Source organism: Somniosus microcephalus, unplaced genomic scaffold, assembly GCF_052327205.1.
Source record: "Somniosus microcephalus isolate GS21.2 unplaced genomic scaffold, FLI_Smic_1.0 scaffold14, whole genome shotgun sequence".
Lineage (NCBI taxonomy): Eukaryota > Metazoa > Chordata > Chondrichthyes > Squaliformes > Somniosidae > Somniosus > Somniosus microcephalus.
Window position 1 is genome coordinate 930,141 of NW_028225201.1, and position 71,490 is coordinate 1,001,630.

Sequence of the window (71,490 nt, forward strand, 5' to 3'; positions counted from 1 at the left end):
CCGCAGTTAATCATTCTAACGCTACTGCAAAATCAATGTCATTCTTAGCGTTATCTCACCTGTCAGTTCAGCAACTTAAGACAGCTTACTTCTGCAAAAAGACTTATTAGCTCATTTAGTTCCTGAGACCCACTCTTAACCCTGTAATCATAATAGAGTTCTAAAGTCCCACTTCAGAAGGCTCCAGCGAGAATGAGGAACTGAAAGAAATTAGTATTAGCAAAAAAATAGTACTAGAGAAATGAATGGGACTGAAAGTCAATAAATCCCATGGACCTGATGGCCTACATCCTAGAGTTTTGAAAGAGGTGGCCATAGAAATAGTGGACGCATTGGTTGTCATTTTCCAATATTCCATAGATTCTGGAATGGTTCCCGTGGATTGGAAGGTAGCAAATGTAACCCCACTATTTACAAAAGAGGGAGAGAGAAAATGGGGAACTACAGACTAGTTAGCCTGACATCAGTAGTGGGGAAAATGTTAGAATCTATTATTAAGGACGTGGTAACAGGGCACTTAGAAAATAATAATTGGATTGGCAGAGTCAACTCAGATTTATGAAAGGGAAATCATGATTGATGAATCTGTTGGAGTTTTTTGAGGTTGTAACTAGCAGAATAGATAAGGGGGAACCAGTGAATGTGGTGTATTTGGATTTTCAGAAGGCATTCGATAAGGTGCCACACAAGAGGTTATTAAACAAAATTAGGGCTCATGGGATTGGGGGTAATATACTATCATGGATTGAGGATTGGTTAATGGACAGAAAACAGAGAGTAGGAATAAGCGGGTCATTTTCATGTTGGCAGGCTGTAACTAGTGGGGTACCGCAAGGATCAGTGCTTGGGCCTCAGCTATTCACAATCTACAGCAATGATTTGGATGAGGGGACCAAATGTAATCTATCCAAGTTTGCTGATGATACAAAGCTGGGTGGGAATGTAAGTTGTGAGGATGCTTGAAGGAGATATAGACGGGCGAAGTGAATGGGCAAGAACATGGTAAATGGAATATAATGTGGAGAAATGTGAAGTTATCCACTTTGGTAGGAAAAATAGAAAAGCAGAGTATTTTTTAAATGGTGAGAGATTGGGAAATGTTGGTGTTCACAGGGACCTGGGTGTCCTTGTACACGAATCACTGAAAGTTAACATGCAGGTACAGCAAGCAATTAGGAAAGCAAATGGTATGTTGGCCTTTATTACAAGAGGATTTGAGTATAAGAGTAAAGACATCACACTGCAATTATATAGGGCCCTGGTGAGACCACACCTGGAGTATTGTGTACAGTTTTGGTCTCCTTACCTAAGGAAGGATATACTTGCCCTAGAGGGAGTGCAACAAAGGTTCACCAGACTGGTTCCTGGGATGGGGGGATTGTCCTATGAGGAGAGATTGAGTAGACTAGGCCTATATTCTCTAGAGTTTAGAAGAATGAGAGGTGATCTCATTGAAACATACAAAATTCTTACAGGGCTTGACAGGGTCGATGCAGGGAGGATGTTTCCCCTGGCTGGGGAGTCTAGAACCAGGGGTCACAGTCTCAGAATAAGGGGTCGGCCATTCAGGACTGAGATGAGGAGGAATTTCTTCACTCAGAGGGTGGTGAATCTTTGGAATTCTCAACCCCAGAGGCTGTGGAGGCTCAGTCGTTGAGTATATTCAAGACAGAGATCGATAGATTTTTAAATATTAAGGGAATCAAGGGATATGGGGATATTGCAGGAAAGTGGAGATGAGGTAGAAGATCAGCAGGCTCGAAGGGCCAAATGGCCGACTCCTGCTCCTATTTCTTATGTTATTGGCCCAGAAATTCGGGTTGGGGGCTTCCCGCGGGTGCAAGTACCCAACCTGCACTTACCAATGCGCCGGCTGTTGAGCTGTGGGCCCGCGTGGGATTCCGATCCTGGGCCTCCTCCAACTGCCGGCGCGCAGTGCTTGCGTATCCCAGGGGCGCAGTTAGTTCGATGCGTCCCCTGGGATCACGTGGGCCATGGAGAGCCAATGGTAGCAGGGAATGCTTCATTCATAAGTTTGACAGGAACCTGTCAAACCTATAAATACTATAAGCCCCAAAACATCTCAAAATAAAAAAAAAAATTTAATCACATTTTTAAAATAAACTATAAATTACATGAAATAACTATTTTAAACAATAATTTAAATTTTTGAAAAAATGAATTACATTTTCTAACGGGGCTAAAAATAAACTTACCTTTCTTTAACGTATTTAAAAATAATAAACCTGTGGAAATTTTTTTTTAATTTTAATTAATTCACCACTTACCTTGTAAAAAGCAGGCCCTGCGCCTGCTTTTTAAAAGTCTAACTCCTGGAGACTTACCTTCCCGGGAAAACCTGCAAAAAAACTAAGTTCGATGCGCACGCGCTGCCTCTTCTGCGCACGCGTTCCACCTCTGAAGCCCTTCTTTCAGGGGAACGGAAGTGCCGGTTTCCCGCGCATGCGCAGTGCATGCACGAAACCGGCACTTCTATTGGGCCTACGGGTGAGTACCCCGCGCGTACTCACCCGTGGAGACCCGAAGTTCTGGGCCATTATGTTTTCATAAATTAACCTCACCTTATCACCGTATCCCTCAAGCCCACCATCTCACCTTATCCCTCAAGCCCACCATCTCACCTTATCCCTCAATACCACCTACCCAGCCCGACAGGGAGCTGTTGCAGGAGCTAAAAGACCTACTAAAGTCCCAACACCGTGGGCGGGGAGCGCACTCTCTTTTCCAGCCGGGAATGCGCGCCCGCCATATTGGATAAGGTGGATGTGCTGGTGTCAGGAGCGTACGTCGGGATTATTTCAAGGGGAGAATATTTTATTTAAGTGAGGGTCCTGCGCATCTTGCCAGACCCACCTTCAATTTTCGATCGCCCTAGTGGGCATTTTTCCCCTGGGAAAATGTGGTCTGTTGAAAATCTAATTGTCATTTTGTTTTTACTGGTTTTAGATTAAAAGTCTTTCAATTGTGAAATACAAACGTGTTTAAAATGTACCTGAATACATCATTTTTAATGTAAACACTCAACATTTTCTGGGGTGCCTCAGACCTCCTAGAAACTCAGCACCAACTCACCAGTGATTGGTTGGTGAGTGTTTTGCTCAATTCTCTTAGCTTTAAAGCCCAGGAATTATATTAGTAATTGTCAGGTTTCATTAGTATTAGTAAAGTTTACTAGCAGTAATAAATATTATTGGGTGTAGTAGGGTTTATTCATTAATAATTAATCAAAATAAATAAATTAAGACTCAATATAGATGGCAGGGCAGGTGATGTGTTGTGACTGCAGTATGTGGGAGCTCCTGGACGCCAGTCTGATCCAGGACGAACACGTCTGCGGTAAGTGTCTGCGGCTCGAGGAGCTTCGGCTCAGAGTTGATGAGCTGGAGGCCGAGCTGAGGACTCTGCGATGCATCAGGGAGAGTGTAGGATTCGCAAAATTGTGCAGATCCCCCAAACCAAGAAGATTACCCCAAAAGAAGAGATTTTTGGACTGTTTAAAAACCATGTCAGAATGGTAAAAGAATATTGGGCCTAAAAGGGGCTTAAAGTCAAAACCCCAGGATTTTGGTTATTTTAAAAGGCATGTTGAAGCCTGAGAAAGGCTGCGACAAAGGGGTTGGGATGGGCCTCTGTAAAACGAGCAGTTTGGATATTGGCATAAGCCAAACTGTCTGGGAATGTTGTGGACTGTCTCAGTCATTTTACATAATGATAAAAGACCAGTGGAAGAGCCATTCCCGCCAAGAACTACAGAGCCATCCAAAGTATGCTTAATGCAGAACATGCCACTGACTAACAAAAGGGACCCTGACCCCAGCAGGAAAAGACAAATCTTACTAATCAAACCACAGGTTAAACAGTCATTTAAAGCCAATTTAGGTTTCGATGGACCATCCCGAAACTAATTCACACCAACCAATTAAGATAGATGGGACCAGCTCAAAACCCATTAAAGAATTCAAAAACGATTAATGTTAACGAGCCCACCAAAATGGACAATGGGCCAGAGAAGATTTGGCGGGCAGGTAAACATGGCCTCAAACGGTATAATTGGGGCCTACTTTTTCAGTTGGTTAGTGAGTCGGTTCGTTCGGTCAAGGAGTTCGGTTCAGTACAGTCCGGAAGAAGATAGCAGTTCGGTTTCGGCCCGTTCGATGCAGCACGGCTCGTGTAGAAGAGAAGAAGAAGAGGACTTCAAAATCCATGTCAATTCACAAAAGTATCCAGAGTCCGAGCCAGGAGAAGACATCATCGAATGCCTCACGGCAACCAAAGGCCCCAAGAAACAAACAACCAAAAATATTACCAGCAACTAGGTAATATTGGGCCACCGCGACCGACAAACATAGAAACATAGAGATAGGAACAGGAGTAGGCCATTCGGCCCTTCGAGCCTGCTCCGCCATTCAATGAGATCATGGCTGATCTTCGTCTGAGATCATAGCTGATCTTACCAGTTCAGTACCCCGTCCCCGCCTTTTCTCCGTAACCCTTAATCCCCTTAGCCTTCAGAAATATATCCAATTCTCTCTTGAAAATATTTATTGAATTAGCCTTCACAGCCCTCTGTGGCAGGGAATTCCACAGGCTCACCACTCTTTGAGTGAAGAAATTCTTCCTCATCTCTGTTTTAAATGATTTGCCCGCTATTTTTAGACTGTGGCCCCTGGTTCTGTGCTCCCCTGCCATTGGAAACATTCTCTCTGAATTCAGCCTGTCCAGGCCTGCCATAATTTTATATGTTTCGATGAGATCCCCTCTCAATCTTCTAAACTCCAGTGAGTACAAGCCCAAACTATTCAATCTCTCCTCGTAGGTCATTCCCGCCATTCCAGGTATCAGCCTGGTGAATCGCCGCTGCACTCTTTCCATGGCAAGAACATCCTTCCGCAGATGGGGCGACCAAAACTGTACACAATACTCCAGATGCGGTCTCACCAGCACCTTGTACAGCTGTAGTAAGGTATCCCTATTCCTATACTCGAACCCCCTTGATATGAACGCCAACATACCATTTGCCTTCTTAATCGCCTGTTGCACCTGCATGCTCTCCTTCAGTGACTGGTGCACAAGAACACCCAGGTCCCTCTGCACTTCCCCATCTCCCAATCTATTGCCATTTAGATAATAATCCACCCTCCTGTTTTTACCCCCAAAGTGGATAACCTCGCATTTATCCACATTATAGTGCATCTGCCACGTATCCGCCCATTCCCCCAACCTGTCCAAATCGCACTGTAGCCTCCTGACATCCTCATCAGAGCCCACCCCTCCTCCTAGTTTAGTGTCGTCAGCGAATTTGGAAATATTGCATCCAATTCCCTGATCCAGATCATTTATATATATTGTGAACAGCTGGGGTCCCAGGACAGATCCTTGCGGCACCCCGCTGGTCACTGCCTGCCACTCCGAAAACGAGCCGTTTATTCCAACTCTCTGTTTTCTATCCGCCAGCCAGTTCTCTATCCACGTTAATACTTTGCCCCCAATCCCATGAGCCTTAATTTTGCATGATAATCTTTTGTGTGGAACCTTATCGAAGGCTTTCTGGAAGTCAAGGTACATCACATCCACTGGCTCTCCCCCATCTATTTTACCAGTTACTTCCTCAAAAAATTCCAGCAGATTAGTCAAACACGATTTACCCTTTGTAAATCCATGTTGACTCTGTCCGATCCTTTCCCCATTTGTCATGGACTCTAGCATTTTGCCCACAACCGATGTAAGGCTTACTGGTCTATAATTCCCTGCTTTCTCTCTACCCCCCTTTTTAAATATTGGGGTAACATTAGCTACCCTCCAATCCACGGGTACTGTTCCCGAGTCAATGGAGTTCCGGAAGATGATCCTTAGAGCATCTGCTATCTCCAGGGCCACCTCCTTAAGTACCCTAGGATGTAGTTTATCAGGCCCCGGGGATTTGTCGGCCTTCAGTCCCCTCAACTTACCCAACACCATATCCCTAGAGATACTAATTTCTGTCAGCTCCTCCCTCTCATTAGTCCCTATGTTTGCCGATATTCCTGGGAGGTTATTTGTGTCCTCCTTTGTGAATACAGAACCAAAGTATGAGTTTAATTGGTCTGCCATTTCCTTATTCTCCATTATATATTCTCCCGAATCGGACTGCAAGGGACCGACTTGGGATTTTACCAGTCTTTTCCTCCTGATATACCGATAAAAGCTTTTGCAGTCTGTCTTTATGTTTGCTGCAAGTTTACTTTCGTATTCTATTTTCCCCTTCCTGATTAATCCCTTTGTCCTCTTTTGCTGCATCCTGTACTGCCCCCAATCTTCCGGTCTGGTGCTTTTTTTTGCCAGTTGATATGCCCTTTTTTTTTATTTTATGCTGTCCCTAATTTCCCTCGTTATCCACGGTTGAGTTACCTTTTTAGGTTTATTTTTATGCCAAACCGGTATAAACATGTTCTGGAATTCTTCCATTCTATCTTTGAATGCTTGCCATTGTCTATCCACTGTCAATCCCCCCAGAAACACCACCCAATCAATCTTACCCAATTCCCGTCTCATACCCTCGTAATTCCCTTTATTTAAGTTCTGGACCTTAGTCTCTGATTCAATTTCCTCACTTTCCATCTCGACTGAGAGCTCGATCATATTATGATCGCTCTGACCCAAGGGGCCTCGTACAAGAAGATTGCTGATAAGTCCCTTCTCATTGCACAATACCCAGTCTAAAATGGCCTGATCTCGAGTCGGCTCCTCGACATATTGGTCCAGATAACCGTCCCGAAAACATTCCAGGAATTCCTCCTCCTCAGAATTTTTACTAATTTGGGTAGTCCAATCAATATGTAAATTAAAGTCACCCATGATGACAGCTGTGCTCTTATCGCACGCTTCTCTAATTTCCCTTTTTATGCCTTCCCTCACCTCCATATTACTATTTGGAGGCCTATATATCACACCCACTAACGTTTTCCTCCCCTTGCTATTTCTCATTTCTACCCATACAGATTCCGTTTCATCCGAGTTAATATCCTTCCTTTCCATTGCATTAATCCCCTCCTTTACCAGCAATGCTACCCCACCTCCCCTACCTTTTTGCCGATCCTTCCTAAATATTGTATATCCCTGGATGTTAAGTTCCCAGCCTTGCCCACCCTGCAGCCACGTTTCTGTAATCCCAATCAAATCATACTTGTTTACCTCTATTTCCACAACTAATTCATCCACCTTGTTCCTAATGCTTCTAGCATTAAGATACAAAGCCTTCAGGCTTGCTTTTTTCACACTCTCATTATGAATTAGTTTGGCCCTTTGTGTTTCTCTCCTTTGCTTATTGCTTCTCACCTTTCTACCATCTATTTCTAACTTCATATGACTTCCCTCTTTTCCACTACCTAGGTTCCCATCCCCCTGCCAAATTAGTTTAAATCCTCCCGAACCGCCCCCAAAAATATTACCCCGAGGACATCGGCTCCCTCACAGTTCAGGTGTAGACCGTCCCCTTGGTACAGGTCACTCCTCCCCAAGAACTGGTTCCAATGCCTCAAGAATTTAAATCCCTCTCCCTTGCACCACTGCTCAAGCCACGTATTTAGCTTATCTATCTTACTCTCTCTAAACTGACAAGAAACCAACCTGGAAGAAACCGAAGATTCGCAAGTTTGTTTCCACTGTACAAACTATTCTGACTTACCCCTGGGTAAGATTTGATGAAAAGACGCTAGACCCTACTTCTGACCAAAAGAAATTGGGTACTTACCCGATAGATCCAATATGCACCTGACCGCATCAGCGGACACGCGGAGACTGAAACAGCAATGCAGGTGAAGTCTTCTACCGTGTCCGGGGTACGGCAGGCCCCAACCGCCACACCTAGAGAACCCCGAAATCACGAACCTCTACAACTGTCAAAAGAAGTCGTTTGGTGAGCATCATCCCTGGTCCTCTGGAGTCCAACTTAGTTAGTGTAGTGGGATTGGGAGGGGTGAAGTATTCTGTCTATTGTTGTTCTCCCTCGCATATTCCGAAGTGTTCCCCCTTTTAGAGTGATAAGATTATTGTGTTGTGTATATTTTCTTGCCTCAAATAAAATCCAAGTTCTTTTCACCAACTCAGTTGTCTGCTGCAATTTCATTACATCCCCCAAATAAGCCCAAGGTCTAGAACCAAGGGAGTGGGAGCGATTCGAACCGCTCAGGCAGTCAGAGGCAAAGCTGACCACACACACCACCCCCTACAAGGGGGAAAGTTGCCTGGACACTTTATTCCAGGAGGCAGTCACGCCCCTTAGGATCGGGTCTTCTGATTTGGTCAGTGGTCAGGGACAGGAGGGTGTGACTGCGAGTGAGGCAGGTATGGGGACCCAGGAGGTGGAGGAGTCTCAGCCTTTGCAATTGTCCAACAGGTTTGAGGTTCTTGCGGCCTGTATGGATGAAAGCAGTGGCTGCAGGGTGGATGAGCAAACTGACCATGGCACCGAGGTACAGGAAGCCATTCAAGTGGGGGGAGCTAATAGGAATGTAGTGGTAATAGGGGATAGCAGAGTCAGGGGGATAGATACAGTTCGCTGCGGCCAAGAGCAAGAGTCCAGACGGCTGTGTTGCCTGCCCGGTGCCAGGGTTCGGGACATCTACTCTGGGCTGGAGAGGAACTTGCAGTGGGAGGGGGAGGAGCCAGTGGTCGTGGTCCACGTAGGTACCAACGACATAGGTAGAACCAGGAAAAAGGTTCTGCTGAGGGAGTATGAGCAGCTAGGGGCTAAATTAAAAAGCAGAACCTCAAGGGTAACAATGTCTGCATTATTACCTGATCCACGAGCAATTTGGCATAAGGTAAATAAAATTAGAGAGATGAATGCATGGCTCAAAGACTGGTGTGGGAGAAATGGGTTTCGATTCCTGGGGCACTGGCACCACACTGGGGAAAGTGGGATCTGTATCGTTGGAATGGTCTTCACCTGAACCGTGCTGGGACCAGTGTTCTGGCGAGTCGTATAACTAGGGCAGTAGAGAGGGCTTTAAACTAAATAGTGGGGGCAAGGGATCAAATTTGGGAAGAATGTGGTAAATCAAAGAGTAGAGACAAGGCAATAGAGAAAGGTATTAATATGGGAAATGATAAACAGACCGTGACAGGACGGGATAGAGAATATAAATTAAGAGTAAATCAACAGTTAAGGCTAGAGGTTCCAAAAATAATAAAAGGACAAAACTAAAGGCTCTGCATCTGAATGCACGAAGCATGTGAAACAAAACAGATGGTCTGATAGTGCAAATAGAAATAAATAAGTACGATCTGATAGCCATTACAGGAACATGGCTGCAGGATGACAGAGATTGGGACCTGAATATTGAAGGGTACATGACATTTAGGAAGGACAGGAAGCTAGGAAAAGGTGGAGGGGTGGCTCTGTTAATTAATGATGGTATTAGCACAATAGAGAGGGATGACCTAAGTTCAGGAAACCAGGATGTAGAAGCAGTTTGGGTAGAAATGAGAAATGATAAAGGCAAGAAGTCACTTGTGGGAGTGGTGTACAGGCCCCCTAACAGTAACCACACGGTAGGATGGAGAATAAAGGAAAAAATAATGGGAGCTTGTCAGAAAGATACGGCAATAATCATGGGGGATTTTAATCTACATATAGTCTGGAAAAATCAGATGGGCAAAGGTAGCCTAGATGAGGAGTTCATGGAATGTTTTCGGGATAGTTTCTTACAACAGCACGTTCTGGAGCCAACCAGAGAGCAGGCTATACTAGACCTGGTATTGTGCAACGAGATAGGATTAATTAATGACCTCATAGTGAAGGCGCCCCTAGGTAGCAGCGATCATAATATGATTGAATTTTACATTCAGTTTCAGGGAGAGAAGAGTGGGTCCAAGACTAGTATTTTAAACTTAAATAAGGGCAATTCTGAGGGCATGAAAGCAGAGCCAGCTAAAGTGAACGGGCAAATTAGGTTCAGGGACAGGTCAATAGAGTGGCAGTGGCAGACATTTAAGGGGATATTTCAGAATACACAGAATATATACATTCCAATGAGAAAGCAAAATTCCAAGGGGGGGGGACCCACCATCCGTGGTTAACTAAAAAAGTTAAAGATAATATGAAACTTAAAGAAAAAGCATATAACTGCGCAAAGATGGGTGGCAGGTCAGAAGATTGAACAGAATATAAAAACAGCAAAGAATGACTAAAAGATTAATAAGGAGAGAAAAATTAGAGTATGAGAGAAAGCTGGCTAGAAATATAAAAACAGATAGTAAGAGTTTCTGTAGATATTTTAAAAAGAAGAGTTAACAATCAATATCGAGTTCAACAATTTCAGATCATAACCTCGGCCCCCATTACATTTTTACTGATTTTATTTTCCCACCCCTTTATTTTGGGTCTTCCCTTCCCCCCCACCTTTCCTTTTTTCTCTCTTCTCTCTCCCACATGGCAGCTGTCGCTTATCCTGCCAATACACTTCACACCTAATCTCAGCTGTCTTTTGTCTCCACTGTCCTATTACCATCTCGTCTGGTTTTGAATACCTCTTAATGTCTCTTTTACTTCTTTTGTTCTATCGCAGCCCGGCCTTCGATCTATTTTATTTCCTTTCCAGTTTTGAAAAAGGATTTCAACCCGAAACATCGACTCTAATTTCTGTCCACGGATGTTGCCTGGCCTGCTGAGTTTTTCCAGCATTTTCTGTTATTATTTCGGATTTCCAGCATCTGCAGTATTTTGCTATCGTATTAACAAAGTGAGCATTGGTCCTATAAAAAGTGAGTCTGGGGAGTTAATAATGGAAAATAAGGAGATGGCAGTTGAATTGAACAGGTATTTTGCATCGGTCTTCACTATAGAGGATACAAGTAACATCCCAGAAATAGCTGGATATCAGGAAATGGAAGGGAGGGAGGAATTCAAGAAAATTACAATCACCAGGGAAGTGGTACTGAGCATATTGTTGGAGCTGCGGGCTGACAAGTCCCCGGATCCTGATGAACTTCATCCTAGGGTCTTAAAAGAAGTGGCTGGTGAGATAGTTGATTCATTAGTTTTAATTTTCCAAAATTCCCTAGATTCGGGGAAGGTTCTATTAGATTGGAAAATAGCGAATGCAACTCCTTTATTCAAAAAGGGAGGGAGACAAAAAGCAGGAAACTACAGGCCAGTTAGCTTAACATCTGTCCCAGGGAAGATGTTAGAAGCTATTATTAAAGGCGTTATAGCAGTCCAACACCGCCCTCAGTGTGCCAGTGCAGCTTTCAGTCACCTGAAGAAAAGTGTTTGAAGACCAGGACCTCAAACCCAGCACTAAGCTCATGGTCTACAGGGCAGTAGTGATACCTGCCCTCCTGTATGCTTCAGAGACATGGACCATGTACAGCAGGCACCTCAAAGCACTGGAGAGGTACCACCAATGCTGCCTCCGCAAGATCCTGCAAATCCATTGGCAGGATAGGCGCACCAACATCAGTGTTCTCGCTCAGGGAAACATCCCCAGCATCGAAGCTTTGACCACGCTCGATCAGCTCCGATGGATGGGTCACATGCTCCGCATGCCCGGTATGAGACTCCCAAAACAAGCGCTCTACTCGGAGCTCTGACACGGCAAGAGAGCCCCAGGTGGGAAGAGGAAACGCTTCAAGGACACCTTCAAAGCCTCCTTGAAAAAGTGTAACATCCCCACCGACACCTGGGAATCCCTGGCCCAAGACCGCACAAAGTGGGGGAGAAGCATCCGGGAAGGCGCCGTAAACCTCGAGTCTCTTTGCCGGGAGCAAGCGGAAGCCAAGCGCAAACAGCTGAAGGAGCGCACATCAACCCAAGCACCCCACCCACCCGCCCCTTGAACCATCATCTCTCCCACCTGTGACAGAGACTGTAGGTCCCGCATTGGACTCATCAGTCACCTGCGAACTCATTTTTAGTGTCATCCTCGGTTCCAAGAGACTGCCTGAGAAAAGATAGCAGGGCACTTAGAAAAGTTCAAGATAATCAGGCAGAGTCAACATGGTTTTGTGAAAGGGAAATCATGTTTAACCAATTTATTGGAGTTCTTTGAGGAAGTAACATGTGCTGTGGATAAAGGGGAACTGGTGGATGTACTGTACTTAGATTTCCAGAAGGCATTTGATAAGTTGCCACATCAAAGGTTATTGCGGAAAATAAAAGCTCATGGTGTTGGGGGTAACATATTGGCATGGATAGAAGATTGGCTAGCTAACAGGAAACAGAGAGTAGGCATAAATGGGTTATTTTCTGATTGGCATGATGTAATGAGTGGTGTGCCACAGGGATCAGTGCTGGGGCCTCAACTTTTTACAATTTATATAAATGACTTGGATGAAGGGACCGAAGGTATGGTTGCTAAATTTGCTGATGACACAAAGACAGGTAGGAAAGTAAATTGTGAAGAGGACATAAGGAGGCTACAAAGGGTTATAGATAGATTAAGTGAGTGGGCAAAGATCTGGCAAATGGAGCATAATGTGGGAAAATGTGAAGTTGTCCATTTTGGCAGGAAGAATAAAAAATGAAGTAAATTATCTAAATGGTGAGAGATTGCAGAGCTGTGAGATGCAGAGGGATCTGGGTGTCCTAGTGCATGAATCGCAAAAGGTTAGTATTCAGGTACAGCAAGTAATTAGGAAAGCTAATAGAATGTTATCGTTAATTGCGAGGGGAATTGAATACAAAAGTAGGGAGGTTATGCTTCAGTTATACAGGGCATTGGTGAGCCCACATCTGGAGTACTGTGTACAGTATTGGTCTCCTTATTTAAGGAAGGATGTAAATACGTTGGAAGCAGTTCAGAGAAGGTTTACTAGACTAATACCTGGAATGGGCGGGTTGTCTTATGAGGAAAGGTTGGACAGGCTAGGCTTGTATCCGCTGGAGTTTAGAAGAGTAAGAGGTGACTTGATTGAAACATATAAGATCCTGAGGGGTCTGGACAGGGCAGATGTGGAGAGGATGTTTCCTCTTGTGGGAGAATCTAGAACTAGGGGTCACTGTTTAAAAATATGAGGTCGCCCATTTAAGACAGAGATGAGGAGACATTTTTTCTCACAGAGGGTGGTGAGTTTTTGGAACTCTCTTCCTCAGAGGGCGGAGGAAGCAGAGTCTTTGAATATTTTTAAGGCAGAGGTAGATAGATTCTTGATAAGGGGATTGTGATATACTTGAACAAACTAATATTGAGAGGGAGGAGGTGCTAGCGGTTTTAGCGGGCTTAAAAGTGGATAAATCCCCAGGCCCAGACGAGATGTATCCCAGGCTGCTGTGTGAGGCAAGGGAGGAGATTGCAGGGGCTCTGACACAAATTTTCAGAACCTCTCTGGCCACAGGGGAGGTGCCAGATGACTGGAGGACAGCTAATGTAGTACCATTATTCAAGAAGTGTAGTAGTGATAAACCAGGGAATTACAGGCCAGTGAGCCTAACATCAGTGGTAGGGAAATTATTGGAAAAAATTCTGATGGACAAAATTAGTCTCCACTTGGAGAGGCAAGGATTAATCAAGGATAGTCAGCATGGCTTTGTCAGGGGGAGATCATGTCTAACCCATTTCATTGAATTTTTCGAGGGGTTGACTAGGTGTGTGGATGAGGGTAATGCAGTTGATGTAATCTACATGGACTTCATTAAGGCTTTTGACAAAGTCCCGCACGGGAGACTGGTCAAGAAGGTAAGAGCCCATGGGATCCAGGGCAATTTGGCACATTGGATCCAAAATTGGCTTTGTGGCAGGAGGCAGAGGGTGATGGTCGAAGGTTGTTTTTGTGACTGGAAGCCTGTGTCCAGTGGTGTACCGTAGGGATCGGTGCTGGGCCCTTTGCTGTTTGTAGTGTACATTAATGATTTAGATATGAATGTAGGAGGTATGATCATCAAGTTCGCAGATGACACGAAAATTGGTGGAGTAGTAAATAGCAAGGAGGGAAGCCTCAGGCTACAGGACGATATAGATGGGTTGGTTAGATGGGCAGAACGTGGCAAATGGAATTTAACCCTGAAAAGTGTGAGGTGATGCATTTTGGGAGGACTAACAAGGCAAGGAATACACAATGAATGGTAGTACCCTAGGAAGGACAGAGGATCAGAGGGACCTTGGTGTGCATGTACATAGATCCCTGAAGGCAGCAGGGCAGAAAGATAAGGTGGTTAAAAAGGCATATGGGATACTTACCTTCATTAGTCGAGGCATAGAATATAAGAGCAGGGAGGTTATGATGGAGCTGTACAAAACGCTAGTTAGGCCACAGCTGGAATACTGTGTGCAGTTCTGGTCGCCACACTATAGGAAGGATGTGATTGCATTTGAGAGGGTGCAGAGGAGATTCACCAGGATGTTACCTGGGCTGGAGCGTTTCAGTTATAGAGAGACTGGACAGACTGGGGTTGTTTTCCTTAGAGCAGAGAAGGCTGATGGGGGACCTGATTGAGGTGTACAAAATTACGAGGGGTATAGATAGGGTAGATAGAAAGGAACTTTTCCCCTTAGTAGAGGGGTCAATAACCAGGGGGCATAGTTTCAAGGTAAGGGGCAGGAGGTTTAGAGGGGATTTGAGGAAAACTTTTTCACCCAGAGGGTGGTTGGAATCTGGAACTCACTGCCTGAAAGGTTGGTAGAGGCAGGAACCCTCACAACATTCAAGAAGCATTTAGGTGAGCACTTGAAATGCCATAGCATACAAGGCTATGGACCAAGTGCTGGAAAATGGGATTAGAATAGACAGGGCTTGATGGCCGGCGCGGACACGATGGGCCGAAGGGCCTCTTTCTGTGCTGTATAACTCTATGACTCTATAAGCAAGTGGGTGAGAGTTTATCGGGGGTAGGCGGGAATGTGGAGTAATCAGATCAGCCACGATCTTATTGAATGGCGGAGCAGGCTCGAGGGGCCGAGTGGCCGACTCCTGCTCCTATTTCTTATGTTTGTTCGTCCTATCAACCATTAAATTTCCCCCTCAGCTTTTTATGTACTTACGGGTTTTCCGTCCAATACAAGAGCAGGAATGTTGGCAACACATGGTTTAAATGTCAAAGCTTGTGCTGGCACGTCAGTTGTTTCCTGGCTGGCTGTGTTTGTTCCCACGGTTGGCCTGTACGCGGCAGGTATCTGCTCCCCTCTCACGTCCTGGACTTACCTTACATTGAACATTCTCTCATATTGACAGATCACTGGGACATTCAATCAGTGCCCCAGGAGATAACTCTGCCGCTGTCCCTGACTGTTCTCCTGGCTCATCTCCAGACCAAACATAGGCCAAGCAAATCAAGCCCAGCCTGGCTCTCTGACTAACCAGCAACATCCAACAGTGCTGTTTGATTCCAGCTCCATTCTTTTTCCCATGCAGATTGAGCAGGATGAAATCCAGTTCACTGGGAGAACTCCATGCCAGGATTTGATTCCTGCTCTTCCTTTTGGCAAGGCCCTTGAGGATTAAACTGAGTTCATCAGGGCAGAGTGCGAGGGAGCAGCACATTAACCAGGAGAAAGAGGGCGTCGACGGTTCATGTTTGTTCCCTTGCCTGATAAGATCCTGCTCAGTGGATTTACAGGCAGCAGAGTTGAGTGGGATCCCACCTTGGAGGTGTCAGCCTGGGACACAGCTGTATGTGAGGGTAAGAGTGGCATTTAACAGGAATTCAGTGCGCTTTCATCCTGGAACGGGGAGCAATTAAGACAGAGGTGTGTGTTGCAGAGGCAACACAGCAACCAGATCCAGGGCCATTAGTCTGCAGGCCTAGAACATAAGAAGTAGGAGCAGGAGTAGGCCATACGGCCCCTCGAGCCTGCTCCGCCACTCAATAGGATCATGGCTGATCCGAACCTAGACTCACATCCACTTCCCTGCCCGCTTCCCATAACCCTTAATTCCCTTATCAGCTAGGAAACTGTCTATCTCCGTTTTAAATTTATTTAATGTCGCAGCTTCCACAGCTCTCTGAGGTAGCAAATTCCATAGATTTACTACCCTCTGAGTGAAGAAGTTTCTCCTCATCTCAGTTTTGAAAGGGCAGCCCCTTATTCTAAGATTATGCCCCCTAGTTCTAGTCTCACCCATCAGTGGAAACATCCTCCCCGCATCCACCCGATCAAGCCCCCTCACAATCTTATATGTTTCGATAAGATCGCCTCTCATTCTTCTGAACTCCAATGAGTAGAGGCCCAACCTACTCAACCTTTCCTCATAAGTCAACCCCCTCATCTCCGGAATCAACCGAGTGAACCTTCTCTGAACTGCCTCGAGAGCAAGTATATCTTTTCTTAAATATGGAAACCAAAACTGTACGCAGTATTCCAGGTGTGGCCTCACCAGTACCCTGTATAACTGAAGCAAGACTTCCCTGCTTTTATACTCCATCCTCCTTGCAAGAAAAGCCAAGATTCCATTGGCCTTCCTGATCACCTGCTGTACCTGCATACTAACCTTCTGTGTTTCATGCACCAGGGCCCCCAGATCCCTTTGTACTATAGCAGTTTGCAGTTTCTTTCCATTTAGATAATAACTTGCTCTTTGATTTTTTTCTGCCAAAGTGCATAACCTCACACTTTCCAACATTATATTCCATCTGCCAAATTTCTGCCCACTCACTTAGCCTGTCTATGTCCTTTTGCAGGTTTTTTATGTCCTCCTCACTCACTGCTTTCCCTCCCATCTTTGTATCGTCGGCAAACTTGGATACGTTGCACTCGGTCCCTTCCTCCAAATTGTTAATATAGATTGTAAAGAGTTGGGGTCCCAGCACCGACCCCTGCGGAACACCACTCGTCACTGATTGCCAACCCAAGAATGAACCATTTATCCCAACTCTCTGTTTTCTGTTAGATAGCCAATCTTCCACCCATGCCAGTATATTACCCCCAATCCTGTGATTTTTTATCTTGTGCAGTAATCTTTTGTGTGGCACCTTGTCAAATGCCTTTTGGAAGTCCAAATACACCACATCCACTGGTTCCCCTTTATCCACCCTGTTTGTTACATCCTCAAAGAATTCGAGCAAATTTGTCAAACATGATTTCCCCTTCATAAAACCATGCTGACTCTGTCCGATTAAATTATGCTTATCCAAATGTCCTGTTACTGCTTCCTTAATAATGGACTCCAACATTTTACCAACCACAGATGTTAGGCTAACTGGTCTATAGTTTCCAGCCTTTTGTCTACCTCCCTTTTTAAATAAGGGCATTACATTAGCAGTTTTCAAATCTGCTGGGACCTTTCCTGAATCCAGGGAGTTTTGGAAACATAGAAACATAGAAGATAGGAGCAGGAGTAGGCCATTCGGCCCCTCGAGCCTGCTCCGCCATTCGATGAGATCATGGCTGATCATCCAAACTCAGTACCCCGTACCTGCCTTCTCCCCATATCCCTTGATACCTTTAGTTCTAAGAAATATATCTAACTCCTTCTTGAATATATTTAATGACTTGGCCTCAACCGCCTTCTGTGGTAGAGAATTCCATAGGTTCACCACTCTCTGGGTGAAGAAATTCTTCCTCATCTCTGTCCTAAATGGCTTACCCCTTATCCTTAGACTGTGACCCCTGGTTCTAGACTCGCTGACCATCGGGAACATTCTACCTGCATCTAGTTTGTCCAGATCTGTTAGAATTTTATAAGTTTCAATGAGATCCCCTCTCATTCTTCTAAACTCCAGCGAGTATAAGTCCAATCGACCCAATCTCTCCTCATATGTCATTCCTGCCATCCCAGGGATCAGCCTTGTGAATCTTCGCTGAACTCCTTCCATGGCAAGAACATCCTTCCTCAGGTAAGGCGACCAAAACTGCACACAGTACTCAAGGTGTGGTCTCACCAAGGCCCTGTACAACTGCAGCAGGACATCCTTGCTCCTGTACTCAAACCCTTTCGCTATGAAGGCCAACATACCATTTTCCTTATTCACCGCCTGCTGCACCTGCATGCTTACCTTCAGCGACTGGTGCACAAGGACACCCAGGTCTCATTGCACTTCCCCTTCTCCCAATCTATTGCCATTCAGATAATAGTCTGCCTTTCTGTTTTTGACACCAAAGTGGATAACTCGCATTTATCCACATTATATTGCATCTGCCACGCTTCTGCCCAATCACCCAACCTGTCTAAATCATCCTGGAGTTTCTCGGTATCCTCCTCGCAGCACACACTCCCACCCAGCTTTGTGTCATCTGCAAACTTGGAGATATTACATCTAGTTCCCTTATCTAGATCATTAATGTATATTGTGAATAGCTGGGGTCCAAGGACCGATCCCTGCGGTACCCCACTAGTCACTGCCTGCCACTCGGCAAAAGACCCGTTAATTCCTACTCTCTGCTTTCTGTCCGCCAACCAGTTCTCTATCCAAGTCAATACCTTGCCCCCAATCCCATGTGCCTTAACTTTACACGCTAATCTCTTATGCGGGACCTTATCGAAAGCCTTTTGAAAGTCCAAATACACCACATCTACTGGTTCTCCCTTATCTATTTTCCCAGTTACATCCTCAAAAAATTCCAGTAGATTAGTCAAGCACGATTTACCTTTTGTAAATCCATGTTGACTTTGTCCGATCCTGTCACTGTTTTCCAAGTGCTCAGCTATTACATCCTTTATAATGGACTCTAGCATTTTCCCCACTATGTCAGGCTTACCGGTCTGCAATTCCCCGCTTTCTCTCTACCCCCCTTTTTGAATAGTGGGGTAACATTAGCTACCCTCCAATCCATGGGTACAGTTCCAGATTCCAGCGAATTTTGGAAGATGATCAGCAATGCATCTACTATTTCTCGGGCCACCGCCTTAAGTACCCTAGGATGTAGATTATCAGGCCCTGGGGATTTATCGGCCTTCAATCCCGTCAATTTCCCTAACACCATTTCCCTACAAATACTGATTTCTTTCAGTTCCTCCCTCTCATCAGACCCTATGTTCTCCAACATCTCTGGGAGGTTATTTGTGTCCTCCTTTGTGAAGACAGAACCAAAATATGCATTTAATTGGTCTGCCATTTCTTTGTTCCCCATTATAATTTCCCCTGCTTCTGACTGCAAGGGACCTACACTTGATTTCACTCATCTTTTTCTCTTCACATATCTATAAAAGCTCTTACAGTCAGTTTTTATGTTCCCTGCAGGCTTACTTTCATATTCTATTTTCCCCTTCTTAATTAATCCCTTTGTCCTCCTTTGTTGAATCCTAAACTGCTCCCAATCCTCAGGGTTACCGCTTTTTCTGGCCAATTTATATGCACTCTCCTTGGATCTTATGCTATCCCTAATTTCCCTTGTTAGCCACGGTTGAGTCACCCTTTTTGTTTTATTCTTATCCCAAACTGGGTTGAACAACTTCTGTAGTTCATCCATGCGGTCTTTGAATGTTTGCCATTGCCTATCCACCGTCAACTCTTTGAGCGACATTCCCCAATCAATCCTACCCAATTCGCGCCTCATACCATCGTAGTTTCTTTTATTTAAATTCAGGACCCTAGTCTCTGATTCAACTACTTCACTCTCCATCCTAATGAAGAATTCTATCATATTATGATCGCTCTGACCCAAGGGGCCTCGTACAACAAGATTGCTAATTAATCCTCTCTCATTACATAATACCCAGTCTAAGATGGCCTGATCTCTGGTTGGTTCCTCGACATATTGTTCCAGAAAACCATCCCGTAAACATTCTAGGAATTCCTCCTCCACAGTATTTTTACTAATTTGGTTAGCCCAATCTATATGTAAATTAAAGTTACCCATGATGACTGCTGTGCCTTTACTGCATGCTTCTCTAATTTCACTTTTAATGCCATCCCCAACCTCCGTATTACTGTTTGGAGGTCTATTTACCACTCCCACTAACATTTTCTGCCCTTTGATATTTCTCAGTTCTACCCATACAGATTCCGCATCATCAGAGTTAATAGCCTTCCTTTCAGTTGTGTTAATCCCCTCTTTAACCAGCAATGCTACCCCACCTCCCTTTCTTTTTTGCCGATCCTTCCTAAATATTGAATACCCCTGGATGTTGAGTTCCCAGCCTTGGCCATCCTAGAGCCATGTTTCTGTAATCCCAATCAAATCATATTCGTTTACCTCTATTTGCGCAGCTAATTCATCCACCTTGTTCCGAATGCTCCTTGCATTAAAACACAAAGCCTTCAGGCTTGTTTTTTTAACGCTCTCAGACCTAGATGAATTATTATTTACTGTGACCATGTTTGAGTTAAACCGTTGAGTTCTTTGCCTTCTAATTTTGTTTTTCTCCTTCCTGTCTTTTGCTTTTTTCCTTGTTTCCTTTTCCTCTGTCTCCCTGCTCAGGTTCCCAACCCCCTGCCACTTTAGTTTAATCCCGCCCCAACAGCACTAGCAAACACTCCCCCTAGGACATCGGTCCCGGCCCTGCCCAGGTGCAAACCATCCCGTTTGTTCTGGTCCCACCTCTCCCAGAACCGGTTCCAATGTCCAAGGAATTTGAATCCCTCCCCCTTGCAACATTCCTCTAGCCACATATTCATTTGAAATATCCTCCTATTTCTACTCTGACTAGCACGTGGCACTGGTAGCAATCCTGAGATTACTACCTTTGAGGTCCTATTTTTTAATTTACCTCCTAACTCCCTATATTCTGCTTTTAGGACCTCATCCCGTTTTTTACCTATATCGTTGGTGCCTATGTGCATCACGACAACTGGCTGTTCGCCCTCCCCCTCCAAAATGTTCTGCAGCCGCTCCGAGACGTCCTTGACCCTTGCACCAGGGAGGCAACACACCATCCTGGAGTCTCGATTGCGGCCGCAAAAACGCCTATCTATTCCCCTTACAATTGAGTCCCCTATCACTATAACTCTTCCACTCTTTTTCCTCCCAGCCTGTGCAGCAGAGCCACCCCTGGTGCCAGGAAGTTGGCTGCTGCTGCCTTCCCCTGATGAGTCATCCCCCCCCAACAGTATTTAAAGTGGTATATCTGTTGGAGAGGGGGATGGCCGCAGGGGATTCCTGCACTACCTGCCTGCGCCTCTTACTCTGCCTGCTGGTCACCCATTCCCTTCCTGCCTATACACCCTTTACCTGCGGTGTGACCAACTCGCTAAATGTGACATTCACGACGTCCTCAGCATCGCGAATGCTCCAAAATGAATCCATCCGCAGCTCCAGTGCCGCAATGCAGTCTGTCAGTAGCTGCAGCTGGACACACTTCCCACACACATGGTCGTCAGGGATGCAGGAAGCGTCCCTGATTTCCCACATAGAGCAGGAGGAGCATACTACGGGGCTGGGCTGCCCTGCCATGACTGACCCTTTAATTAATTAATTAAAATTAAATGAATCCCACCAATTTCACTTCAATTAAATGATATACTCAAAGGCCCTTGCTTAATAGTAGTCCCCACTACACAACAGAGACCTTAGAAACCACAAAATTTAAGTTTAGAAAAATTTAGAAAGAAAATACTCACCAACCAATCACTTACCCGCTTCTTGGTGACATCACACTTCGATTACTTTTTGCTTCCCTCTCCCGGAACCTGGATTGGTAAGCTCCTTAAATACCGCCGCCGCCTCTGGTGCTCCCTCGCAGGTCCACCGCCTCTCCGCTCTCTCGGGGCTCTGGGCCTCGCTGCTCGCCGCCTCGGGGCTGCTCCTTAAATACCGCCTCTGGTACTCCCTCGCAGGTCCGCCGCCTCATCCACAATCCCTACCGCTACTTCTCTCAAGACCCTAGGATGTAAGCCATCAGGTCCAGGGGATTTATCCACCTTAAGTCCCATTATCTTACCGAGTACCATCTCCTTAGTGATTTTAATTGTGTTTAGCTCCTCCCCCCCATAGCCTCCTGTTTGTCCAGTGTTGGGACATTTTTAGTGTCCTCTACTGTAAAGACTGATACAAAATATTTGTTCAGTGTTTTTGCCATCTCCATGTTCCCCACTACTAATTTCCCGGTCTCGTCCTCTAAGGGACCAACATTCACTTTAGCCACCCTTTTACTTTTTATATAACTGTAGAAACTCTTGCTATCTGTTTTTATATTTTTTGCTAGTTTACTTTCATAATCTATCTTCCCTTTCTTAATTAAACTTTTAGTTATTCTTTGCTGGCTTTTAAATGCTTCCCAATCTTCTATCCTCCCACTAGATTTGGCTACTTTATATGCCCTTGTTTTCAGTTGGGTACTATCCTTTATTACTTTACTTAGCCGCGGATGGCTGTCTTTTCTTTTACGCCCCTTTTTCCTCAGTGGAATATATTTTTCTTGAAAGTTGTGAAATATCTCCTTGAATGTACACCACTGCTCCTGTACCGTCTTACACCTTAATCTATTTTCCCAGTCCACTTTAGTCAACTCTGCTCTCATACCTTCATAGTCTCCTTTATTTAAGCTTAGTACACTGGTTTGAGATCCAACTCTCTCACCCTCCAACTGAATTTGGAATTCAACCATGTTATGGTCACTCATTCCAAGGGGATCCTTTACTAGGACATTTTTTTATTAATCCTGTCTCATTACACAGGACCAGATCTAAGATTGCCTGCCCCCTGGTTGGTTCAGTAACATACTGCTCAAGGAAACCGTCCCTAATGCACTCTATGAACTCTTCATCAAGGCTGCCCTGCCCAATTTGATTTGTCCAGTCAATATGAAAGTTAAAATTTCCCATGATTATAGCTGTTCCCTTATTACAAGCCCCAATTATTTCCTGATTTATACTCCGACCAATAGAGTTGCAACTGTTAGGAGGCCTATAGACGGCGCCCACTAGTGACTTTTTCCCCTTATTATTCCTTATCTCCACCCAAACTGTTTCACTATCCTGATCCTTTGACCCAAAATCATTTCTCACTATTGCAGTGATTCCATCCTTTATTAACATAGCCACCCCACCTCCCTTTCCTTCCTGTCTGTCCTTCCTAATAGTCAAATACCCCTGGATGTTTAGTTCCCAGTCATGGTCACCTCGCAGCCAAGTTTCTGTAATGGCCACCAGATCATACCCATGTGTAGTTATTTGTACCGTCAACTCGTCTATTTTGTTACGAATGCTGCGTGCATTCAGATAAAGAACTTTCAAATAGGTTTTGTGACAATTTATTCCTGCTTTTACCCCCTTTACTACTTTACCTTTATCTTTATACATTCTGTCCCTTCCTGACACGCTCTGGTTTTTAATTTCCCCACTGCTACTTTGCTCTATTGCCTTCTCCACTGACATTTTTATTTTTCGCTCTCTTGAAACCTCCCCCCCACTAATTAGTTTAAAGTCCTCTCTACAGCCCTAGTTATTACCACTTCTGTCACTAGCGAGTTCCAGGTCATCACCACTCGCTGCATAAAAAAGTTTTTGCTCACATCCCCCCTGTATCTCTTGCCCAAAACCTTAAATCTGTGTCCCCTAGTCCTTGTACCATCAACTAGTGTGAACAGCCTTTCCCCGTCTAGCCTATCCAAACCCGTCATAATCTTGTACACCTCTATCAAATCACCCTTCAACCTCCTTTGTTCTAATGAAAACAAATCCAGCTTCTCCAACCTGTCCTTGTAGCTAAGATTCCCCCATCCCCAGAACCATTCTGGTAAATCTCCTCTGCACCCTTTCAAGGGCCTTCACATCCTTCCTAAAGTGTGGTGACCAGAACTGGACGCAATACTCCAGTTGTGGCCTAACCAGCGCTTTATAAAGGTTCAGCATAACTTCTCTACTTTTGTACTCAATACCTCTATTTATGAAGCCCAAGATCCCATATGCTTTGTTAACCACTCTCTCAATATGTCCCGCCACCTTCAGGGACCTATGCACATTAACTCCCAGGTCCCTCTGTCCCTGCACACTCTGTAAAACTGTGCCATTAAGTGTATATTGCCTCTCCCTGTTCCTTCTGCCAAAATGTATCACCTCACACTTCTCTGTATTAAATTCCATCCGCCACTTGTCTGCCCATTCTGCTAGCCTTTCTATGACCTGTTGCAGTCGATTGATATCATCCTCACTGTTTGCCACACCCCTAAGTTTAGTGTCATCGGCAAATTTAGAAATTCTACTTTGTATTCCAATATCCAGGTCATTTACATATATCAAAAAAAGCAGTGGCCCCAGCACTGACCCTTGGGGAACACCACTGTCTACCATCCTCCAGTCTGAAAATCAACCATTTACCACAACTTGCTGTTTTCTGTCCTTAAGCCAATCCCTTATCCAAGCTGCCACTGACCCACCTATTCCATGAACCTCAATGTTGTTAACCTGCCTTCTATGTGGTACTTTGTCAAACTCCTTCCGAAAATCCATGTAGACAACTTCCACTGCATTCCCTTCATCTATTCTCCCTGTTACTTCATCAAAAAATTCAATTAGATTAGTCAAACATGATCTGCCTTTTACAAATCCGTGTTGGCTCTCCTTAATTAGCTTAAACCTCTCCAAGCCCCATTAATTTTTTCCTTGATTATTGTTTGTAAAACTTTACCCACCACTGATCTTAAACTGACCGGCCTGTAGTTACTAGGATTGTCCTTACACCCTTTCTTGAACAATGGGGTCACATTTGTCACTTTCCAATCCTCAGGCACCTCCCCATAAACGTCATCCTGTGGTCGAGGTAATGGCCACGGCTATATGTGAGAATTTATAGTTCCAATGAATTCCTGAAGCATAGCGCCCAATCGTGGGATATAAATATACTCCAGGAACTGCCAGTTACAAAAACAAACGCAGAAGGCTACATCTCTGAACATTGGAACAGGAGGAGGCCATTCAGCCCCTCGAGCCTGTTCTCCCATTCAATGAGGCCATGGCTGATCTGCGTCTCAACTCCATTTATCCGCCTTTGCTCCATATCTCTTAATGACCTTCACTAATAAAAATCTAGCAATATCAGTCTTGACTTTTTCACTTTACCCCCAGCCTCAACAGAGCTCCAGATTTCCACTACTCTTTGTGTGAAGAAGTGCTTCCTGACATCGAAACATCGAACAATAGGAGTAGGAGTCGGCCATTCGCCCTTCGAGCCTTCTCCGCCATTCAATATGATCATGGCTGATCCTCTATCGCAATACCATATTCTGGCTCTCTCCCCATAACCCTTGATGCCTTTTGTGTCTAGAAATCTATCTACAGGAAACTTTGTGTTATCCGGAGGCTAAATGTCCGGCAAGCTCGAGCCACCGGCAAAAATCAGGAGCCGTATTTTTTCTTTTTGTTTCTTTTCGTTGCTTTTTTCTCAACAGTCAAGCTCTGCAAGGTCTGTAGCTAAGCAACAGCTTCAGCTAGAGATGCTACAGAGAGGCTTGCCGACTGTTTAGAAGCTGTTGCTAAGCAACAGTGTTTGTTGTCAGATACGGAGATGAAAACCTCCGTATGCTTCAACATTACAGCTGGAGTGTCCGGCAGTTTTGAGGGAACGGCAACAGCTGAGTCCCGTCGGTGCCGGATAGCACAAAGTTTCCTGTATCTCCTTCTTAAATATATTCAGTGACTTGGCCTCCACAGTCTTCTGTGGTAGAGAATTCCACAGGTTTACTGCCCTCTGAGTGAAGAGATTTCTCCTCATCTCAGTCCTAAATGTCCTACCCCGTATCCTGAGACGGTGACCCCTCGTTCTAGACCCCCCCCAGCCAGGGGAAACATCCTCCCTGCATCCAGTCAGTCTAATCCTGTCAGAATTTTATACGTTTCAATGAGATCCCCTCTCATTCTTCTAAACTCTAGTGAATACAGGCCTAGTCGACCCGATCTCTCCTCATACGACAGTCCTGCCAACCCAGGAATCAGTCTGGTGAACCTTCGCTGCACTCCCTCTATGGCAAGTATATCCTTCCTTAGTCACCGCCTGCCACCCCGAAGTGGAGTGCAGCAGAGAATGAGAGAAAATTCCCCAGTGCTGTTGCCACACCGCTGCACCTGGATGTATCTCCATCTCACCAGGACAGCCGTTGGCTGCTCCAGCCTCACCTGCCACGTACAAATGACGTGGGGGGCATAGCGCCAGATTTAGCTGGCATCTGTCCTCTTACAGCCTCTTTATAGTAGCAGGAGGCCCCCGGAAATGAGAGTAACCCGTGCATCAGAGGTGATGCTTGAGCCAGGGAAATGGGTGGGATGGGGTCGGGTGTGGGGGGGACGGGGGATGGGTGTGGAGGGGATGGGGGACGGGTGTGGGGGCAACGGGGGATTGGGTGTGGGGGGGACAGGGGAATGCGTGTGGGGGGGATGGGGGATGGGTGTGGGGGGAAACGAGGGAGACGGGGATGGGTGTGGGGGGGACTGGGGCGGGTGTGGGGCGGACGGGGGACGCGAGTGGGGGGGATGGGTGTGGGGGGGACTGGGGCGGGTGTGGGGGGGGCGGGGGGATGGGGGTACGGGGGATGGGGGTTGGGGGAATGGGGGATGGGTGTGGAGGGGATGGGGGGGATGGGGGGGACGGGGGACGGGTGTGGGGGGGGCGGGGGACGGGTGTGGGGGGGACGGGTGTGGGGGGGACAGGGGACGGGTGTGGGGGGGGGCGGGGGACGGGTGTGGGGGGGACGGGTGTGGGGGGGACAGGGGACGGGTGTGGGGGGGACGGGGGACGGGTGTGGGGGGGGACGGGGGACGGGTATGGGGGGGACGGGTGTGGGGGGGACGGGTGTGGGGGGGGACGGGTGTGGGGGGGACGGGTGTGGGGGGGACGGGTGTGGGGGGGGACGGGTGTGGGGGGGACGGGTGTGGGGGGGACGGGGGATGGGTGTGCTGGTCCACCTGAACAGAAGAAGCTCTGAGTATCAGCATGTTGTTGGATTATTGATAACCGCGCCCAACGCTGATGCCCTCAGCAGTCACGGGACGGTGCTCAGAAATCTTCCCCTCCCTTGCCCAGGTCAATGAGCCCAATTGTCGTGCCCTCACCATGCCCTATATCATCTAAGTCAGCACAGCAAGGCTGAAAGGTGGTCTTTGTGTTGTACAAGGCTGACTACTGGCCTGTTCTGATGTGAACCCTCTCTCTCCAATAACAGAACTGTTAATGTTTGAGCCAATCCAGTTGTGCGAATTCTCATTGCAGGAAACATCAGCATGTCGGACAAGCAGTGTCACGTGACCGAGCTCCACAGCCAACAGCAAGTGTCCCTTTGCTTTGATGTGATGGTGCAGTCCCAGGTCAATTGGGAGAAGTTTCTGATGCCAGCACCCACATCTGTCGCTATTTTGGGTGAACTGGTGCATCTGGCTACGAGGATGGAGGACTTCAAACTAAACCAAGGCAGTGCAGGCAAGAAATCCCTGTTTAAACGTCCAGATTCATTCAAGAGGTGCCTGATGGAGGTTTGCAACCAAACCGTAAACTCGTTTCAACAGACCCGCACTAATCTGAACAAAATCCGCATGTGTTGTGAGGACCTCCTTGTCCATGTGAAGAATGTGGGTGAAGGGTCATCTCTGAACAAAGACCTTCCCAAGCAGCTGCAGAACATTCGGGTTTGTGCAGACAAATCCAAAACATGTGCCGAATCTGTGGAAAAGGAGCTCTCCAATCTCAGCGATCTACTGAGTGAGCTGCTGGAGACCTGTACAGATTCCCAGAGTATCAGCCAGGATAAGCTGGGGGAAGTAAGGAAAGTCCTGTCGGAAACACAGCAGAAGAATGAGTTAGTAGAGGAGAAGAAGTGCAATTTACAGAAGCAATGGATCGAGGCTTCCCGAAAACGTGAGGAAGTCACCAGTGAATACGACAATGTAAGGGCGAGTGCTCTCATTGATCAGTTCTGTTTGGAAGGACTGAAACAGATGAAGAAGCTTCTCCCAAAGATTGTTGATCTTTTGAGCAATGTGACCAGCCCAGTGCTTCTGGTGGTGGAGCTGGGGAAAGGGTTGATCTTTCTCATACAACTGGTGTCTGAGCTGAAAGACAAAGAATCTTCTGAATCAAACCCTGAAATCAGCAGTTTCCTCAGCAAGGTTAGAGAGGAAGCCTCACTGAAGATCAAGGAAGTCCAATCCCAGTTGGAGGAGTCGCAAAAAATGTACAATGAATGTCACCAAAATATGAAAAGTTCGTGTGATGAGAGTGAGACGTTGTTGAGAGAGATAAAGAACAATCAGGCACAAGAGATGGATATCAGCACACGTGTAGCGTTGATGGCTAAAGGGCTTGGGGCACTGGGGAGCATCAAGTCCAACTGGTCAGAGATGATCAACTTCATTCATATCATACCAAAATTAACTGAAGGTTGCCAGAAGACATTTAAGAGACTTAGTGCGGTGAGTGGTGAAGGCACGCAGGGTGCTCCAGGTGCGTTAGCCAGTAGTCAGATGATGAACTTTCAAGTGTCCCAGGCAGTCAGCATCATGACCCACATCGGTGACATGTCAAAAACCTATGTGGAGATTCACGACAAGTACCTTGCAGGTCAACTGGGCGAGCTGAGCTCATTGCTGGGCGGGCAGGGGTCTGAATACAAGTTTAAGAAGGTCCAGGATAAATGTGATGAAGCAAGAAAGGAAATCCATCACAGGGCCGCTGTGAATCAGGAGCAACTTCAGAAGAATGCCCAGCAGAGAAGTGAAGCCATTGCTAAACCTACAGACCTGCTGCTGCCCAGGAAGTGAATGGAAATCCTGCAATGAAACATATTCTCAGCTGTGCGAGTGACCAACCCCTGGAATCTCCAATCCAATCATCAACCACCTCTCCCAACCCCTGGAATCTCCAATCCAATCACCAACCACCTCTCCCAACCCCTGGAATCTCCAATCCAATCATCAACCTCCTCTCCCAACCCCTGGAATCTCCAATCCAATCATCAACCACCTCTCCCAACCCCTGGAATCTCCAATCCAATCATCAACCTCTTCTCCCAACCCCTGGAATCTCCAATCCAATCCAATTAAGGGTTACGGGGAGCGGGCAGGAATTTGGACATGAGCCTAGGTTCGGATCGGTCATGGCCCTGTGGGTAGCGGAGCGGGCCCAGGGGCCGTGTAGCCTGATCCTGCTCCTATTTCATGTGTCTAATTCTGTTAGATTCAGGAGATGGTTCTGTGATAGTGGATTGGCGGTTAGGATCAGATCAGCCATGATCTTATTGAATGGCGGAGCAGGCTCGAGGGGCCGATTGGCCTACTCCTGCTCCTATTTCTTATGTTCTTATGTTCTTTTCAACCTCTTCTCCCAACCCCTGGAATCTCCAATCCAATCATCAACCACCTCTCCCAACCCCTGGAATCTCCAATCCAATCATCAACCACCTCTCCCAATCCCTGGAATCTCCAATCCAATCATCAACCACCTCACCCAACCCCTGGAATCTCCAATGCAATCATCAACCTCCTCTCCCAACCCCTGGAATCTCCAATCCAATCATCAACCACCTCTCCCAACCCCTGGAATCTCCAATGCAATCATCAACCTCCTCTCCCAACCCCTGGAATCTCCAATCCAATCATCAACCACCTGTGCCAACCCCTGGAATCTCCAATCCAATCACCAACCTCCTCTCCCAACCCCTGGAATCTCCAATCCAATCATCAACCACCTCTCCCAACTCCTGGAATCTCCAATCCAATCATCAACCTCCTCTCCCAACCCCTGGAATCTCCAATCCAATCATCAACCACCTCTCCCAACCCCTGTAATCTCCAATCCAATCATCAACCTCCGTTCCCAACCCCTGGACTCTCCAACCCAATCATCAACCTCCTCTCCCAACCCCTTGAATCTCCAATCCAATCATCAACCACCTCTCCCAACCCCTGGAATCTCCAATCCAATCATCAACCACCTCTCCCAACCCCTGGAATCTCCAATCCAATCATCAACCTCCTCTCCCAACCCCTGGAATCTCCAATCCAATCATCAACCACCTCTCCCAACTCCTGGAATCTCCAATCCAATCACCAACCTCCTCTCCCAACCCCTGGAATCTGCAACCCAATCATCAACCACCTCTCCCAACTCCTGGAATCTCCAATCCAATCATCAACCTCCTCTCCCAACCCCTGGAATCTCCAATCCAATCACCAACCTCCTCTCCCAACCCCTGGAATCTCCAATCCAATCATCAACCTCCTCTCCCAACCCCTGGAATCTCCAATCCAATCATCAACCACCTCTCCCAACCCCTGGAATCTCCAATCCAATCATCAACCACCTCTCCCAACCCCTGGAATCTTCAATCCAATCATCAACCCCCTCTTCCAACCCCTGGAATCTCCAATCCAATCATCAACCTCCTCCCCCAACACCTGGAATCTCCAATCCAATCATCAACCACCTCTCCCAACCCCTGGAATCTCCAATCCAATCACCAACCACCTCTCCCAACCCCTGGAATCTCCAATCCAATCATCAACCTCCTCTCCCAACCCCTGGAATCTCCAATCCAATCATCAACCACCTCTCCCAACCCCTGGAATCTCCAATCCAATCCAATTAAGGGTTACGGGGAGCGGGCAGGAATTTGGACATGAGTCTAGGTTCAGATCGGTCATGGCCCTGTGGGTAGCGGAGCGGGCCCAGGGGCCGTGTAGCCTGATCCTGCTCCTATTTCATGTGTCTAATTCTGTTAGATTCAGGAGATGGTTCTGTGATAGTGGATTGGCGGTTAGGATCAGATCAGCCATGATCTTATTGAATGGCGGAGCAGGCTCGAGGGGCCGATTGGCCTACTCCTGCTCCTATTTCTGATGTTCTTATGTTCTTTTCAACCTCTTCTCCCAACCCCTGGAATCTCCAATCCAATCATCAACCACCTCTCCCAACCCCTGGAATCTCCAATCCAATCATCAACCACCTCTCCCAATCCCTGGAATCTCCAATCCAATCATCAACCACCTCACCCAACCCCTGGAATCTCCAATGCAATCATCAACCTCCTCTCCCAACCCCTGGAATCTCCAATCCAATCATCAACCACCTCTCCCAACCCCTGGAATCTCCAATGCAATCATCAACCTCCTCTCCCAACCCCTGGAATCTCCAATCCAATCATCAACCACCTGTGCCAACCCCTGGAATCTCCAATCCAATCACCAACCTCCTCTCCCAACCCCTGGAATCTCCAATCCAATCATCAACCACCTCTCCCAACTCCTGGAATCTCCAATCCAATCATCAACCTCCTCTCCCAACCCCTGGAATCTCCAATCCAATCACCAACCTCCTCTCCCAACCCCTGGCATCTCCAATCCAATCATCAACCTCCTCTCCCAACCCCTGGAATCTCCAATCCAATCATCAACCACCTCTCCCAACCCCTGGAATCTCCAATCCAATCATCAACCACCTCTCCCAACCCCTGGAATCTCCAATCCAATCATCAACCTCCTCTCCCAACACCTGGAATCTCCAATCCAATCATCAACCACCTCTCCCAACCCCTGGAATCTCCAATCCAATCATCAACCTCCTCTCCCAACCCCTGGACTCTCCAACCCAATCATCAACCTCCTCTCCCAACCCCTTGAATCTCCAATCCAATCATCAACCACCTCTCCCAACCCCTGGAATCTCCAATCCAATCATCAACCACCTCTCCCAACCCCTGGAATCTCCAATCCAATCATCAACCTCCTCTCCCAACCCCTGGAATCTCCAATCCAATCATCAACCACCTCTCCCAACTCCTGGAATCTCCAATCCAATCACCAACCTCCTCTCCCAACCCCTGGAATCTGCAACCCAATCATCAACCACCTCTCCCAACTCCTGGAATCTCCAATCCAATCATCAACCTCCTCTCCCAACCCCTGGAATCTCCAATCCAATCACCAACCTCCTCTCCCAACCCCTGGAATCTCCAATCCAATCATCAACCTCCTCTCCCAACCCCTGGAATCTCCAATCCAATCATCAACCACCTCTCCCAACCCCTGGAATCTCCAATCCAATCATCAACCACCTCTCCCAACCCCTGGAATCTTCAATCCAATCATCAACCCCCTCTTCCAACCCCTGGAATCTCCAATCCAATCATCAACCTCCTCCCCCAACACCTGGAATCTCCAATCCAATCATCAACCACCTCTCCCAACCCCTGGAATCTCCAATCCAATCATCAACCTCCTCTCCCAACCCCTGGACTCTCCAACCCAATCATCAACCTCCTCTCCCAACCCCTGGAATCTCCAATCCAATCATCAACCACCTCTCCCAACCCCTGGAATCTCCAATCCAATCATCAACCACCTCTCCCAACCCCTGGAATCTCCAATCCAATCATCAACCTCCTCTCCCAACACCTGGAATCTCCAATCCAATCATTAACCTCCTCTCCCAACCCCTGGAATCTCCAATGCAATCATCAACCTCCTCTCCCAACCCCTGGAATCTCCAATCCAATCATCAACCTCCTCTCCCAACCCCTGGAATCTCCAATCCAATCATCAACCTCCTCTCCCAACCCCTGGAATCTCCAATCCAATCATCAACCTCCTCTCCCAACCCCTGGAATCTCCAATCCAATCATCAACCTCCTCTCCCAACCCCTGGAATCTCCAATCCAATCATCAACCCCCTCTCCCAACCCCTGGAATCTCCAATCCAATCATCAACCTCCTCTCCCAACCCCTGGAACCTCCAATCCAATCATCAACCTCCTCTCCCACCCCCTGGAATCTCCAATCCAATCATCAACCACCTCTCCCAACCCCTGGAATCTCCAATCCAATCATCAACCTCCTCTCCCAACCCCTGGAAACTCCAATCCAATCACCAACCTCCTCTCCCAACCCCTGGAATTCCGGTGACCTTCCACTTGAGGTGAGGGAATGTGAAAGTTCTGATTAAATCCCGCGGGCAGGTCCGGAGAATTCTTTGATTGAATTACTGCAAAGTTTTGAAGGATTCTGGAAGATCCAATCAGACAGAATAGTCATCAATTGATCATGTTTGATTGGTGTTTGCTTTCTCTGTCCCTTTTAAGCTTATATTGAAATCTGAAAAAAAATTAATTACATTAATCTGATTTTTACGATTATCTGTGCCACTGATTAATTTCCTCCTCTCGCAGTTTTAAATACTTTAACCATCAACTTTACACAGTTATGAAATTCACCAAAAGTATAGAAACAGTCAAACAACTCCCCTGCTCTACTTTGAGATAGTGGCCATGGGATCTCTCAGTACTGACCCTCTGACTGTGCAGCGCTCCCTCAGTACTGCCCCTCTGACAGTGCAGCGCTCCCTCAGTACTGTCCCTTCCACAGTGCGGCGCTCCCTCAGTACTGCCCCTCTGACAGTGTGACGCTCCCTCAGTACTGCCCCTCTGACAGTGCAGTGCTCCCTCAGTACTGCCCCTCTCACAGTGCAGCGCTCCCTCAGTACTGCCCCTCCGACAGTGCGGCGCTCCCTCAGTACTGCCCCTCCCACAGTGCGGCGCTCCCTCAGTACTGCCCCTCCCACAGTGCGGCGCTCCCTCAGTACTGCCCCTCCGGCAGTGCGGCGCTCCCTCAGTACTGCCTCTCCGACAGTGCAGCGCTCCCTCAGTACTGCCCCTCCGGCAGTGCGGCGCTCCCTCAGTACTGCCCCTCCCACAGTGCGGCGCTCCCTCAGTACTGCCTCTCCGACAGTGCAGCGCTCCCTCAGTACTGCCTCTCCGACAGTGCAGCGCTCCCTCAGTACTGCCCCTCCCACAGTGCGGCGCTCCCTCAGTACTGCCCCTCCCACAGTGCGGCGCTCCCTCAGTACTGCCTCTCCGACAGTGCAGCGCTCCCTCAGTACTGCCACTCCCACAGTGAAGCTCTCCCTCATTAGTGCCCATTCGACAGTGCAGCGCTCCCTCAGTACTGCCACTCCCACAGTGCAGCGCTCCCTCAGTAGAGCCCATTCGACAGTGCAGTGCTCCCTCAGTACTGCCCCTCCGACAGTGCAGTTCTCCCTCAGTACTGCCCCTCCGACAGTGCAGCGCTCCCTCAGTACTGCCCCTCCGACAGTGCAGCACTCCCTCAGTACTGCCCCTCCGACAGTGCAGCGCTCCCTCAGTACTGCCCCTCCGACAGTGCGGCGCTCCCTCAGTACTGCCCCTCCGACAGTGCAGCGCTCCCTCAGTACTGCCCCTCCGACAGTGCAGCGCTCCCTCAGTACTGCCCCTCCCACAGTGCAGCGCTCCCTCAGTACTGCCCCTCCGACAGTGCGGCGCTCCCTCAGTACTGCCCCTCCGACAGTGCAGCGCTCCCTCAGTACTGCCCCTCCCACAGTGCAGCGCTCCCTCAGTACTGCCCCTCCCACAGTGCAGCGCTCCCTCAGTACTGCCCCTCCGGCAGTGCGGCGCTCCCTCAGTACTGCCTCTCCGACAGTGCAGCGCTCCCTCAGTACTGCCACTCCCACAGTGAAGCACTCCCTCATTAGTGCCCATTCGACAGTGCAGCGCTCCCTCAGTACTGCCACTCCCACAGTGCAGCGCTCCCTCAGTAGTGCCCATTCGACAGTGCAGTGCTCCCTCAGTACTGCCCCTCCGACAGTGCAGCGCTCCCTCAGTACTGCCCCTCCCACAGTGCAGCACTCCCTCACTACTGCCCCTCTGACAGGGCAGCGCTCCCTCAGTACTGCCCCTCCCACAGTGCGGTGCTCCCTCAGTACTGTCCCTCCGACAGAGCAGCGCTCCCTCAGTACAGCCACTCCCGCAGTGCGGTGCTCCCTCAGTACAGCCACTCCCACAGTGCGCCGCTCCCTCAGTACTGCCCCTCAATTACAAGAGAAATGCCGGGAATAGCACCAACCGCTGTACATGGCCTTCTTTGATCTCACAAAGGCCTTCGACACTGTCAACTGTGAGGGATTATGGAGTGTCCTCCTCAAATTTGGCTGCCCTCAAAAGTTTGTCACTATCCTTCGCCTGCTTCACGACGACATGCAAGCCGTGATCCTAAGTAATGGTTCCAGCACAGACCCAATTCACGTACGAACCGGGGTCAAGCCAGGCTGTGTCATCGCACCAACACCCTTCTCGATCTTCCTTGCTGCAATGCTCCATCTCTCCCTCAGTAAACTCCCCGCTGGAGTGGAGCTAATTTACAGAACAAACGGGAAACTGTTCAACCTCCATCGCCTCCAGTCCAGATCCAAGGTCGTCCCATCCTCTGTCGTCGAATTACAGTATGCAGATGACGCTTGCGTCTGCGCTCACTCGGAGGTCGAACTCCAAACCATCATCAACACCTTCACCAAAGTGTACGAGAGCACGGGCCTTACACTAAGCATCCGTAAGACAAAGGTCCTCTACCAACCTGCCCCCACCACACAGTACTGCCCCCCAATTATCAAAATCCACGACAAAGCCTTGGAAAACGTGGACCACTTTCCATACCTCGGGAGCCTACTGTCAACAAGGGCAGACGTCGACGACGAAGTCCAACACCACCTTCAGTGTGCCAGTGCAGCCTTCGGTCGCCTGAGGAAGAGAGTGTTTGAAGACCAGGACCTCAAACCCGGCACTAAGCTCATGGTCTACAGAGCAGCAGTGATACTCACCCTGCTGTATGCCTCAGAGACATGGACCATGTACAACAGGCACCTCAAAGCACTGGAGAGGTACCACCAACGCTGCCTCCACAAGATCCTGCAAATCCATTGGCAGGATAGGCGCACCAACGTCAGTGTTCTTGCTCAGGCCAACATCCACAGCATCGAAGCTCTGACCACGCTCAATCAGCTCCGATGGACGGGTCACATTGTCCGCATGCCCGATACGAGACTCCCAAAACAAGCGCTCTACTCGGAGCTCCGGCACGGCAAGAGAGCCCCAGGTGGGCAGAGGAAACGCTTCAAGGACACCCTCAAAGCCTCCTTGAAAAAGTGTAACATCCCCACCGACAGCTGGGAATCCCTGGCCCAAGACCGCACAAAGTGGAGGAGAAGCATCCGGGAAGGCGCCGAACACCTCGAGTCTCTTCGCCGGGAGCAAGCGGAAGCCAAGCGCAGGCAGCGCAAGGAGCGCACGTCAACCCAAGCACCCCACCCACCCGCCCCTTCAACCACCGTCTGCCCCACCTGTGACAGAGACTGTAGGTCCCTCATTGGACTCATCAGTCACCTGAGAACTCATTTTTAATGTGGAAGCAAGTTATCCTCGGTTCCGAGGGACTGCCTAAGAAGAAGAAGCTCCATCAGTACTGCCCCTGCGACAGTGCGGCGCTCCCTCAGTACTGCCCCTCCGCCAGTGCGGCGCTCCCTCAGTACTGCCCCTCCATCAGTGCAGCACTCCCTCAGTAGTGCCCCTCCGACAGTGCAGCACTCCCTCAGTACTGCCCCTCCGACAGTGCAGCACTCCCTCAGTACTGCCCCTCCGACAGTGCGTCACTCCCTCAATACTGACCCTCCGACAGTGCGGCGCTCCCTCAGTACTGCCCCTCCATCAGTGCGGCATTTGATCGAGTGTGGCATCAAGGAGCCCTAGCAAAACTGAAGTCAATGGAAATCAAGGGGAAAACTCTCCATTGGTTGGAATCATACCTAGCACAAAGGAAGTTGGCTGTGGTTGTTGGAGGTCATTCATCTCAATCACATGACATCACTGCAGTAGTTCCTCAGGGTAGTGTCCTAGGCCTAACCATCTTCAGCTGTTTCAACAATGACGTTCCCTCCATCATAAGGTCAGAAGTGGGGATGTTCGCTGATGATTGCACACTGTTCAGCACCATTCGAGACTCGTCAGATACTGACGCAGTCCGTGTCCATATGCAGCAAGACCTGGACAACATTCAGACTTGGGCTGACAAGTGGCAAGTAACATTCGCACCACACAAGTGCCAGGCAATGACCATCTCCAACAAGCGAGACTCTAACCATCTCCCCTTGACATTCAATGGCATTATCATCGCTGAATCCCCCACTATCAACATCCTGGGGGTTACCATTGATCAGAAACTGAACTGGACCAGCCATATAAATACTGTGGCTACAAGAGCAGGCCAGAGGCTGGGAATTCTGCGGCGAGTGTCTCACCTCCTGACTCCCCAAAGCCTTTCCACCATCTACAAGGCACAAGTCAGGAGTGTGATGGAATACTCTCCACTTGCCTGGATGAGTGCAGCTCCAACAACACTCAAGAAGCTCGACACCATTCAGGATAAAGCAGCCCGCTTGATTGGCACTCCATCCACCTTCAACATTCACTCCCTCCACCACCGGCACACTGTGGCTGCAGTGTGGACCATCTACAAGATGCACTGCAGCAACTCGCCAAAGCTCCTTCAACAGCACCTTCCAAACCCGCGACCTCTACCACTTAGAAGGACAAGGGCAGCAGACGCATGGGAACATCACCACCTACAAGTTCCCCTCCAAGCCACACACCATCCTGACTTGGACCTGTATCGCCGTTCCTTCACTGTCGCTGGGCCAAAATCCTGGAACTCCCTTCCTAACAGCATTGTGGATGTACCTACACCATATGGACTGCAGCGGTTCAAGAAGGCGGCTCACCACCACCTTCTCAAGGGCAATTAGGGATGGGCACTAAATGCAGGCCTTGCCAGCGACGCCCACATCCCATCAATGAATAAAAAAAATCCCTCAGTACTGCCCCTCCGACAGTGCGGTGCTCTGTAAGAAAGGAGGAAATCTTCATTTCTGTGTCTCCCTACTAACTAACCTGAACTAAATCAGTTGATTCTATTGCTAATTTTAGTTTAATGATTTCATTATGTTATTGCTGCAATTATAATCATACTTGTAAACCCTACTGTTAGATGCCCTGGGTAGACTAGGTTAGATTTTAAAATGGAAGAGACCGAAGTGCTGGGCCTTGGTTGGCGAAGTTAAAGATGTATTCCTGGCAGAACAAGGGGTTACACACGAGAGGCCTGGGCTGACTGGGGTTGACCCGTGGAGATTGCGTCTTCTACCCAGGGCCCAACAAGTAATAGAAACCTTGATTGTGCTTTGTTTGACTACTGCTCAGGTGCTGTAATGTATCAATCTCTCTCTTTCACTGAATAAAATATAATTACTGTCAACAAATCGAGGCAAGTCGAATCTATTGGAACATAGGAGGAAAACGGTAAATTGGCGCAGACCCGGAAAATCAGCAGCTCCCTCAGGACTGCCCCTCTGACAGTGCAGCACTCCCTCAGTACTGCCTCTCCGACAGTGTGGCGCTCCCTCAGTAATGCCCCTCCGACAGTGCAGCGCTCCCTCAGTACTGCCCCTCCGACAGTGCGGCGCTCCCTCAGTACTGCCCCTCCGACAGTGCAGCACTCCCTCAGTACTGCCCCTCCGACAGTGCGGCGCTCCCTCAGTACTGCCCCTCTGACAGTGCGGCGCTCCCTCAGTACTGCCCCTCCGACAGTGTGGTGCTCCCTCAGTACTGACCCTCCAACAGTGCGGCGCTCCCTCAGTACTGCCCCTCTGACAGTGCAACACTCCCTCAGTACTGCCCCTCCGAAAGTGCAGTGCTCCCTCAGTATGCCCCTCTAACAGTGCAGCGCTCCCTCAGTACTGCCCCTCCGACAGTGCAGCACTCCCTCAGTACTGCCCCTCCGACAGTGCAGCACTTCCTCAGTACTGCCCCTCCGACAGTGCGGCGCTCCCTCAGTACTGTCCCTCCGACATTGCAGCGCTCCCTCAGTACTGCCCCTCTGACAGTGCAGTGCTCCCTCAGTACTGCCTCTGTGACAGTGCAGCACTCCCTCAGTACTGCCCCTCCGACAGTGCGGCGCTCCCTCAGTACTGACCCTCCAACAGTGCGGCGCTCCCTCAGTACTGCCCCTCTGACAGTGCAACACTCCCTCAGTACTGCCCCTCTGACAGTGCGGCACTCCCTCAGCACTGCCCCTCCGAAAGTGCAGTGCTCCCTCAGTACTGCCCCTCTAACAGTGCAGCGCTCCCTCAGTACTGCCCCTCCGACAGTGCAGCACTCCCTCAGTACTGCCCCTCCGACAGTGCAGCACTTCCTCAGTACTGCCCCTCCGACAGTGCGGCGCTCCCTCAGTACTGTCCCTCCGACATTGCAGCGCTCCCTCAGTACTGCCCCTCTGACAGTGCAGTGCTCCCTCAGTACTGCCTCTGCGACAGTGCAGCACTCCCTCAGTACTGCCCCTCCGACAGTGCGGCGCTCCCTCAGTACTGACCCTCCAACAGTGCGGCGCTCCCTCAGTACTGCCCCTCTGACAGTGCAACACTCCCTCAGTACTGCCCCCCTGACAGTGCGGCACTCCCTCAGCACTGCCCCTCCGAAAGTGCAGTGCTCCCTCAGTACTGCCCCTCTGACAGTGCAGCACTCCCTTAGTACTGCCCCTCTGACAGTGCGGCGTTCCCTCAGTACTGCCCCTCTGAAATAAAGAATAGATTTGCCTTCCAAAGCTAGGCTTTATTAACTTTAAAATCTGCAGCACATCTTCCCACATCCAGTCCCAACCAAAGCTGGAAAAGAACTGAATTTAAGGTGGCCACAACACATCATGTGATCATCAACTACCAATGAGATTACAACATATATCCCAAGGCAGTTAACAAACAACCAATCACAGTACTTTTACTAAACAAGGAATAATCACCACATTCACCCCTCTTAAAATATGCTCCACCTAAATAACCTTTACAATTTATAATTAATTATTTACAACTAAAACTATGCACAAGAATAAAACTGTTCACATGACACAATACTAAGTGAACAACAACAAATAGTAACTGTTCTGCCCTCGCAACGCGCTTCTATGCAGAGCTAGACAGATAGCGAACAACTCGATATCTTCCAATAAAATCACAAGGCTTGACTTTTCTTGTAACGCTTTACTGAACGATTCTAATTGTAAAACTGAAATACAACACAGAAATGGAAGCACACATTAGTATACAGGCGCATAACTGATATGTATACACAGATTTAGGTACGCCTGAGCAACACAGTACATTTAGTAAACTGGGAGGCATTCTCTTTAAATTAGCCCTGTACATAGTGTATGAAAATACAGCTACTAGTTAATCAGCTAGGCAGAGAAAAGTTACAACTAAACATTTTCTACAACATACAGTGCACATTAATCATCTATAGCATTCTAGAATACTCACAGACAAACAATTTCCAAGACTCAAGCATGGGGACAATACAACTGCCCGGAGCCTGTGCTGCTGTAGGAGCACCGTGGTGTAGGTCTGTGTCCCAGCAAGGACTCCACGAGGACTACGTAGCAGTCCTGTGGGGAGCGTGATGACCTCATCACGCTCGGTAGCGTTGTCCGCGCTTGGGGCGTCACGTGATGCGCGTGGTCGCGTTTCTGGCCGTGGAGGCCGAAGTCGGGAGCGGGAGCTGGAGGCCAGGCTGAGCCGATGCTTGCCGCGGGAGCGGAAGATCGCGTCGCTCCCGGCGGCTGGTAGATGCGGCCGAAGACGCTAGGCCGGGCTGTGCCGGCAGCCTTTCTGGAAGGCCGAGTCGGGCCGGCAGCCGCCTCACGCACGTCACGTCGTACGTGCCGTGACGTCAGCACGCTACGTTGTACGTGACGTGACGTCAGCACGCTAAGGTGCGTCTTAAAGGGGCAATGGCCCTAAAAGGTAAGTTAAAGGGGCAACAGCCCCAACAGGTAGGTTATACATATATAAGTAAGTTAAATACATACAGTTGAGGTTAAGTTAGAGGGAGAGGCAGCACAGTAACATTGCACATAAATATTAAGTATCTCTCAACTAAAACAATATACTATAATATTTCAACAATTTTAAAACATTACTATCAATTTAAAAGTCCATTTTCAATCGGTTGACCGGATATCTTGTTCGTGTCGACCTTCTTAACCTTGGTGAAATTCCTTGCCCTCCCACACCAGAAGGCACAGAAGTATCTTCAGCAGGAAGGCTATCCATATCCCGATTTTCCACGGTTTCCGGATTAGAAATCCCATCAGAAGATGCACTGGGACGGTCATAAACATCTATCAAGGGCTGACTAATAGAAGTATAATTATCTGCAATCGGATTGGAAATATTCGTAGTATCTGTAACAGCATCCACATTATCTGAATCATGACTATTGTTAATATCCTCAGAAGAGGGCTGGCCCCCACAAGGAGCCAAGTCTTTAATTGAAACAGTACTTTCTTTCCCATCTTGGAATCGAATATGAGCATATTGGGAATTTGCCTCCAACAGCTCCACCTCCTCCACCAAAGGATCATATTTTGACAATCTAACATGGCGTCGAAGCAGCACAGGTCCCTGCATAGTAAGCCATGAAGGTACCGAATATCCCGTAGTAGATCTCCGCGGATAGTTAAAGAGCCTTTCATGGGGGGTCACATTAGTAGCCGTTGAAAGCAATGATCTAATGGAATGCAGGGCATCAGGCAGCACCATTTCTCACTGTGTATTCTTAAGGTTCCGGGATGTCAAAGCCAACATAACTGCCTTCCAGATCACCCCATTGTATCGTTCGCACTGTCCATTACCCTGGGGATTATACGGGGTAGTTCTACTAGTAGAAATTCCCCGACTCTGAAGGTATTCCTTCAACTGGGTTTACCGTTTTGGGTACTGTTGGGGGAGATGACTTATCAGGGGAAGGCACCAGCAGCCAGGTTCAGGGCACCATGACTGGCTCTGCTGCACAGAAGGGCGGGAAAAAGAGGGATAGGGCTATAGTGATAGGGGATTCAATTGTAAGGGGGATAGATAGGAGTTTCTGTGGCCGAGACCGAGACTCCAAGATGGTATGTTGCCTCCCTGGTGCAAGGGTCAAGGATGTCTCGGAGCGGGTGCAGAGCATTCTGAAGGGGGAGGGGGATCAGCCAGTTGTCGTGGTACATGTAGGTACCAACGATGTAGGTAAAAAGAGGGAGGAGGTCCTACAAGCTGAATTTAGGGAGTTAGGAGCTAAATTGAAAAGTAGGACCTCAAAGGTAGTAATCTCTGGATTGCTACCAGTGCCACGAGCAAATAAGTTTAGAGAGAGTAAGGTAGATAAGCTAAATACGTGGCTTGAGCAGTGGTGCAAGGGAGAGGGATTTAAATTCTTGAGGCATTGGAACCAGTTCTTGGGGAGGAGTGACCTGTACCAAGGGGACGGTCTACACCTGAACTGTGAGGGAGCCGATGTCCTCGGGGTAATATTTTCTAGGGCGGTTCGGGAGGATTTAAACTAATTTGGCAGGGGGATGGGAACCTAGGTAGTGGAAAAGAGGGAAGTCATATGAAGTCAGAAATAGATGGTAGAAAGGTGAGAAGCAATAAGCAAAGGAGAGAAACACAAAGGGCCAAACTAATTCATAATGAGAGTGTGAAAAAAGCAAGCCTGAAGGCTTTGTATCTTAATGCTAGAAGCATTAGGAACAAGGTGGATGAATTAGTTGTGGAAATAGAGGTAAACAAGTATGATTTGATTGGGATTACAGAAACGTGGCTGCAGGGTGGGCAAGGCTGGGAACTTAACATCCAGGGATATACAATATTTAGGAAGGATCGGCAAAAAGGTAGGGGAGGTGGGGTAGCATTGCTGGTAAAGGAGGGGATTAATGCAATGGAAAGGAAGGATATTAACTCGGATGAAACGGAATCTGTATGGGTAGAAATGAGAAATAGCAAGGGGAGGAAAACGTTAGTGGGTGTGACATATAGGCCTCCAAATAGTAATATGGAGGTGAGGGAAGGCATAAAAAGGGAAATTAGAGAAGCGTGCGATAAGAGCACAGCTGTCATCATGGGTGACTTTAATTTACATATTGATTGGACTACCCAAATTAGTAAAAATTCTGAGGAGGAGGAATTCCTGGAATGTTTTCGGGACGGTTATCTGGACCAATATGTCGAGGAGCCGACTCGCGATCAGGCCATTTTAGACTGGGTATTGTGCAATGAGAAGGGACTTATCAGCAATCTTCTTGTACGAGGCCCCTTGGGTCAGAGCGATCATAATATGATCGAGCTCTCAGTCGAGATGGAGAGTGAGGAAATTGAATCAGAGACTAAGGTCCAGAACTTAAATAAAGGGAATTACGAGGGTATGAGACGGGAATTGGGTAAGATTGATTGGGTGGTGTTTCTGGGGGGATTGACAGTGGATAGACAATGGCAAGCATTCAAAGATAGAATGGAAGAATTCCAGAACATGTTTATACCGGTTTGGCATAAAAATAAACCTAAAAAGGTGACTCAACCGTGGATAACGAGGGAAATTAGGGACAGCATAAAATCAAAAAAAAGGGCATATCAACTGGCAAAAAAAAGCACCAGACCGGAAGATTGGGGGCAGTACAGGATACAGCAAAAGAGGACAAAGGGATTAATCAGGAAGGGGAAAATAGAATACGAAAGTAAACTTGCAGCAAACATAAAGACAGACTGCAAAAGCTTTTATCGGTATATCAGGAGGAAAAGACTGGTAAAATCCCAAGTCGGTCCCTTGCAGTCCGATTCGGGAGAATATATAATGGAGAATAAGGAAATGGCAGACCAATTAAACTCATACTTTGGTTCTGTATTCACAAAGGAGGACACAAATAACCTCCCAGGAATATCGACAAACATAGGGACTAATGAGAGGGAGGAGCTGACAGAAATTAGTATCTCTAGGAATATGGTGTTGGGTAAGTTGAGGGGACTGAAGGCCGACAAATCCCCGGGGCCTGATAAACTACATCCTAGGGTACTTAAGGAGGTGGCCCTGGAGATAGCAGATGCTCTAAGGATCATCTTCCGGAACTCCATTGACTCGGGAACAGTACCCGTGGATTGGAGGGTAGCTAATGTTACCCCAATATTTAAAAAGGGGGGTAGAGAGAAAGCAGGGAATTATAGACCAGTAAGCCTTACATCGGTTGTGGGCAAAATGCTAGAGTCCATTATTAAGGATAAAATAGCGGAGCACTTGACAAATGGGGAAAGGATCGGACAGAGTCAACATGGATTTACAAAGGGTAAATCGTGTTTGACTAACCTGCTGGAATTTTTTGAGGAAGTAACTGGTAAAATAGATGGGGGAGAGCCAGTGGATGTGGTGTACCTTGACTTCCAGAAAGCCTTCAATAAGGTTCCACACAAAAGATTATCATGCAAAATTAAGGCTCATGGGATTGGGGGCAAAGTATTAACGTGGATAGAGAACTGGCTGGCGGATAGAAAACAGAGAGTTGGAATAAACGGCTCGTTTTCGGAGTGGCAGGCAGTGACCAGCGGGGTGCCGCAAGGATCTGTCCTGGGACCCCAGCTGTTCACAATATATATAAATGATCTGGATCAGGGAATTGGATGCAATATTTCCAAATTCGCTGACGACACTAAACTAGGAGGAGGGGTGGGCTCTGATGAGGATGTCAGGAGGCTACAGTGCGATTTGGACAGGTTGGGGGAATGGGCGGATACGTGGCAGATGCACTATAATGTGGATAAATGCGAGGTTATCCACTTTGGGGGTAAAAACAGGAGGGTGGATTATTATCTAAATGGCAATAGATTGGGAGATGGGGAAGTGCAGAGGGACCTGGGTGTTCTTGTGCACCAGTCACTGAAGGAGAGCATGCTGGTGCAACAGGCGATTAAGAAGGCAAATGGTATGTTGGCCTTCATATCAAGGGGGTTCGAGTATAGGAATAGGGATACCTTACTACAGCTGTACAAGGTGCTGGTGAGACCGCATCTGGAGTATTGTGTACAGTTTTGGTCGCCCCATCTGCGGAAGGATGTTCTTGCCATGGAAAGAGTGCAGCGGCGATTCACCAGGCTGATACCTGGAATGGCGGGAATGACCTACGAGGAGAGATTGAATAGTTTGGGCTTGTACTCACTGGAGTTTAGAAGATTGAGAGGGGATCTCATCGAAACATATAAAATTATGGCAGGCCTGGACAGGCTGAATTCAGAGAGAATGTTTCCAATGGCAGGGGAGCACAGAACCAGGGGCCACAGTCTAAAAATAGCGGGCAAATCATTTAAAACAGAGATGAGGAAGAATTTCTTCACTCAAAGAGTGGTGAGCCTGTGGAATTCCCTGCCACAGAGGGCTGTGAAGGCTAATTCAATAAATATTTTCAAGAGAGAATTGGATATATTTCTGAAGGCTAAGGGGATTAAGGGTTACGGAGAAAAGGCGGGGACGGGGTACTGAACTGGTAAGATCAGCTATGATCTCAGACGAAGATCAGCCATGATCTCATTGAATGGCGGAGCAGGCTCGAAGGGCCGAATGGCCTACTCCTGTTCCTATCTCTATGTTTCTATGTTTCTATGACATAAAAGAACTTCCCTGATCCGAATGGATATACGCAAGCATCCCAAAGATGACAAAAAGTTGAGTCAGACATTTAATAAGTGTAGCAGCTGATACATCTGCACAAGGAAAAGCAAAAGGGAACCTTGAAAACTCATCCACAACAGTAAATATATATCGGTTTTGAGTAGTTGAAGGAAGAGGCCCCTTAAAATCGACGCTCAAACGTTCAAAAGGAGAAGTAGCCTTTATAAGATGAGCTCGTTGAGGCTTAAAGAAATTCGGTTTACACCGAGCACAGATAGAACATGATGAAGTCATCCGCTTGACGTCTTCAACTGAAAAAGGCAAGTTCTTACTGCGTACAAAGTGTATCATCCTCGTAACCCCAGGATGACATAAGGCATTGTGAAGATTAATAAGCGTATCTCCGTGAATCACAGAACAATAAGCCCTCGACAGTGCATCAGCAGCAATATTATCCTTCCCCAGACGATAAACTATGTCAAAATGTTAACATGCCAACTCAATCCTCCATCTCATTATTTTATCATTTTTGATCTTTCCAAAATGTTTAACATCAAACATAAAGGACACAGATTTTTCATCAGTTACCAACGTGAAATGTCGTCCCGATAAATAATGTCTCCATTTACGCAATACTTCTACTATTGCGTATGCCTCTTTCTCTATTGAAGAATGTCTTTTTTCACTATTGTTCAAAGTACGTGAGAAAAAGGCCACAGGTCTTCCATTTTGGTTCAGAGTAGCCCCAATTGCAAAATCCGAAGCATCCGTCTCGATCACAAAGGGAACCTGCTCATCAATAGAATGCACAACTGCTCCTAAAATATCCTTTTTAAAATTCTCAAAACATGTCCTGGCCTCCCATGATAGAGGATATGTTGTAACCCGAGTAAGAGGCTGGATCTTCCGTGAAAAATTTGCAATCCAATTAGAATAATAAGAAAACAGTCCAACAACTCGTTGCAAAGCCTTAGAATTAGTAGGACAAGGTAAATCAATCAATGTTCGCAGACGTTCTGGATCTGGTTTAATCTTGTTTCCCGAGATAATATACCCCAATAGATTTACCTCAGTCGTCGAAAAGATACATTTCTCTTTGTTAAAAGTTAAACCAACTTTTTCCGCAGCTTGAAGGAATCTTTTTAAATTAGAATCATGCTCCACCCTTGATTTGCCACACACTGTGATGTCATCTAAGTATGAAAAGGTGTCAGAGAGGGAGTTATCACTTATAAAAGCATCCATTGCCCGTTGAAAACAAGCAACACCATTAGTAACACCAAATGGTATTTGGCAAAACTGATACAGCTTTCCACCAGCCTCAAAGGCCGTATATGGTTGATCCTTCTTAACAATAGGAATCTGATGATAAGCACTCTTTAAATCAATAGTGCTAAAAACCTTATACTGAGATACTTTGTTGATAAGCTCATCAATCTTAGGCAAAGGGTACGCATCTAATTGAGTATACCTATTAATAGTTTGGGAATAGTCTATCACCATTTGTTTCTTGTGTCTCTCGTTAGTCGTGACAACTACCTGTGCTTGCCAAGGCGAACAACTAGGTTCAATGATTCCTTCCAATAAGAGACGTTGAACTTCAGAATTAATAAATTCTCTATCCTGACTACTATATCTTCTTGACTTAGTAGCAATTGGCTTACAATCCAACATCAAATTGGAAAAAAGTGATAATGGAGAAATAGATAAAGAGGTTAATCCACAAATAGATAAAGGTGGCTTAGTCCCTCCAAATGAAAGACTAAGAGACTCGTGTAACTGAAGCACATCATGTCCAATCAAAATATCCGCACAGAGATTAGGCAAAACAGATAGGCGTATATCAGTATACGTATTACCTAGAAGAATCATTTTCACAAAGCAACAACCAGCTATTTGTGAAGTAAGGGTCAACTGAGCCATACACACCTGATACGTAACAGGCGAAATTTTCAAATGCTTGCTTCTCCTTCGCAAACTGAAGACTTATAAAACTCTCAGTACTGCCCGTATCTATAAGGGCCTTCACTTCCAACCCATTAACTTGAGCCGTAACTATAGCTTTGTTTAGGCCATGAGCAAATGCAGCAGAAATTGATGCAATAAATGCCCTATCTAAAGGCTAAATAGTCACAGAGGAGGTAGTGGAGGAGGGCCCTCCCACACCAGGAGAGGAGGAGGTAATTGAACCTGATGATTTGCACACACGTGCATAATGACCTCTCTTGCCGCATTTACTACACACAGCCTCCCGAGCAGGACACTTCAGACGAGGGTGCCGGATATTCCCACAAAAATAACACTTCTGAATCCTAGAGGCAACAGCCACCGAAGTAGAAACTGTTTCAGAATCTAGTAAACCACTCCCATTAAGTCCACATAATTCCTTTTCATCCGAAACTGCCGAAACCATAGTTGCAGGCTGATTAAAAAGAGCATAAGAATCCGAACTTCTCTGAGCCACATCCAATGTAGAAGCTTGCTCAAAAGCACTTTTAAGATCCAAAGTCTTATTTTCTAACAACCGCTGACGAATTGATCTAGACAGTAATCCATTAATAAAAGCATCCCGTACCGATTCTTCCTTATATTCTTCAGCCGTCACGGCCTTATAATTACAGTTAACACTAAGGCACCGAAGTGCTTGTAAATAAGTATCCAAAGATCCTCCCACCTGCTGCCTACGGGCAGATAGAAGGTGACGTGCAAATACCTCATTCTTTGGTTTAACAAAAATCTTTTCCAATGTAGAAATAGCCACTTCATAAGTTTTACAGTCCAAAATATATTTATATACATCCGGAGCAATGTAGTTGATCAGCATATTCAGCTTATTTAGAGACTCTTGATCCAACACGCCCAAAAAGTTTTTAAATGTACAATACCAATGTTTCCATTTATCATCCACTCCAGCAGAATTGGGGTCAGCCTTGAATCGTTCTGGTTGAAGATATCACTCCATTCTAACATAAAGTTAATAAATTGAAATAAATAATAGATTTGCCTTCCAAAGCTAGGCTTTATTAACTTTAAAATCTGCAGCACATCTTCCCACATCCAGTCCCAACTAAAGCTGGAAAAGAACTGAATTTAAGGTGGCCACAACACATCATGTGATCATCAACTACCAATGAGATTACAACATATATCCCAAGGCAGTTAACAAACAACCAATCACAATACTTTTACTAAACAAGGAATAATCACCACACCCTCTGACAATGCTGCGCTCCCTCGGTACTGCCCCTCCAATAGTGCGGCACTTCCTCAGTACTGCCCCTCTGACAGTGCGGCGCTCCCTCAGTACTGCCCCTCTGACAGTGTGGCACTCCCTCAGTACTACCCCTCCGACAGTGCTGCGCTCCCTCAGTACTGCCCCTCCGACAGCGCAGTGCTCCCTCAGTACTGCCCCCCCGACAGTGCAGCACTCCCTCAGTACTGCCCCTCCGACAGTGCAGCGCTCCCTCAGTACTGCCCCTCTGAAAGTGCAGTGCTCCCTCAGTACTGCCCCTCCGACAGTGCGGCGCTCCCTCAGTACTGCCCCTCCGACAGCATGCAGCCAACAGTAACCACTCTGTTCATTGGCTGCATACATCGGCAAGGGGCCCAAAATTGTAACTTGTTAGCACCCCTTAAAGCTAGCCTGCACTGCTTAACAGGTTGGTGCACTGTAGCTGGAGCAGGTGTAGGCAGTTCAGGAAGTGAATTTGACGTGTTGTGATTTGGGTAAAGCTAAGCAGAGTGTGACAGGAAGGGAGGGAGAGTTTAATGGTAATAGTGCATCACTGAATGTCAAATCAGGAAAAAATGGTAAAAAGTTAAAAGTAAACCGTTTTATCTGAATGCACAAAGCATTCGTGACAAGATAGACAAATTAATGGCAAATATAGATTCAAGTGGCTCTGATCTAATAGCCGTTACAGAGATTTGGTTGCAAGGTGGCCAAGGTTGGGAACTAAATATTCCAGGATAGTAGATGTTTCAAAAAGACAGACAAAATGGAACAGGTGGTGGGATAACCTTGATAATAAAGGATGACATAAGGACAGTAGTGAGTAATGATCTTGACTCGGAAGAGTAGGAAGTAGAATCAGTATTTTGTATCTGTCTTCACAGTAGAAGACACAAAAAATACCAGAAATAGTGCGGAACCAAGTGTCTAATGAGAGTAAGTAATTAATATCAGTAAAGAAAAAGTGCTGGAGAAATTAATGGGACTAAAAGCCGACAAATCCCCTGGACCTGATGGCCTACATCCTCGGGTTCTAAAAGAAGTGGCTGCAGAGATAGTGGATGCATTGGTTGTGATCTTCCAAAATTCCCTAGATTCTAGAACGGTCCCAGCGAATTGGAAGGTAACAAATGTAACACCGCCATTCAGGAAAGGATGGCTAGAGATAACAGGGAAATACAGGCCAGTTAGCCTGATATCAGGCGTTGGGAAAATGCAGGACTCCATTATTAAGAAAATGGTAATGGCATTTAGAATGATTAGGAAGAGTTTTCATGGTTTTATGAAAGGGACATCTTGTTTGACCAGTCTATTCGAGGTTTTTGAGGATGTAACTAGCAAGATAGATAAAGGGTAACCAGTGGATGTAGTATGTTTGGATTTTCAAAAGGCATTCGATAAGGTATCACACAAAAGGTTGTTACACAAGATTAGGGCTCATGGGGTTGGGGGTAATATGTTAGCATGGATAGAGGATCGGTTAAGAGAGAAAACAGAGTCGAGATAAATGGGTCATTTTCAGCCTGGCAGGATGTTACTAGTGGGGTGCTGCAAGGATCAGTGCTTGGGCCTCAGCTATTTACAATCTAGATTAATGACTTAGATGAAGGGTCTGAATGAAATGTATCTAAATTTGCTCACAATACAAAGCTGGGTGAGAATGTAAGCTGTGAGGAGGACACAAAGAGTCTGTAAAGGGATAGAGACGGGTTAAATGAGTGGGCAAGAAGGTGGCAGATGGAATATAATGTGGGGAAATCACTCTGGGAGGAAGAGTAGAAAAACAGGATATTTTTTAAATGGTGAGAAACTTTCAAATGTTGGTGTTCAGTAGGATTTGGGTGTCTTTGTACAGGAAACACAGAAAGTTAACATGCAGCTACAGCAAGCAATGAGGAAGGCAAATGGGAATTATTGCAAAGAGGCTGGAGTATAAGAGTAAGGAAGTCTTGCTCCAATTGTACAGGGCCTTGGTGAGACCACACCTGGAGTACTGGGCACAGTTTTGGTCTCCTTATCTGAGGAAGGATACACTTGCCTTGGAGGCGGTGCAACGAAGGTTCACTAGATTGATCCCTGGGAGGAGAGGGCTGTCCTATGATGAGAGATTGTGTAGATTGGGCCGATACTCTCTGGAGTTTAGAAGAATGAGAGGTGATCTCATTGAAACATACAAGACTCTGAGGCCTAGAAATTGGATAAGGCCTGTAAACGGGCGGTGTCACGGACCAGCGCTGTTTGCCTCGCCTCTTCTAAGTGGAGCAGGCAACACACAAAATTCATGCTGCCTGCTCATTAACATGATTGGAGCACTGCTCGCAGTGCTAAACATGCTGCTGATTGACTGAGTGCTCAACGGGGGCCGGGGGTGGGGTATAATATCAGGTGCAGTCTACTGGCCAGTAATGTTTGGTCGAGGCTCAGTCCACTACTTAAAAGGGAGGTGCTTTGGAACAAAGCACCTCATTGTTAGTCTGGAGACACAATGGACAACGAGAATGAGCTAGAAGATTTTCAAATGCTGCGCCGGAGGCCTTGATCCCGGGGGCCCAACAAAGGCAAGCTGTCTCACCCTCAGGGAGGCAAGAAGCCATCCATAGTCATGTGCAGAAGGTTCTGGGAAGAGATTGCACAATCGGTCACGGCCACCAGTGTTGTCCCAAGGACCTGGATCCAGTGCTGCAAAAAGTTAAATGACCTCACACGGCTAGTCAAGGTGACTGAAGGCTTCAACAAATGCCTTATCCCACCATCTGCACCACAAGCTTCACACACTGCTCAACTCACACCTCACAATTAAAGCTTCACTTCACCCTCACACACTGCTCAATGAACCTCACCCCATTACTCATCTACCAACAATCTCTAGCCAGTGTAAGATCCGCAAAATTGATATTGTCAGATAGGGGTCCCTTGGTAGAAGAGGCCTTTACTTTTAAAGACTGTTTTTAAAAGAAGGCCAGGAAAAAGGGCACACAAAATGGCCGCCAGACCCCGTGACCAGCTTTTGGACACTTTTAAAATGGTTCCTGCAGCCCCCAGACAGCCTTTGTGGATTCAGCCCACAGTAAGTTCTGGAAGGCCGTTTCGGAAAAAATGAAACCAGACAGAACCCTATACATATGGATTGGATGCAGATCCAGTCAGATCGGCCTGTAGATAAAGGCCATCTAAATGTTTACCCAGACAAAGGGAAACAATTTTATATTCATAGGGGGAGCATCAAAGACCCACTAAAGACATCAAGAAGACACTCAAAACAATACAAGGCCATTCCAGACCAGAGATGGCCATCACCGGCCATCCCGAAAGCAGTTTAAATATAATAACTACCCCGTTGTGATACCAGCCCGACAAAAATTAAACAAAGACTAACCTTGATCTAGGCGGGAGATAAGGCCTCGATTGAGAAGTATAATTGGGGATCCCGGAGAAAAGATAGTGTGCTACGAATTGAGCATCAGGTTGGAGCGTTGTTTGAAGAATTGAGCGCCCAGATAGCCGAGGACACTGGGGAGATCCATGAGGAAGCTTGTAGATGCTTCTGAAAGACAAGCACGCTAAAACCTCGTAGCCAGAGAGAGAATTCGGTAGCGGGAATGCCTCGGCCATTCCCGAGTCCAGAAGGTGGTTCGGGTTTGCGTTCGGCCTCCGGGGTACTCGTCGGGAGATCATCGACCAAAAACCCCGGGGCCACTGCAAAATGAGGAGAAAGTCGAGGAGAAGAAAAGAGGACGAAACGCCCCACCACATCGTGGGCTGGAGCACAGAAGAAAACGAGCTGTGAATGGGGCGAGGGTCTACTCGTCTTGCTGAAGTAGAGGAGCCATCAGCCTGAGCAGCCCACTGCTCCTACAGCCCAACGACCACGTGGAGACAGGACGCCTGAGAGGATCAAAACGCAGACCTTTCAAAATCTTGCAGTTCCTAACTGGATTGGTGAGCATGTTTCTGGCCCCTCATAATTCGATCTAGATAGGTTTAGGGGGTGGGTATTTCAGGGGATAATTAATTATGAGTTGTTGTCCCTCGATGTTCCGTGTGTTTCCCCATTTCATGATGACTTTTGTGAAGTATAATATGCCTGTATTTATCTCAGTTAGCAATGTATTATGAATTTCTTTTTCCCTCCCATGTACCTTTTATTGACTTGCATTTGATTTGTTTTTCTCTATGCAATAAAATTTCATTTTGTTTCCATTAAACCTGGCCTATAGAGTATTCTCTACATTGTAGTTCCTGCCTCAACGTCCAGTGTCTAGAACCTAAGGGGCGAGTGGGTCGAACCACTCAAGGTTTTACTGTGTAAGAGGGAGAGGCCTCGAGAGAGAGAAACCTCTGCGATCTAAAACCCCTTACACCAGCACCACTCACACCTCACAATTAGTGCTTCACTTCACCCTCACACTCTTACCACTGCTGCAACACTCACACCCACATCTCACACCTTGCACAAACTGACAACTATTCAACCATGGCAGGCACATCACCCAAAGACATTGCACCACACTCACTGACACAATTCCCTTTCTCTTGCAGGCCAAGGAGGCACATAACAAGAGAGAAAAGCAGCAGACGGGAGGAGGCCAAGCCACAATTGAGAACCTGACAGACCTCGAGGAGCCGTCCTTGAATTGATTGGAGGGGCAGTGACAGAGTCCGCGGCCAGCAGCGAAGCTGAAACCGTTGCTGATGATGACGGTATGCTCATCCCTACTCCTTCTTCTCACATCCCACTTCCCCCTCAATCTCTTCTCACTTACAAGCTGCTGATGGTGTATGCATGGATGTCTTGCTTTCCCCCCTCCCCTCACCACAACCCGACCCTTGGGCCTTCCTGCTTTCAAGTCCCTTTCAGAAGTGCCACCAGCCCAGCCTGTCCCTCATCATCAGCAAACTGACGGAGGAGCGATACCGTCACTGCATTTGACGCTCGCAGACACCAGCTCAGAAAATGGCACTGCACGCACTTTAGTAGGTAGTTCTTCTTCTTCTTAGGCAGTCCCTCGGAACCGAGGATGACTTGCTTCCACATTAAAAATGAGTTTGCAGGTGACTGATGAGTCCAGTGCGGGACCTACAGTCTCTGTCACAGGTGGGGCAGACGGTGGTTGAAGGGCCGGGTGGGTGGGGTGCTTGGGTTGATGTGCGCTCCTTCCGCTTCCTGCGCTTGCTCTCAGCGAAGAGACTCGAGGTGTTCGGCGCCTTCCCGGATGCTTCTCCTCCACTTTGTGCGGTCTTGGGCCAGGGATTCCCAGGTGTCGGTGGGGATGTTGCACTTTTTCAAGGAGGCTTTGAGGGTGTCCGTGAAACTTTTCCTCTGCCCACCTGGGGCTCTCTTGCCGTGTCGGAGCTCCGAGTAGAGCGCTTGTTTTGGGTAGTATAGAGGCATGATCAGCACGTGGTGAGTCACTGGGCACGAGTGGGCTGCAGCCAGGCCAGGGGGAAAGGCTAGCTCGGTTGCCAGTTCCCCGGAGGGCGACTTCGCGCATGAGTTCTGATGATGACCTTGATGGACAGGCCTTTAGAAGAAGGGTGATGGGCGTGCACATGGAAATGCTTGGTGCAACGGCAGGCCTGCCAGAGAGCCTCTTGTCAGTGTCAAGGAGCATGGAGGAGTCCGGCTCCAACATCGCACGGGGCTTTGTGTGGAGCTTGGAGCCCATGATTTCCAGGATGGATAACTTCAGGAGAGACCTTGTGGATCCACGGGTGATGCTGGGTGTGATGGGCGATCTCGCAGCTTCCATTGCAGCACAGGCAGAAGTGACCCAGTGTCTCAGTGCTGCAGTGGAAGTGCAGACTGCTCTCCTGCAAGCTCAGCTTGCTGCCACACAAGCTCAGAGTCGCTGGGTTTACGAGTGTTGAAAGGGGCTTGCAGGGTGTCGCAGCAGGTCAGCAATCTGCCCTCCAACAGGAGGCTTTGAGGGTGTCCTTGAAGCATTTCCTCTGCCCACCTGGGGCTCTCTTGCTGTGCCAAAGCTCCGAGTAGTGCGCTGGTTTCTGAGGCATACAGCAGGACGGGTATCACTGCTGCTCTGTAGACCATGAGCTTAGTGCCGGGTTTGAGGTCCTGGTCTTCAAACACTCTCTTCCTCAGGCGACCGAAGGCTGCACTGGCACACTGAAGGCGGTGTTTGACTTCGTCATCGACGTCTGCCCTTGTTGACAGTAGGCTCCCGAGGTATGGAAAATGGTCCACGTTGTCCAAGGCCTTGTCATGGATTTTGATAATCGGGGGGCAGTACTGTGTGGCGGGGGCAGGTTGGTAGAGGGCCTTTGTCTTACGGATGTTTAGTGTAAGGCCCATGCTCTCGTACACTTTGGTGACGGTGCTGACGATGGTTTGGAGTTCGACCTCCGATTGAGCGCAGACGCAAGCATCATCTGCATACTGTAATTCGACGACAGAGGATGGGACGACCTTGGATCTGGACTGGAGGCGACGGAGGTTGAACAGTTTCCCGTTTGTTCTGTAAATTAGCTCCACTCCAGCGGGCAGCTTACTGAGGGTGAGATGGAGCATTGCAGCAAGGAAGATCGAGAAGAGCGTTGGTGCGATGACACAACCTTGCTTGACCCCGGTCCGTACGTGAATTGGGTCTGTGGTGGAACCGTTGGTGTGGTGGAACGAGTCTGCAAAGGGATATAGATAGGTTAAGTGAGTGGACAAAAATTTGGCAGATGGAGTATAATGTGGGAAAATGTGAGGTTATTTAAATGGAGAGAGACTACAGAATGCTGGGGTACAGAGGGATCGGGGGGTCCTTGTACATGAAACACAAAAAGTTAGCATGCAGGTACAGCAAGTAATTAGGAAGGCAAATGGAGTGTTGGCCTTTATTGCAAGGGGAATGGAGTATGAAAGTAGGGAAGGCCTGCTACAACTGTACAGGGCGTTGGTGAGACCACACCTGGAGTACTGCGTACAGTTTTGGTCTCCTTATTTAAGGAAGGATATACTTGCATTGGAGGCAGTTCAGAGAAGGTTCACGAGGTTGATTCCTGAGATGAAGGGGTTGTCTTATGAAGAAAGGTTGAGCAGGTTGGGCCTCATTGGATTTAGAAGAATGAGAGGGGATCTTATTGAAACATATAGGGGTAAAAGTTGGGTAGCGCCGCCTTTGGGCACTAATTTTAGCGCCTCGAAAAAGTTAGCGCGTCCGTGGCTGATTTTCCCAGGTAGTGCCCCGAGAGGGAGAATGGGCGCAACTGGAAGCGCCCCGCATCCCTCTTGGGGCGCCGTGAGCCAATATCGCAGCGCGACATGGCGCAGTGACACGTCGCACCGCGGTACTGCAGGCCTTCCTCCAGGTGGAGCAGTAGAAGCAGGCAGGTAGTGCAGGGGACCCCTGTGGCCATCCCCCTCTCAAACAGATATACCAATTTGGATACTGTTGAGGGGGATGACTTACCAGGGGAAGGCAGCAGCAGCCAACTTCCTGGCACCAGGGGTGCTCTTGCTGCTCAGGAAGGGAGGAAAAAGAGTGGGAGAGCAATAGTGGTAGGGGATTCTATCGTAAGGGGAACAGATAGGCATTTCTGTGGCCATAGACGTGACTCCAGGATGGCTTGTTGCCTCCCTGGTGCCAGGGTCAAGGATGTCACTGAACGGCTGCAGGGCATTCTGAAGGGGGAGGGTGAACAGTCAGAGGTCGTGGTTCACATTGGGACCAACGACATGGGTAGGAAGAGGGATGAGGTCCTGCAGCAAGAATTTAGGGAGCTAGGTAGCAGATTAAAGAGCAGGACCTCAAAGGTTGTAATCTCCGGATTACTCCCGGTGCCACATGCTAGTGAGTATCGGAATAGGAGGATAGAGCAGATGAATGCGTGGCTAAAGAGTTGGTGCAGGAGGGAGGGCTTTAGTTTCCTGGATCACTGGGTCTGCTTCTGGGGAAGGTGGGACTTGTGCAAGTCGGACGGGTTGCACCTGAATCGGAACGGGACAAATATCCTTGCGGGGAGGTTTGCTAGCACTGGTCGGGGGGGTTTAAACTAACTTGGCAGGGGGATGGGATACAGAGTGGAGCTATAATAGGGGGTGATGTACAGCCAAATATAGAGGAAAAAACACGTCAGCTTGGAAGGCAGAGCAAATATGTAGCGGCACAAGGGAGTAGGGCAAGGCTGGGTGGCATTTATTTTAATGCAAGGAGTCTTGCGAATAAGGTGGATGAACTGAAGGTGTTGATGAACACATGGGAGTATGATATTGTTGCTATCACGGAGACATGGTTGAGGGAGGGGCAAGACTGGCAGCTCAATATTCTGGGGTATAGAATCTTCAGGCGAGACGGGGGGGGTAAAAGGGGAGGGGGTGTCGCAATATTAATTAAGGAGTCAATTACTGCTGTAAGGAGGGATGATATATTAACAGGTTCCTCTAATGAGGCCATATGGGTGGAACTTAAAAACAAAAAGGGGGCAAGCACTTTGCTGGGAGTGTACTATAGGACCCCAAACAGTCAGGGGGAGATAGAGGAACAGATATGTAGGCAAATCTCAGAGAACTGTGCAAAAAATAGGGTAATAATAGTGGGGGATTTCAACTTTCCCAATATTAACTGGGATAGTCAAAGTGTGAAAGACTTAGAGGGTGCAGAATTCTTAAAGTGCATCCAGGAGAGCTTTTTGAGCCAGCAAGTAGAAAGTCCTACAAGAGAGGGGGCGGTACTGGACCTAATTCTAGGGAATGTGGCCGGGCAAGTGGTAGAAGTGTTAGTAGGTGAGCACTTTGGTGACAGTTGTAATGTTATCTTATATTTTAGTATTAAGAGGCTTACAAGTAGATATTGTTGAGTACTCTTTATTAGGTCTTGAGTCAGTGCCAGCGCTTGCAGTACTGTCGCATGGCCAAGATGGCTTCCTATTTATACGACTGCCATCAAGCAGCTCTCTTTACTACAGCTACCGTCAAGCAGCTGTCTTTACTACAGCTACAGTTATCTGTACAACAGTGACCATAATTCGGTGAGATTTAAGGTAGTCATGGGAAAGGACAGAGATGGACAGGAAATAAAGGTTCTAAATTGGGGGAAGGCCGATTTTAATATGATAAGGCAGGATCTGGCCAAAGTGGACTGGGATCAGCTACTTGTAGGAAAATCCACATCGGAGCAATGGGAGTCTTTCAGAAAGGAAATTGAGAGAGTACAATGGCAACATGTTCCCGTAAAGGTCAAGGGTGGGACCAACAAGCCCAGGGAACCTTGGATGTCAAGGGATATACGAGAATGGATTAGGAAAAAAAGGAGGGTTTTTGGCAGATACAAAGGACTAAAGACAGAGGAAGCACTAGAGGAGTATAAAAAGTGCAGGTATAAAAAGTATATAAAAGTATATAAAAAGTACTTAAAAAAGAAATTAGGAGAGCGAGGAGGGGCCATGAAATAACACTGGCGAGCAAAATAAAGGAAAATCCTAAGATGTTTTATAAGTATATTAAGGGCAAGAGGATAACTAGGGTAAGAGTAGGGCCCATTAGGGACCAAAGTGGCAAACTGTGTGTAGAGCCAGAGGATGTAGGTGGGGTTTTAAATGAATTTTTTGCATCTGTGTTCACTATGGAGAAGGACGATGTAGACATAAAAATCGGGCAGGGGGACTGTGATATACTTGAACATATTAGCATCGAGAGGGAGGAGGTACTAGCGGTTTTAGCAGGCTTAAAAGTGGATAAATCCCCAGGCCCGGACGAGATGTATCCCAGGCTGCTGTGTGAGACAAAGGAGGAGATTGCAGGGGCTCTGACACAAATTTTCAGAACCACTCTGGCCACAGGGGATGTGCCAGAGGACTGGAGAACAGCTAACGTAGCACCATTATTCAAGAAGGGTAGTAGGGATAAACCAGGGAATTACAGGTCAGTGAGCCTAACATCAGTGGTAGGGAAATTATTGGAAAAAATTCTGAGGGACAGAATTAGTCTCCACTTGGAGAGGCAAGGATTAATCAGGGATAGTCAGCATGGCTTTGTCAAGGGAAGATCATGTCTGACTAATTTGATTGAATTTTTCGAGGGGGTGACTAGGTGTGTGGATGAGGGTAGTGCAGTGGATGTGTTATACATGGATTTCAGTAAGGCTTTCGTTAAAGTCCCGCATAGGAGACTGGTCAAGAAGGTAAGAGCCCATGGGATCCAGGGTGCCTTGGCACATTGGATCCAAAACTGGCTTAGTGGCAGAAGGCAGAGGGTGATGGTCGACGGTTGTTTTTGTGACTGGAAGCCTGTGTCCAGTGGGGTACCACAGGGATCGGTGCTGGGTCCCTTGCTGTTTGTGGTCTATATTAATGACTTGGATGTGAATGTGAAAGGTATGATCAGTAAGTTCGCAGATGACACGTAAATTGGTGGGGTGGTAAATAGCGAGGAGGGTAGCCTCAGTCTGCAGGACGATATAGATGGGTTGGTCAGATGGGCGGAACAGTGGCAAATGGAATTTAACCCTGAAAAGTGTGAGGTGATGCATTTTGGAGGGACTAACAAGGCAAGGGAATACACATAGAGTCATAGAGTCATAGAGTTTTACAGCACAGAAAGAGGCCCTTCGGCCCATCGTGTCTGCGCCGCCCATCCATCCCTGTCCAGTCTAATCCCATTTTCCAGCATTTGGTCCATAGCCTTGTATGCAATGGCATTTCAAGTGCTCATCCAAATGCTTCTTGAATGTTGTGAGGGTTCCTGCCTCCACCACCCTTTCAGGCATTGAGTTCCACATTCCAACCACCCTCTGGGTGAAAAAGTTCCTCCTCAAATCCCCTCTAAATCTCCTGCCCCTTACCCTGAATCTATGCCCCCTTGTTATTGACCCCCCCACTAAGGGGAAAAGTTCCTCTTTATCTACCCTATCTATGCCCCTCATTATTTTGTACACCTCAATCAGGTCCCCCCTCAGCCTTCTCTGCTCCAAGGAAAACAACTCCAGCCTGTCCAGCCTCTCTTCATAGCTGAGGCGCTCCATCCCAGGTAACATCCTGGTGAATCTTCTCTGCACCCTCTCCAAAGCAATCACATCCTTCCTATAGTGAGGCGACCAGAACTGCACACAGTACTCCAGCTGTGGCCTCACCAGCGTTTTGTACAGCTCCATCATAACCTCCCTGCTCTTATATTCTATGCCTCGGCTAATGAAGGCAAGTATCCCATATGCCTTTTTAACCACCTTATCTACCTGCTCCGCTGCCTTCAGGGATCTATGTACATGTACACCAAGGTCCCTCTGACCCTCTGTACTTCCTAGGGTCCTACCACTCATTGTGTATTCCCTTGCCTTATTTGTCCGTCCAAAATGCATCACCTCGCACTTTTCAGGGTTAAATTCCATTTGCCACTTTTCCGCCCATCTGACCAACCCGTTTATATCGTCCTGTAGCCGGAGGCTTTCCTCCTCGCAATTTACCACCCCACCAATTTTCGTGTCATCTGCGAACTTACTGATCATACCTTTTACATTTTCATCCAAATCATTTATGTAGATCACAAACAATAAGGGACCCAGCACCGATCCCTGAGGTACCCCACTGGACACAGGCTTCCAGTCACAAAAGCAACCTTCGACCATCACCCTCTGCCTCCTGCCACTCAGCCAGTTTAGGATCCAACGCGCCAAGGCACCCTGGATCCCATGGGCTCTTACCTTCTTGACCAGTCTCCTATGCGGGACTTTGTCAAAAGCTTTACTGAAGTCCATGTACACCACATCCACAGCATTTCCCTCATCCACCCCACTAGTCACCCCCTCGAAAAATTCGATCAGATTTGTTAGACATGATTTACCCTTGACAAAGCCATGCTGACTATCCCCGATTAATCCTTGCCTCTCCAAGTGGAGATTAATTTTGTCCCTCAGAATTTTTTCCAATAATTTCCCCACCACAGATGTTAGACTCACTGGCCTGTAATTCCCTGGTTTATCCCTGCTACCTTTCTTGAATAATGGTACTACGTTAGCTGTTCTCCAGTCCTCTGGTACATCCCCTGTGGCCAGAGAGGTTCTGAAAATTAGTGTCAGAGCCCCTGCAATCTCCTCCCTTGCCTCCCACAGCAGCCTGGGATACATCTCGTCCAGGCCTGGGGATTTATCCACTTTTTGGCCCGCTAAAACCGCTAGCACCTCCTCCCTCTCGATGCTAATATGTTCAAGTATGTCACAGTCCCCTTGCCCGATTTCTATGTCTGCATCGTCTTTCTCCATAGTGAACACAGATGCAAAAAATTCATTTAAAACCCCGCCTACATCCTCTGGCTCTACACACAGATTGCCACTTTGGTCCCTAATGGGCCCTACCCTTTCCCTGGTTATCCTCTTGCCCTTAATATACTTATAAAACATCTTAGGATTTTCCTTTATTTTGCTCGCCAGTGTTATTTCATGGCCCCTCCTCGCCCTCCTAATTTCTTTTTTAAGTATGCCCCTGCACTTTTTATACTCCTCTAGGGCTTCTTCTGTCTTTAGTCTTTTGTAACTGCCAAAAGCCCCCCTCTTATTTCTAATGCATTTCTGTATATCTGTACACAGTGACTGGTAAGACCCTAGGAAAGACAGAGGATCACAGGGACCTTGGTGTGCATGTACATAGATCCCTGAAGGCAGCAGAACAGGTGGATAAGGTGGTTAAAATGCAAATGGGATACTTGCCTTCATTAGCCGAGGCATAGAATTTAAGAGCAGGGAGGTTATGATGGAGCTGTACAAAACGCTGGTAAGGCCACAGCTGGAGTACTGTGTGCAGTTCTGGTCGCCACACTATAGGGAGGATATGATTGCTTTGGAGAGGGTGCAGAGGAGATTCAGCAGGATGTTACCTGGGCTGGAGCGCTTCAGCTATGAAGAAAGACTGGACAGGCTGGGGTTGTTTTCCTTGGAGCAGAGAAGGCTGAGGGGGGACCTGATTGAGGTGTACTAAATTATGAGGGGCATAGATAGGGTGGATAGAAAGGAACCTTTCCCCTTAGTAGAGGGGTCAATAACCAGGGGGCCTAGTTTCAAGGTAAGGGGCAGGAGGTTTAGAGGGGATTTGAGGAAAAACTTTTTCACCCAGAGGGTGGTTGGAGTCTGGAACTCACTGCCTGAAAGGGTGGTAGAGCCAGGAACTCTCACAACATTCAAGAAGCATTTGGGTGAGCACTTGAAACGCCATAGCATACAAGGCTACGGACCAAGTGCTGGAAAATGGGGTTAGATTAGACAGGGCTTGATGGCCGGCGCAGACACGATGGGCCGAAGGGCCTCTTTCTGTGCTGTATGACTCTAAAGGGAAGGGGCCCAGCGCAGCGAGACCCGGGGCCCAGCTGGACCACCAGGGATCGGGAGTGCCGGCAAACAAGCCCGGCACTCCTGCGGGGGGCTTCACGGGGGGCCAGGGACCGCAACGGGGGCAGGTGCTGGCAGGCGGCCAACAACCAATATAGCCGCCCGGCACCTCCCCTTTAACTAACGCCGCCCCGGCTGCAGGTCGGCCCCCCTGACCCTGGCGGACATAACGTCCGGTCTCAGGCTCCTGCCGCTCGGGCCTGCTCCGCTCTCGCTGTGCTCGCTCCAGCTCCGCTCGGGCCTGCTCCGCTCTCGCTGTGCTCGCTCCAGCTCCGCTCGGGCCTGCGCCGCTCTCGCTGTGCTCGCTCCAGCTCCGCTCGGGCCTGCTCCGCTCTCGCTGTGCTCCCTCCAGCTCTGCTCGGGCCTGCTCCCCTCTCGCTGCGCTCGCTCCAGCTCCGCTCTCGCTGTTCTCCCTCCTGCTCCCCTCTCGCTGTGCTCTCTCCAGCTCTGCTCGGGCCAGCCCCCCTCTCGCTGTGCTCCCTCCTGCTCCGCTCTCGCTGTGCTCCCTCCAGCTCCGCTCGGGCCTGCTCCCCTCTCGCTGTGCTCGCTCCAGCTCCGCTCGGGCCTGCCCCCCTCTCGCTGTGCTCCTTCCTGCTCCCCTCTCGCTGTGCTCGCTCCAGCTCTGCTCGGGCCTGCCCCCCTCTCGCTGTGCTACCTCCAGCTCCGCTCGGGCCTGCTCTGCTCTCGCTGTGCTCCCTCCAGCTCCGCTCTCGCTGTGCTCGCTCCAGCTCCGCTCGGGCCTGCTCCGCTCTCACTGTGCTCCCTCCAGCTCCGCTCGGGCCTGCTCCGCTCTCGCTGTGCTCCCTCCAGCTCCGCTCGGGCCTGCCCCCCTCTCGCTGTGCTCCCTGCAGCTCTGCTCGGGCCTGCCCCCCTCTCGCTGTGCTCGCTCCAGCTCTGCTCGGGCCTGCCCCCCTCTCGCTGTGCTCCCTCCAGCTCTGCTCGGGCCTGCTCCACTCTCGCTGTGCTCCCTCCAGCTCTGCTCGGGCCTGCCCCCCTCTCGCTGTGCTCCCTCCAGCTCCGCTCGGGCCTGCTCCGCTCTCACTGTGCTCCCTCCAGCTCCGCTCGGGCCTGCTCCGCTCTCGCTGTGCTCCCTCCAGCTCCGCTCGGGCCTGCCCCCCTCTCGCTGTGCTCGCTCCAGCTCCGCTCGGGCCTGCTCCACTCTCGCTGTGCTCCCTCCAGCTCCGCTCGGGCCTGCTCCGCTCTCGCTGTGCACCCTCCAGCTCCGCTCGGGCCTGCCCCCCTCTCGCTGTGCTCGCTCCAGCTCCGCTCGGGCCTGCTCCGCTCTCGCTGTGCTCCCTCCAGCTCCGCTCGGGCCTGCTCCGCTCTCGCTGTGCTCCCTCCAGCTCCGCTCGGGCCTGCTCCGCTCTCGCTTTTCTCCCTCCAGCTCCGCTCGGGCCTGCTCCGCTCTCGCTGTGCTCGCTCCAGCTCCGCTCGGGCCTGCTCCGCTCTCGCTGTGCTCCCTCCAACTCCGCTCGGGCCTTCTCCGCTCTCGCTGTGCTCCCTCCAGCTCCGCTCGGGCCTGCTCCGCTCTCGCTGTGCACCCTCCAGCTCCGCTCGGGCCTGCTCCGCCCTCGCTGTGCTCCTTCCAGCTCCGCTCGGGCCTGCTCCGCTCTCGCTGTGCTCGCTCCAGCTCCGCTCGGGCCTGCTCCGCTCTCGCTGTGCTCGCTCCAGCTCTGCTCGGGCCTGCTCCCCTCTCGCTGCGCTCGCTCCAGCTCCGCTCTCGCTGTGCTCCCTCCTGCTCCCCTCTCGCTGTGCTCTCTCCAGCTCTGCTCGGGCCTGCCCCCCTCTCGCTGTGCTCCCTCCTGCTCCGCTCTCGCTGTGCTCCCTCCAGCTCCGCTCGGGCCTGCTCCCCTCTCGCTGTGCTCGCTCCAGCTCCGCTCGGGCCTGCCCCCCTCTCGCTGTGCTCCCTCCTGCTCCCCTCTCGCTGTGCTCGCTCCAGCTCTGCTCGGGCCTCCCCCCCTCTCGCTGTGCACCCTCCAGCTCCGCTCGGGCCTGCTCCGCTCTCGCTGTGCTCGCTCCAGCTCCGCTCGGGCCTGCTCCGCTCTCGCTGTGCTCGCTCCAGCTCCGCTCGGGCCTGCTCCGCTCTTGCTGTGCTCGCTCCAGCTCCGCTCGGGCCTGCTCCGCTCTCGCTGTGCTCCCTCCAGCTCCGCTCGGGCCTGCTCCGCTCTCGCTGTGCTCCCTCCAGCTCCGCTCGTGCCTGCTCCACTCTCGCTGTGCTCGCCCCAGCTCCGCTCGGGCCTGCTCCGCTCTCGCTGTGCTCGCTCCAGCTCCGCTCGGGCCTGCTCCGCTCTCGCTGTGCTCGCTCCAGCTCCGCTCGGGCCTGCTCCGCTCTCGCTGTGCACCCTCCAGCTCCGCTCGGGCCTGCTCCGCTCTCGCTGTGCTCGCTCCAGCTCCGCTCGGGCCTGCTCCGCTCTCGCTGTGCTCGCTCCAGCTCCGCTCGGGCCTGCTCCGCTCTCGCTGTGCTCCCTCCTGCTCCCCTCTCGCTGTGCTCTCTCCAGCTCTGCTCGGGCCTGCCCCCCTCTCGCTGTGCTCCCTCCTGCTCCGCTCTCGCTGTGCTCCCTCCAGCTCCGCTCGGGCCTGCTCCGCTCTCGCTGTGCTCCCTCCAGCTCCGCTCGGGCCTGCTCCGCTCTCGCTTTTCTCCCTCCAGCTCCGCTCGGGCCTGCTCCGCTCTCGCTGTGCTCGCTCCAGCTCCGCTCGGGCCTGCTCCGCTCTCGCTGTGCTCCCTCCAGCTCCGCTCGGGCCTGCTCCGCTCTCGCTGTGCTCCCTCCAGCTCCGCTCGGGCCTGCTCCGCTCTCGCTGTGCACCCTCCAGCTCCGCTCGGGCCTGCTCCGCCCTCGCTGTGCTCCCTCCAGCTCCGCTCGTGCCTGCTCCGCTCTCGCTGTGCTCGCTCCAGCTCCGCTCGGGCCTGCTCCGCTCTCGCAGTGCTCGCTCCAGCTCTGCTCGGGCCTGCTCCCCTCTCGCTGCGCTCGCTCCAGCTCCGCTCTCGCTGTGCTCCCTCCTGCTCCCCTCTCGCTGTGCTCTCTCCAGCTCTGCTCGGGCCTGCCCCCCTCTCGCTGTGCTCCCTCCTGCTCCGCTCTCGCTGTGCTCCCTCCAGCTCCGCTCGGGCCTGCTCTGCTCTCGCTGTGCTCCCTCCAGCTCTGCTCGGGCCTGCCCCCCTCTCGCTGTGCTCCCTCCTGCTCCCCTCTCGCTGTGCTCGCTCCAGCTCTGCTCGGGCCTGCCCCCCTCTCGCTGTGCTCCCTCCAGCTCCGCTCGGTCCTGCTCCGCCCTCGCTGTGCTCCCTCCAGCTCCGCTCGGGCCTGCTCCGCTCTCGCTGTGCTCGCTCCAGCTCCGCTCGGGCCTGCACCGCTCTCGCTGTGCTCCCTCCAGCTCCGCTCGGGCCTGCTCCGCTCTCGCTGTGCTCGCTCCAGCTCCGCTCGGGCCTGCTCCGCTCTCGCTGTGCTCCCTCCAGCTCCGCTCGGGCCTGCTCCGCTCTCGCTGTGCTCCCTCCAGCTCCGCTCGGGCCTGCTCCGCTCTCGCTGTGCTCGCTCAAGCTCCGCTCGGGCCTGCTCCGCTCTCGCTGTGCTCGCTCCAGCTCCGCTCGGGCCTGCTCCGCTCTCGCTGTGCACCCTCCAGCTCCGCTCGGGCCTGCTCCGCTCTCGCTGTGCTCGCTCCAGCTCCGCTCGGGCCTGCTCCACTCTCGCTGTGCTCCCTCCAGCTCCGCTCGGGCCTGCTCCGCTCTCGCTGTGCTCCCTCCAGCTCCGCTCGGGCCTGCTCCGCTCTCGCTGTGCTCGCTCCAGCTCCGCTCGGGCCTGCTCCGCTCTCGCTGTGCTCGCTCAAGCTCCGCTCGGACCTGCTCCGCTCTCGCTGTGCTCGCTCCAGCTCCGCTCGGGCCTGCTCCGCTCTCGCTGTGCTCGCTCCAGCTCCGCTCGGGCCTGCTCCGCTCTCGCTGTGCTCCCTCCTGCTCCCCTCTCGCTGTGCTCTCTCCAGCTCTGCTCGGGCCTGCCCCCCTCTCGCTGTGCTCCCTCCTGCTCCGCTCGGGCCTGCTCCGCTCTCGCTGTGCACCCTCCAGCTCCGCTCGGGCCTGCTCTGCTCTCGCTGTGCTCCCTCCAGTTCCGCTCTCGCTGTGCTCGCTCCAGCTCCGCTCGGGCCTGCTCCGCTCTCGCTGTGCTCCCTCCAGCTCCGCTCGGGCCTGCTCCGCTCTCGTTGTGCTCCCTCCAGCTCCGCTCGGGCCTGCCCCCCTCTCGCTGTGCTCCCTCCAGCTCTGCTCGGGCCTGCCCCCCTCTCGCTGTGCTCCCTCCAGCTCCGCTCGGGCCTGCTCCGCTCTCGCTGTGCTCCCTCCAGCTCCGCTCGGGCCTGCTCCGCTCTCGCTTTTCTCCCTCCAGCTCTGCTCGGGCCTGCTCCGCTCTCGCTGTGCTCCCTCCAGCTCCGCTCGGGCCTGCTCCGCTCTCGCTTTTCTCCCTCCAGCTCCGTTCGGGCCTGCTCCGCTCTCGCTGTGCTCGCTCCAGCTCCGCTCGGGCCTGCTCCGCTCTCGCTGTGCTCCCTCCAGCTCCGCTCGGGCCTGCTCTGCTCTCGCTGTGCTCCCTCCAGTTCCGCTCTCGCTGTGCTCGCTCCAGCTCCGGTCGGGCCTGCTCCGCTCTCGCTGTGCTCCCTCCAGCTCCGCTCGGGCCTGCTCCGCTCTCGCTGTGCTCCCTCCAGCTCCGCTCGGGCCTGCCTCCCTCTCGCTGTGCTCCCTCCAGCTCTGCTCGGGCCTGCCCCCCTCTCGCTGTGCTCCCTCCAGCTCCGCTCGGGCCTGCTCCGCCCTCGCTGTGCTCCCTCCAGCTCCGCTCGGGCCTGCTCCGCTCTCGCTGTGCTCCCTCCAGCTCCGCTCGGGCCTGCTCCGCTCTCGCTGTGCACCCTACAGCTCCGCTCGGGCCTGCTCCGCCCTCGCTGTGCTCCCTCCAGCTCCGCTCGGGCCTGCTCCGCTCTCGCTGTGCTCGCTCCAGCTCCGCTCGGGCCTGCTCCGCTCTCGCTGTGCTCGCTCCAGCTCTGCTCGGGCCTGCTCCCCTCTCGCTGCGCTCGCTCCAGCTCCGCTCTCGCTGTGCTCCCTCCTGCTCCCCTCTCGCTGTGCTCTCTCCAGCTCTGCTCGGGCCTGCCCCCCTCTCGCTGTGCTCCCTCCTGCTCCGCTCTCGCTGTGCTCCCTCCAGCTCCGCTCGGGCCTGCTCCCCTCTCGCTGTGCTCGCTCCAGCTCCGCTCGGGCCTGCCCCCCTCTCGCTGTGCTCCCTCCAGCTCCGCTCGGGCCTGCTCCGCTCTCGCTGTGCTCCCTCCAGCTCCGCTCGGGTCTGCTCCGCTCTCGCTGTGCTCGCTCCAGCTCCGCTCGGGCCTGCTCCGCTCTCGCTGTGCTTGCTCCAGCTCCGCTCGGGCCTGCTCCGCTCTCGCTGTGCTCGCTCCAGCTCCGCTCGGGCCTGCTCCCCTCTCGCTGTGCTCGCTCCAGCTCCGCTCGGGCCTGCCCCCCTCTCGCTGTGCTCCCTCCTGCTCCCCTCTCGCTGTGCTCGCTCCAGCTCTGCTCGGGCCTGCCCCCCTCTCGCTGTGCTCCCTCCTGCTCCGCTCTCGCTGTGCTCCCTCCAGCTCCGCTCGGGCCTGCTCCCCTCTCGCTGTGCTCGCTCCAGCTCCGCTCGGGCCTGCCCCCCTCTCGCTGTGCTCCCTCCTGCTCCCCTCTCGCTGTGCTCGCTCCAGCTCTGCTCGGGCCTGCCCCCCTCTCGCTGTGCTCCCTCCTGCTCCGCTCGGGCCTGCTCCGCTCTCGCTGTGCACCCTCCAGCTCCGCTCGGGCCTGCTCTGCTCTCGCTGTGCTCCCTCCAGCTCTGCTCGGGCCTGCCCCCCTCTCGCTGTGCTCCCTCCTGCTCCGCTCTCGCTGTGCTCCCTCCAGCTCCGCTCGGGCCTGCTCTGCTCTCGCTGTGTTCCCTCCAGCTCTGCTCGGGCCTGCCCCCCTCTCGCTGTGCTCCCTCCTGCTCCGCTCTCGCTGTGCTCCCTCCAGCTCCGCTCGGGCCTGCTCCCCTCTCGCTGTGCTCGCTCCAGCTCCGCTCGGGCCTGCCCCCCTCTCGCTGTGCTCCCTCCTGCTCCCCTCTCGCTGTGCTCGCTCCAGCTCTGCTCGGGCCTGCCCCCCTCTCGCTGTGCTCCCTCCAGCTCCGCTCGGGCCTGCTCCGCTCTCGCTGTGCTCCCTCCAGCTCCGCTCGGGTTTGCTCCGCTCTCGCTGTGCTCGCTCCAGCTCCGCTCGGGCCTGCTCCGCTCTCGCTGTGCTTGCTCCAGCTCCGCTCGGGCCTGCTCCGCTCTCGCTGTGCTCCCTCCAGCTCCGCTCTCGCTGTGCTCACTCCAGCTCCGCTCGGGCCTGCTCCGCTCTCACTGTGCTCCCTCCAGCTCCGCTCGGGCCTGCTCCGCTCTCGCTGTGCTCCCTCCAGCTCCGCTCGGGCCTGCCCCCCTCTCGCTGTGCTCCCTCCAGCTCTGCTCGGGCCTGCCCCCCTCTCGCTGTGCTCGCTCCAGCTCCGCTCGGGCCTGCTCCACTCTCGCTGTGCTCCCTCCAGCTCCGCTCAGGCCTGCTCCGCTCTCGCTGTGCACCCTCCAGCTCCGCTCGGACCTGCCCCCCTCTCGCTGTGCTCGCTCCAGCTCCGCTCGGGCCTGCTCTGCTCTCGCTGTGCACCCTCCAGCTCCGCTCGGGCCTGCCCCCCTCTCGCTGTGCTCCCTCCAGCTCCGCTCGGGCCTGCTCCGCTCTCGCTTTTCTCCCTCCAGCTCCGCTCGGGCCTGCCTCCCTCTCGCTGTGCTCCCTCCAGCTCTGCTCGGGCCTGCCCCCCTCTCGCTGTGCTCCCTCCAGCTCCGCTCGGGCCTGCTCCGCCCTCGCTGTGCTCCCTCCAGCTCCGCTCGGGCCTGCTCCGCTCTCGCTGTGCTCCCTCCAGCTCCGCTCGGGCCTGCTCCGCTCTCGCTGTGCACCCTACAGCTCCGCTCGGGCCTGCTCCGCCCTCGCTGTGCTCCCTCCAGCTCCGCTCGGGCCTGCTCCGCTCTCGCTGTGCTCGCTCCAGCTCTGCTCGGGCCTGCTCCCCTCTCGCTGCGCTCGCTCCAGCTCCGCTCTCGCTGTGCACCCTCCTGCTCCCCTCTCGCTGTGCTCTCTCCAGCTCTGCTCGGGCCTGCCCCCCTCTCGCTGTGCTCCCTCCTGCTCCGCTCTCGCTGTGCTCCCTCCAGCTCCGCTCGGGCCTGCTCCCCTCTCGCTGTGCTCGCTCCAGCTCCGCTCGGGCCTGCCCCCCTCTCGCTGTGCTCCCTCCAGCTCCGCTCGGGCCTGCTCCGCTCTCGCTGTGCTCCCTCCAGCTCCGCTCGGGTCTGCTCCGCTCTCGCTGTGCTCGCTCCAGCTCCGCTCGGGCCTGCTCCGCTCTCGCTGTGCTTGCTCCAGCTCCGCTCGGGCCTGCTCCGCTCTCGCTGTGCTCGCTCCAGCTCCGCTCGGGCCTGCTCCCCTCTCGCTGTGCTCGCTCCAGCTCCGCTCGGGCCTGCCCCCCTCTCGCTGTGCTCCCTCCTGCTCCCCTCTCGCTGTGCTCGCTCCAGCTCTGCTCGGGCCTGCCCCCCTCTCGCTGTGCTCCCTCCTGCTCCGCTCTCGCTGTGCTCCCTCCAGCTCCGCTCGGGCCTGCTCCCCTCTCGCTATGCTCGCTCCAGCTCCGCTCGGGCCTGCCCCCCTCTCGCTGTGCTCCCTCCTGCTCCCCTCTCGCTGTGCTCGCTCCAGCTCTGCTCGGGCCTGCCCCCCTCTCGCTGTGCTCCCTCCTGCTCCGCTCTCGCTGTGCTCCCTCCAGCTCCGCTCGGGCCTGCTCCCCTCTCGCTGTGCTCGCTCCAGCTCCGCTCGGGCCTGCTCCGCTCTCGCTGTGCTTGCTCCAGCTCCGCTCGGGCCTGCTCCGCTCTCGCTGTGCTCGCTCCAGCTCCGCTCGGGCCTGCTCCCCTCTCGCTGTGCTCGCTCCAGCTCCGCTCGGGCCTGCCCCCCTCTCGCTGTGCTCCCTCCTGCTCCCCTCTCGCTGTGCTCGCTCCAGCTCTGCTCGGGCCTGCCCCCCTCTCGCTGTGCTCCCTCCTGCTCCGCTCTCGCTGTGCTCCCTCCAGCTCCGCTCGGGCCTGCTCCCCTCTCGCTGTGCACCCTCCAGCTCCGCTCGGGCCTGCTCTGCTCTCGCTGTGCTCCCTCCAGCTCTGCTCGGGCCTGCCCCCCTCTCGCTGTGCTCCCTCCTGCTCCGCTCTCGCTGTGCTCCCTCCAGCTCCGCTCGGGCCTGCTCTGCTCTCGCTGTGTTCCCTCCAGCTCTGCTCGGGCCTGCCCCCCTCTCGCTGTGCTCCCTCCTGCTCCGCTCTCGCTGTGCTCCCTCCAGCTCCGCTCGGGCCTGCTCCCCTCTCGCTGTGCTCGCTCCAGCTCCGCTCGGGCCTGCCCCCCTCTCGCTGTGCTCCCTCCTGCTCCCCTCTCGCTGTGCTCGCTCCAGCTCTGCTCGGGCCTGCCCCCCTCTCGCTGTGCTCCCTCCAGCTCCGCTCGGGCCTGCTCCGCTCTCGCTGTGCTCCCTCCAGCTCCGCTCGGGTCTGCTCCGCTCTCGCTGTGCTCGCTCCAGCTCCGCTCGGGCCTGCTCCGCTCTCGCTGTGCTTGCTCCAGCTCCGCTCGGGCCTGCTCCGCTCTCGCTGTGCTCCCTCCAGCTCCGCTCTCGCTGTGCTCACTCCAGCTCCGCTCGGGCCTGCTCCGCTCTCACTGTGCTCCCTCCAGCTCCGCTCGGGCCTGCTCCGCTCTCGCTGTGCTCCCTCCAGCTCCGCTCGGGCCTGCCCCCCTCTCGCTGTGCTCCCTCCAGCTCTGCTCGGGCCTGCCCCCCTCTCGCTGTGCTCGCTCCAGCTCCGCTCGGGCCTGCTCCACTCTCGCTGTGCTCCCTCCAGCTCCGCTCAGGCCTGCTCCGCTCTCGCTGTGCACCCTCCAGCTCCGCTCGGACCTGCCCCCCTCTCGCTGTGCTCGCTCCAGCTCCGCTCGGGCCTGCTCTGCTCTCGCTGTGCACCCTCCAGCTCCGCTCGGGCCTGCCCCCCTCTCGCTGTGCTCCCTCCAGCTCCGCTCGGGCCTGCTCCGCTCTCGCTTTTCTCCCTCCAGCTCCGCTCGGGCCTGCTCCGCTCTCGCTGTGTTCGCTCCAGCTCCGCTCGGGCCTGCTCCGCTCTCGCTGTGCTCCCTCCAGCTCCGCTCGGGCCTGCTCCGCTCTCGCTGTGCACCCTCCAGCTCCGCTCGGGCCTGCCCCCCTCTCGCTGTGCTCCCTCCAGCTCCGCTCGGGCCTGCTCCGCTCTCGCTTTTCTCCCTCCAGCTCCGCTCGGGCCTGCTCCGCTCTCGCTGTGTTCGCTCCAGCTCCGCTCGGGCCTGCTCCGCTCTCGCTGTGCTCCCTCCAGCTCCGCTCGGGCCTGCTCCGCTCTCGCTGTGCTCCCTCCAACTCCGCTCGGGCCTGCTCCGCTCTCGCTGTGCACCCTCCAGCTCCGCTCGGGCCTGCTCCGCTCTCGCTGTGCTCCCTCCAGCTCCGCTCGGGCCTGCTCCGCTCTCGCTGTGCTCGCTCCAGCTCCGCTCGGGCCTGCTCCGCTCTCGCTGTGCTCGCTCCAGCTCTGCTCGGGCCTGCTCCCCTCTCGCTGCGCTCGCTCCAGCTCCGCTCTCGCTGTGCTCCCTCCTGCTCCCCTCTCGCTGTGCTCTCTCCAGCTCTGCTCGGGCCTGCCCCCCTCTCGCTGTGCTCCCTCCTGCTCCGCTCTCGCTGTGCTCCCTCCAGCTCCGCTCTCGCTGTGCTCCCTCCAGCTCCGCTCGGGCCTGCTCCGCTCTCGCTGTGCTCGCTCCAGCTCCGCTCGGGCCTGCTCCGCTCTCGC

General features: G+C 51.0%; 1 protein-coding gene across 1 annotated transcript; it reads left to right on the forward strand.

The window, feature by feature from the left end:
* The first annotated feature begins 26,698 nt into the window (after positions 1–26,698).
* LOC147083922 (uncharacterized) lies at positions 26,699–32,919 on the forward strand. The gene has a single exon (XM_085980043.1). The coding sequence runs from the start codon at positions 27,026–27,028 to the stop codon at positions 28,556–28,558; it is 1,533 nt and encodes a 510-aa protein (XP_085836169.1). The 5' UTR covers positions 26,699–27,025; the 3' UTR covers positions 28,559–32,919.
* Positions 32,920–71,490: the final 38,571 nt, after the last annotated feature.

Bases quoted from the DNA above. Each gene is read 5' to 3' on its own strand.
- LOC147083922 (XM_085980043.1), top strand. From the start codon at position 27,026: ATGTCGGACAAGCAGTGTCACGTGACCGAGCTCCACAGCCAACAGCAA.